This window comes from Triturus cristatus, chromosome 12, assembly GCF_964204655.1.
Source record: "Triturus cristatus chromosome 12, aTriCri1.1, whole genome shotgun sequence".
Classification (NCBI taxonomy): Eukaryota; Metazoa; Chordata; class Amphibia; order Caudata; family Salamandridae; genus Triturus; species Triturus cristatus.
Genome location: NC_140595.1, coordinates 68,251,700 through 68,323,788, shown reverse-complemented (window position 1 = coordinate 68,323,788; position 72,089 = coordinate 68,251,700). Strand labels below are relative to the sequence as shown.

Here is a 72,089-nt window from a genome sequence, read left to right as displayed (position 1 = left end):
TTACAATATCACTGTTTTATTATTGCAATGGTTTTAAGTAATTCTGCAAATAAAGATATGTATTATTACTATAAGTGAGTAATTTGTGTTGAGCTCAGAAGAAATCAAAAATTAGAAACATTGCTCAAACAGGTTGGTGCTCTGAGTGCAAAGCACGCGAAGTGGTCAGTGGTAAATGTACCCTCGTGTCTGCAATTGCACCAGAACACAGCATCTTTCACCAGGGTGGCCCTGGATCTGCCTCAATAACAGCTGCCAGATCCCCCTTTTCCTGCACCCTCAAGATCAATGTTCACTTGTTCCAACACTTCTAGTCAGTCATAAAGAGTTACCATAATCTATGAATGGTATTTACCTTAAGAAGCACTTCTTTTCTGTTGTTTAATCTGCATCACTATATTAAGGTGGAACCTTTTGCTATACGTAAATGGTCATGTATTAACAAATTTTCTGCTGCTGCTCACCTGTTGTACAACGCTCTGTAAGCCTTCGATAAGGTTGGCATTCGATAACATTTTAAATAAAATAATAATAATAAATATGAATAGGCAACCTAAAAGCACAGAAATGCTGCTGCTCGTGTCTCACGCAGAGACACAGTTGATGAACAGCATCCTAGCGTCATTCCCATGCTTGCCTCAATCCACAACCTTTTCTACAGGAGGAGCCTGGGGTGGGGCTGGTGGACAACCAGGGAATCTTACTATTGGCCCTTTCATCTCGTCTATGACTGGGTGACTTCTGGGAGGGGGCAGGGGGCTCACTTTCATTGTAGCCCACAGCTCCTATTGTGTGATCTGATTGCTGTATATGCATTCATGATATTGTGGTAATGAGCTTGGACTGGTTGCTTGACTAGGGGGTATCAGTGCTATGTTGCTGCCCGTGTCTCACCGAGGAGACACAGCTGATGAATAGCATCCTAGCGTCATTCCCATGCCTGTACCCGCTCGTTTCTATGGGGAAAAGGTTTGGGGTACCGGAACAATCAGGTGATTGCATTATCTGCCCTCTTCCACCCTTCCAGGGGTTAGGTTACTTCCAGGGTTGGGTCAGGAGACTTAACCTCTATATGAGAGTCTCAACCTGACGTCTTTTTGGGTAGTTGCAGCGAAAGCCGCCCTTCCTCTTAGCCTATCAGGAGATGGTTAATGTGCATTCTCTTTATTAATGGTAGGGTTCTTGTTGTAGGTAATACCACTAAATGGCACCTCAAATACCCCTTGAGAGTCAGGGTACATGCAACATACAACACAATTGCACTCAAAGGAAACCTCTGTTGAACTTACTTAGAGAGGTTGTGTATGACTGAATCATATTGGTAAATGTACGGGAGAACTTACCCTGCGAAGCACGTAATGGAGCAAACCAGTAAGTCTGTACGTATATGGACTTACCGAGAATAGTGTGATCACATTTAATGATTTGTGGGTTATGTTGTTTCAGTGCTAAAAGTCGGGTCCAATCCGAATGAACACATTAATGTCCAGAAATGCACTCAATGCTCCCACAACAATGTAGGGTACATATAGGTTTTACTGCTCTATAAAGATAAACCGTGTCTATTAACTCTTTTCAAATATTGACTATATGGCATTGGACTGTATCCAGGGCAGAGGCGGAGTCAACGTGCCAGTCACTGCTGTCACCAAATACACAAGACCATCCTCAGTATGGATAGCTAATCAACATTTGAAATAAACCAAGAAAATGTGCCCAGTAGAGTGGGCTTAGTGGCAATACCTCTCTAATACTTTGCCTGGGCCTGGTAAACGGAACGGTGCCCCTGAATTCCCTGAGAGAGTTCCAAGTCTGGGCAGCTGCCCTGGTTTCACTCTGTTTTCGCTCCATCGTTGGTGAGAGCTACAATCCCTTGGACTACGGGCTCCAGAGACGGGATAAACCCATTCCAATCAGTTTGAGTATTGCATTAGTTGTCTGTTGCTGTGATGCTTGTTGGCTAAGAAGACTGGTAGTTCGTTTAGGTTGCATCATCACTGACTACCTTTGGAACACCTGTAAGGTAACCCATTACCTTGTTTAATAAACCTGCGGCATAACTTTCTTCTATTAAAGTGTGTGCTGATACTTTACTTGGTCTGGATCCAGTGTCTGCATTAATGCAATTGTGTTAATGAGTATGCATTGTTTGCTCGTCTGTGCAATTTCAGGGCTGTGTCACTCAGAGCGAACTGGCAAATTGGCCCCACTGTGGGTGGACGCAACACTGAATTGACTTCTTAAATGGGCATCAAGTGAAGGAAAAAGCAGCTCTCTTCCTACCAGTCCTGCATCACGTACATCACTGTTTGATGACTTCTGCATGGGATTTGAGACTTCTTGTGACATCATTCATCGGATGGCCCCTTTAAGGCTGCATGATTTCCAAAACTTGCTCCGGCCACGATAGAAAAGGGGAAGTTGACAGAACCACAAATTCATAAAGAGAAGTCTGTGAGAGATGTGTGATCAGCAGAACACCCCACGGTCTGCAAACTGGTGGGCATGCCCTTCGAAGCTGAGCCCTGCTCTATCATCGAGAAGAACTTGACCATCCCAAGTGATACCAGGGACAAAATAATAGGACTGGAGTGCAGTTTTATACAAACAGAGGAGCAACTGCAGTGCAGCACAAGAGCAGAAGGATAAAACCGCTGCATCGTTAAAAGTAAGTACGACCAACACTAGCAATCCAGATTAGCAACCATGGCTAGATTGATAGACCAGTGCACGTCTGTGAATAGATGTGACACTTTTGAAAAAAACATTTCTCCTCTGAGCAAATTAATATTCACTTGTGGAGATGTGACTTAGTGGCCATATGTGCTGAATCTGTGATCTTGTGATTCTGGGCAAATTACTTAATCTCTGCCTTTCTTTAAAAAACACGTTAAATGTAGTCTTGTGTTCATGTAAAGCCCGCTAATGACCTTGGGCCAAGTTTGCACTATATCAAACTCCCAAACAATAACAAATATTTGGCATTACACTGAAGCCGGTCTATGATTAGGTGGACTAATAGATCCACTTTAGGGATCTGTATTTGACCCCTTGATCACAGGGTTAAAACTGGCAACCCACTCAGCCTTTCATCTATTTTAGGTCGATAGTATTAGTATCATGGAGTTAGGTAACAATAAACATCTGTTACTACAACAACAAGTGGCCCAAGGGTGAACATGCACTTTGCAAATACATGTAATGTTATGCAACCTGTGCTCCTGTCAGTGGTCAATCTTGTTCGCTATGTAGCCCACTAGTCTTGCCTTACACAACATACAGTTTTGCTGGCATTCATTCAAATATTTAGTGTACAATATTCCTAGAGCCTAAAAAAACAGCAGATGAAAGCTCTGGCAGCCAGGTAAAGATCATTTGAAGGGGCTTGAGAGGAAATGCAGAATGAGACGCAGAATGAGATGAAGCTTGAAAGGAGAAGGGCTTAGTAGAAAGGCCTTAGGGTACAGGGTTGGAGATGGCCTGTCCCATGATCAAGCATTTGTTACTAGAATCCGTACAATTAATTTAATGAGGTGACAACTAGAGGTGTGCAGAATTATAATTCACAAATTCAATTATTTTGCAATTTCATAAACTGCACAGTATTAAAAAGTATTTTGACTACATCTCTGGTGAAATGCTTCCATTTATTTTTTGAGGAAAAGGATTATAAAAATGTCAGTTTGCAGGGTGTTTTCATCAAAATATGTACAAAAACTGCCAAGAATCTTTATCCAAAAATGACTGAAGAAGACTGCACTATAAGTTTGCAAGTTTTTTATATGCATTTCTAAGTTATTCTATCTGCCACGGAAACACCACGCAAAGTATGGCTTGGAATGTGAATAGTACAGGGGACTAGGGATAAGAGCAGTTGCTTGAGCTCTGAAGAAGGAGCAGGGACTTAGGAGAAAGGAGGTTTACCGGGGTTGAGCATGTGGTCTGAAGAGGGAGGGACAGTGCAGAGAGCGGTTGGATGGTGGGGCAACAACGTGGGAAGTGGAAGTGTTGGTGATGAGATGTTCAATATGGTACTGATGTTGAGTAGCAGGAGCACCCCACTGCTTCTTGCAGCCCATGTGGCAATGAAAGCGGATTCTTGCTACTGTGATGGGCAAATAAGGAGCCACTATTTTTAAATCTTAAAAGAGCAGGCCTGGCCCAGACACTTCCTCACCTTGAACAAGAGAAACTGCAGTCACACCGGTATCCCCTGCAGTCCACCAAATAGCCGTGCTCAGAAAGGACTAATATGCAGTCTGTAGCTGTTGGAAAACGAGGCAGCATCTGTGAGGCCTGCACAAATAACATGACTACATTTGTCCTTCACTGGGAACCAAACACCCAATTGTAGCGCCTGACTCTCAGAGGGTAGCGTTGCAGAGCAGTCTGAGGCTTACTCAAGGGAGGTGGTGTGGGCTAGTAATCGCCATTTGCAGGTGCACAAAAATAACACTCAATAATTGATTGTCCAGTCTGTACTTTGCTTTATAAAAGTAAGAGTACATTTATTAAACACACACAGCACTCAATACTATGCACCAATTTACAAATATACATAAGCTGTTGGAATTACTTTGTGACATTGCATAACATCTCCACCCCTCCCGCAGGGGGGGTGGGGTCTAGTACCACCATTCCCATGTATGCACATCAACTTGCCCCCAATGCAGTTAGCTGAACATAACCTGGAGCGAGGGCCCTGCGCACTGGCACCATCCCAGTGGCGACCCACCCCATTACCTCACCAAGCATTAAAAAGGGGTAAACCTGCCTTGGTGACACATGACCCTGACTGAGCATCTCCTACTGACCATAAAGTATGCACCTCTATATCTTAAGGGCTAGCAGTCTGGGGTCTTCACCTAAGCGCAGCAGCAAGAATCCAGGTTTACGCACACTTTAGAATGATAGTACTCATCACCTTGGTTGATCATTTGAATGCATTGCAATTACAGCCCCTAAAGGCATCACAGATGAAATCACAGGATTGCGCATATACAGCCAGACACCCTAGCAGGACTGTCTGGCAACATAGCCCCACTTGGCTTATGACATCTCCTTACACATGTGACTTACAGTCCCTTCAAAAGAAGTACTCCTGGCAACTACACTTCTCCTGCAGTGTGCCTCTTCACTTTAAAAGGAATCACAGGTAAAAGCATGGGATTACATAAATACAGCCAGACCCCCTAGCAGGAAGGTCCAGCAACATAACTCCATTTAGCTTAACATCACCTTACACAGGTACTTCACTTTACACATGTGACTTTCAGTCCACCTAAAAAGAAATAACTAATAGTAAATGCATTTTGGTGCAATTACACCACTTCACCTCCAGGGGATGCCCTTCTCCAGACATCCCCCAACTCAGCCCTTCACTCCGTGATGCACTTCATAGTACACCCTCAGCTGTAGAACATAAGTTCCAGCCTAGAAGGTGTTAAAGGCTGGCTGAGCCCTTGAGAGGTTATTCTTTCAGATGCCCCGTGAAACTTAGGGGTGGACTGTTCTTCTTTATGCTGGGGGAGACTGCGGTGCTCCTGCAGCCCCCCTGCACCTCTTTTCACACGTGAGGGTGATCCCCTCCTCTGGGGGCCACCAGGCACCAAAATGGCAGATTTCTTCACACTGGGGGGGGGGAAGACTGGGTCTCTCCAACAGCTCCCCCAGCACCTGCTCCTTCAGCCCCCCTGCACCCCTTTTCACACATGAGGGTGACCCCCTCCTCTGGGGGCCACCAGGCACCAAAATGGCAGATTTCTTCATTATGGGGGGGGGGGAGACTGGGCCTCTCCAACAGCTCCCCCAGCACCTTTTCACAAGTGAGGGTGACCCCCCCTCCTCTGGGGGCCACAAAGCACCAAAACGTCAGATTTCCAAATGCCTGGCGACGCATTATGGGGCGCTTCATGCTCCTCTTTACCAGCCCCCGCCACTGGGAACACTCTCCTCTGCCCTCTGGGACTCTGAGAGCGTAGATTCAGCAGTGTGCTGTCTTCACTGGCTCCCTGCGCCAGCCTTTCGCCAGGCTCTATTACTGGGCCCCTCTTGTCCCTGCGCAGAGGCCCCTGTTTCTGTGCACCAGTCCTGGGCTCTTCTTCTAGTGCTGATAGGGTTCTGGGGGCAGTCAGGGGGTCTCTCCTTCCAACTGCCCATTGCGCCAGGCTCCAGCACCTTCAGCCTCAGCCGAGCACACACCCCAGAGAGCTTCTCTTCCTGTGCAGGCACTTTTTAAAAGTTGAGTAGGGGGCTGGCAGGAAGTCCCAGTTGGTCCTATCCAACAGCGACACATCACGTCCCTGCCCCTGCTCCCTCCTTCTTGTCCAGCCTCTGGGTTTGTTAAAAATGGTGTCATCCAGTGTCTCTGAAGCCCCTTTGAAGCCCCTTTCGCCCACGCTGCCTTCCCTCCTTGGTGCAGCCTGGTGCCTGGCACCCAGTGACAGCTGCTGATGGATGAGCCTGTAGCCCCTCCCATCTTCTCTTCGTGGAGAGGAGGCCCTAGCTTGTGGAAGAAAGGTTATCAATCCATCCAGCTGAGGTCAGCCCTCAGCCTGGGTCTGGTCCTGGCTGGCTCACAGAAATATGACAGTTCTGAATGACCCAAAAGCAGTACAAATATGACTTTGGACTCTGCAGAATACTTCTTTTCACCTCCAATACAATGGACTTTAGTGCATGTCTGGAAACTGTAGGCCTTGTGGAAGTTAATTTAGCCATGGGCCCCACATTCCCTTACGGAAATAATGAAGTGAAAACACAGTAAAGCACGCTGACTTTCCCTGGCATGTTTCTTTCCAGCGTATAAAGCCTATTCCAATATCACCATCCAATACTGCATAAGTCCTGCCACACCATTCACTTTGTAGCTGCTCCTGGACTGCGTACGCTAGGAATCTCCCCTGCGCAGCCCGTACACGTGTGCACACGCATGTACACATGTGTCTGCATGTAACCAGCCCGGTGTCCCTTACTCCAGCTGCTGCGCAGTGGCCTGGTCAAGCCAGGGGAACACCAGTAAAATCCACATGCAGTCTCTTACATCCAGAGTTCACTGTGGGTGAGTCCCAACTTATGAGGCTCCCCCACATTAAAAGCTCAACAATTAGGTGCTCAAAAATCAAAAAATCCGGGCGGCCCATAGTGTCAGAACCACCTTCTAACAGTAGCTAACAAAGTTTTGATGGAATTTCTAAAGTTAGCCCTGCCTCCTCCTAGCCACTTCAGTGTATGGGTCTTCATTCTCCAGGCACAGGAATACTGGTAAAATATGTCCACTGTCTGCTGAAGCGATCCTCACCCTTATCATGTGCCATCCAAAATGGAGCCCATTTTATTTTTGTAACTAATACTGTGAGCCAAACTTTGAGTGAACATCAGAAAACAATTACTCCAGCATTTGAAGAATCTTCTTTCTGGCATTTCCTTTATTTACCCTGAATATTCGCTTATGTTGCTATGATATTGAAGTCACTGCTTCCTTTGAGTGAAGCCTAAAGCTCTCAATATTTCCCTCTGTAAGCCCAGCCTTCAGTCTAGATTTCCAACCCCTGACTTGATTGCCTGTACTTGCTGAAACGGTGGTCTAGCAGGATCCTAACAGTGGACAGACTGCTTGCCAGATTCTAGTACTTATTAAAAGTCCCAAATATAGTGTTCTCACAGCAAATAATTCTGTTTTTATCTACAGGATTGCATCGTCAGATTGCGTGCAATCTCAAAAGACCGCCTCTGTATTCCTAAAACTCTGCAATGAAACACTGACCATGACTTAAAAAAACTTCAAATTGTTGATTAGCGTAGGGAATAATTCAGTTCTGCTGAACGTCACCTGACCTTTTTGTCAATTATTCAATTCCCATTTCCTTCTGTATATTTTTAATCATGTCTAAAAAAGCACCAAAGGCAAAAAAATATAGACGTTTCCAAGGCAATTTAATTTGCAATGACACAGTTGCCTCAGTTTCCTAATGTAGAATTGCAAGTGCTCCCATTTGAATGGTTGAACCCATCCCGACAAGAAGAATGCTGGGATATAGAGCTCGATGACGACACGTGCCACTATTGGGGGGTGAGGATTAGTATTTTTAACAGCCAATGGTTGTGCTCTAAAGAAACACTCATAACAAGCCTCACCATGGAGCCGTAGACGCTTAGTTATACTGGTGTGTGGTGAATGTATTGTAGGGAGGAAGTATTAGGAAGCTGGTGTCCACCTCCTTCTTTTGTGTATATAATCCCACTAAACAACGATGACCAGTAACCTCTGTATAAACCGGTAACCTTAGCTTCCGGAGCGGCGTTCTGCTTTGCGCAAAGCAATTTAGTGCCTCATCCAGGGTTGTAAGCAGTGGCGGCTGGTGCATAGGGGCAAATGGGGCGTTGCCCCACTAGCCTCTGGACGAGGATCGGGGAGGAAGACAAGAAAGACACCACACCAATGCAGCAGCCTCAAAGGAAGTGCTCTCTGCCCCATGTGTCGATCACAATACATAGACAATACAAATTAAATTGTCTAACTCTGACTTTTTTTCTTCACGGCACGGACGACGACGAGGTCACAGCAGGTCAGAGACCTCCTGCGCATGTGCTGGCCAGGGCGAGGAATATTGCTCGCCCTGGAAGCACATACGGAAAGAGTGATGTCATCATGAAGGGAGTGGCCTAAGAAAGCGGAAAATGCCTGGTTTCAAATGGGGCGCCTGTGCTGCGCCCCAGGCGTCTTCAGCATTGCGCCACTGAAATCAATGGCAAGGGGCAGGGCAGTGGGTGGCCACAACCGGACCACGCCCCTTTCCTTCGCGCCAGTCCCAGGCCTCCTGATTGGACAATGGGAGGCGGGAGCTTGTGCATTGCTCAGGATGGGCACCGGCCACAGTCACAGCACCGCACTGCAGAACACTCTCCCTCCAGCCTCTCACACGCCACAGGCCCTGATGTGTTTCTTGGGCAGAGATCGATGTCACTTGGTAAGTGGATCGTGCAAAATAAACAGTGCAGTGGGTGGCGCTCATGAACATTCACGAACGATGCAGGTTGTGTTGAATAATGAATCGATTCGGCAGCTAGGAAAGCACAAGCAGAGTGACGCCAGGTAGGCACAAAATCCAGTTTCTGTAAAATATTGTCTCAATAAAACCTTTTTGTGCTATTTTTATTATGTTTTTATGAGCAGGAAGGTGATAAAAATTGGTATTACGAACAACAGTTGAAACTTTCTTGGAATTATGGCTTTAAATGTAATCGCCGGTACCTGTTTGGGAGCTGTAATTTACCGCACATTATGCAACAAACGGTCATAAATGAATTGCCAGCGCAGTCTCTCTCTACCGAATCACAGATTGCAGCATATAATCTCCCATGAAGGCCAGTATTTCTCTCCCCCGCCCCCTCCTATTAAACTCCTGCCTCTGAGGGGCTGGCGATGTTGATTGGATCATCAGGTCATCCTCGAGCCTTGGGGAATGGCGATCCATAATTCAGGTGGAATAATTCTGCTTTCTTTATTTTCTGGGCTACCTATATAATAATCAATTGCAGAGTTGTCACTTGGCAAAAGGCGCGCGCGTTCCAGGCTTCCCTCCCTGGATTGGCTTCACATTGCAATCAGTGTGCTGCCGCCTCTGGTGCAGGAAACCAGGGTTCGAGCCTCGAGGTCGCGTCCACATCCTGTGATTATGGGCAAATCACTTTAATCTCTCCGTGCCTGAATGTGTAATGTAAATCCGGTGCTATGTTAAGCGCTCCAATACCTTCGGGTCGAGTTCGCGCTATATAAATATGCAACAATAAAAAAAAAAGCTTTCTTATTTTTTACAGAAATCCGTGGCCCATTAATGAAGAGACATTTTAATACTATCCTTTCCTGTCAAGGCTGTAATAATATTCTTTCCGCCTAAAAAATGCTTACGAGGCGATGGGTTAAATTTGAGCCAAAGAGAATTATAAAATGTTGGGTTCCTCTTGAGGGAACCGTCATAACATTAATGTGGAGGTGCTGTCAACACTCGGAAAAACAGTATTGATGTGGCATAACATTCACAGTTTCAATTATGTTTTAACAGACATGGCATGCCTGCATGGGGGAAATTACAGCCTCAATGCCAAGCATGCCTTCTTCTCTCATTAAATTATGATTTTCATGATTTACTTCCTCTGTGCTATTACATTCTCGCGCTAGCCAGGCTTTAATTATAGTTATGAGAGGAAATGCGAATGTAAAAGATCGACTGTGGTGGTGACTGCAGTGCAGAAGTCTTAGAGTAGCGCACGTGTACAGTACTTTCAGAAATTCCCGATTGTGGCTTGGGTGGTTTAATTTATAGATTTGTGCGCACGCGGAGTTGAGCTTTGGCTGCCGAAAGGAGGCATCAGGCATTGTTTCTGTTTGGCAGAAGTCAGTTTAACCCTCCCGAGCCCCCCTCCCCCTCCCACTACCGGGCACTCAACTCGGACCTCCACGCCTCACCACCTTCAAATGTCACTAGCCGCCCCTGAATGTAAGCGCTATATAGTTACAATTACAATAATAATACAAGCTTCAAACTTTACAAGTAAGAAAGAATAGATGAAGCTGTGAATCTCTCAAAGTCACAGTTGTCTATTCAGGAGGCATTTTAGTTTTCTAGTCCTAGTTGTCACCGGGAATGGGTCATGGTATATACGAAGCAATCAGAGAAGTCCATTTGATGCCTTTCTCAACTGGCTTGAGATTTGGAACCATCAGGAGAGATAGATAGACAGAAGGACGGACAGATAGACGTACAGATCCATTTCTGTCTCAATGTCTGGAGCTCCACTGTTGTTTCCTGATAAGGACTCACAGACCTCATATTTCTATACATTGGACAGACCGGGTTTCCCTCCAGTTCGCTATTTGAGATTGCAGACTCAGACACTGGCATGCAAAATATGTCTCTCTCAAGTGACTGACTACAATTCTTGCACTCCCCTCAGCAGGAAGTTACAGGAAACACCATGACCGCTATTTGAGACATGGCTTAACTGAGAGTTTAGAAGTAGATGGTGAAAGATTTCAGATGTAGTTGGCATGGGGGTGTTGAGAATTAGGGGGTTGGCTGCCTCATAAGCCATGAGACATTTAAATTTGCAAAATACTGAATGCACAAGTACACATGTACACGTACAAAATGCTAGCACTTTTTGGATTTTGCTCCCTTTGTGAACTAAAGTACATAAAGAAGAGTGAGCCAGGTCCTTTCTGAACCGGAATACAAGCAACCTGAGGTCAGTTTCACCTGGGGTTCGGGTCTTTGGCTGCTTGTGTTCTGGGTGGAAAGGACCTGCCGTGGCCGTTCTGTCGCGGCTGTTCCTATTTGCGTAGGAGCAAGGCTGATTTGAATATGGGTGGGTCTAATCTGATGTGGTATGGTGAGCAAACAAATGATGGACTGCTATGCGACCCAGAGTAATTTCCAATGGCTGAGATTAATTCAAGTATTCCATTCATCCCTTTTTGTATTTTCATTGTGACCTCTTCAGTTTGATAAGTCTGCCCAGACGTGAGTCCCTTGCTCACTATTTCACTGGAACCAAGTGCATCCCACTGAAGATGCCAAATTAGGGTTGTCCAGACATGTGTCCCGTGCTCACTATCTGACTTTAACCGATCTGCACCCCACTGAAGGATCCAATTTAGATTTGTATTTCAAAAATTGAGTGATTTTATTATGAATTCCTGGAGCAAGTAAAGAATATTGATGTACAATTCGAGGTGAGTTGTAAGTTTTATTCCTCAGGGTACTGTGATCCGACAGGAACTGTTCTTTCTAAGAGAATGACTAACTGCATAAGATGTGTCTTCTGTGTCTTTTGTCATGATGAGTGTGGTCTTTCTAGACTGTTCGCTTCACGTATGAACAAGGCATATGATGGAACACGTGGACCTTCTTCTTCTTACCAGCCAGCACGGCCTACTGTTATATGTCTCTCGTAATCATTTCAAAGCAATTCAAAAGTGTTGGTTTAACATTATTTAGGTTAGCTTAAAAAAGCAATTTTTTCCACTAGTTAAAAATACTAGCAGCCTGATAAATTGGACCACTTACATTAGGAGTGAGTAACACTATCTTTAAAAAATGGAAACTCCTAATGGTGGGTAAAGAACCCATGTTCATAACTCATATCTATTCACAAATATGCTTTGCTGGTGAAAATAAATGGGGCCCTAAAATCAAATTTTGCAGCCAGTGTAATAATAAATGCATGTTCACCCATTTTTTACGGCAGTGCAGATATCAGACCATGGTACAATGTAAACAATAAGAGAAAACAGGCTTACTGAATTACAGATTGTATGAATGAATGACTTTACAGAGAAAACTACTCTAATATTACCAACAAAGTATTTTATTGTGATTTTACTCCATTTCCTATTTTTAACCCCTTGAATTCTGCTTGTGATCATATACCTGTATTTATAACTGATACACGTGATAAACAATCTTGTCTAAACCTTGCATGCAGATCCACTGCGGGTAACATGCTATCGATCACTATTGCTGGCGGAACAGAGGGGCTCCTGAGTCATGGCCCCTCCCCACGCTCAACACTGGTCATTCATATCACATTAGACTTTACAAAGGAAACCTTAGCCGGCAAACAGTGAAAGGGGACCCGATGTAAGTGTCAGGAACGGTTCTGAAATGGATGCAAGAAAACAAATGCAAAGCATCCCTTTTGGGGAATTTGGCCTACCGTGACCAACTAATAGACACACTGTTTGTTTTCTAGCCATGAGAAAGACCTCGCAGACAGAGGACAAGAAGATGCTGTCAACAAAGAATCTGGTAGACTCAGGGCTGGTGATGAGCCTTCTGCTGCTCGCTACATTGATTGCTCGCGTAATACTCTGTAAGTAAGATTTACTACCTTGAACTCTTTCAAAGAGATGTAATGAATTACTAGGAAATTAGACTTTCCCAAAGTCTCCTCTGTTTCTACTATTAGACAAATGTGATCAAATTAGCATCATCAAATGGCATTTTCTGCCCATTCTATCACTGCCCTCACTGGACTTTTGCCGATGCCATTCCATGTTTGAGAACACAGGGTAAAACTTTAAGTGAAAACAACACATGATAAATAATGTTGTCTAAACCTTACATGCACTTAAGTGAAAAATACTATTTTCGCCTCATTCCTAAATCAATAAATGAGACAGTGTGTGCCCGTACTTCTTTTTTCAGTACAACAGATTATTTGACATTAAGTAATATCCCTCTAAATACAATTTAGTTCAAGTCACTCGTACTCCTTTCTCCAATCTTCTTAGATTCAACAGTTACTGCCAGAGCCCAGCTTACCCAGGAAAAGTTGGCACAACTGGAGAGCAATCTCAGCCGGGCAATGAAGTACATCGGGTGCAAAGAGAGAACTTCTGGCAACGATTGTGGACGTAAATTCTCTAGCATGGGCCGGTGTTTGCACTGTACTACAGGCAGACGAGAGTCACAAGCAGGCCTGGACATTTCTAATGCCAGATCCATACTGAATGAGCATCGTAGGGACTCTCCAATAAAGAGCTTTCTTTATAAAATGGGCCAATTGTTATTTTTATAGCACATATTCCATAAATATTGAACAACAATCCAAAGTTTTGTAGGTAGGTCTGAAAAGGAATTAATGAAATACCCAAAGCTTTTTCAGAAAAGCTTTAAAAATGTCTCCAAATTAATATTCGTCAGGAGTAACAGCGCTAGTCTGAGCTTTCTGCATCCAATAGATTCAAGATACCTTTAATGAATGTGGTGCTCTTTAAATCCCATTACAAATAGAGATACCAAAAAGGCTTCAATACAAGGCACACTAACCAAGTGCATTTTTTTGCCGCATGGGAAATTATGTAATTGTCTACAACAAGATGGAGATGGAGAAGGAGTGGGGAAGGCTCATGGATTGAGACAAGAAATAGAGGCCGAACACAAGTATTTGGAGCAAAGCCTACAGCCATCACAAAACTGTGTACCTTCCAAAGAACTCCTTTCGATAGTCCTGTGTATTTAGATGCCAAGACAGACTCCCAGGCTCAGGCCGAGAAAAAGACATCCCCAAAGATCCTGATAGTGTTATTGTTGGTGATCCTCATTCTGCTAGCAGGACTGTGTGTTCTGATAACTCTCTGTAAGTACCTTGTGTATTATGATCATTCTAATCTAGAGGTCAGTCATTGTTTCTTGAGTCCGACAAGGTCACCAGAAATGTATTTCTTCCAAATCATGGTTATACCAAGTCTTTTTTTTAAACCTCTGTTTATTAGTATCATTGCTAGGCAGCGAGTATACATCACGATATATGACAAACAAAACTGTTCATTTTGCCTGTTGGAACATATTAGAGTCGAGGTTCATTATGAGCAAATAACCAATCATAGTAGAGTAACGAACAGACAAATGGGCAGGTTCTCTTCTTAAGTGGCAACATACAATGTCTTTGAGTGGTGCATAGGGTTCATTGACATGCATGTGGATAAAGGCAACACATTTCTTTCTAGTGTCCTTTTGGGTCGGGGTCATTTTGATCTGCTTCATTGTGACTGTTTCCATCAGCATCTCCACGTTTGTTCGTTTCGGTGTTTTTTTGGGGGGGGGGGGTGTAAATACTGAGCCCCCTGCGACTTTGAGTATTCCACAAAACCTTGGGGGAATTCCCTCCAAACATCTGACATTGGTCTTCTTTGGGAGCCACAGGCTTCTTCCTGCAGTAGAGCTCCTTCCTCCGCCCTGGGCATGTATTCGACCTCGATAACCCACCTGGTATAGAGCGGGCCCGATGTCGACTTCTAGGTCTTAACTATCAACTTCCTGACCAATGCAAACGCCAGGTCAACCAATCTGTTACCGCTTTCTTGGTATAGGACAGAGGAACCCTCCCAGCAGGTACGTCTCAGGTGACATATCTATTTCCCATTCAAAGGATTTGCTGAAGTATTTGACAACCCGTGTCCAGTATCCCTGTATAATCAGGCACATCCATCCCGTATGGATGAAGTCTGCTGATAAGGTTAAACATCTAGGTCACGGTCCCTGATGAACCCCACACATATCCCCCACTTTCTTAGGGCAGAGATAGGTATAATGTAGATAATTAAATTGAGTGAACTTCAGTCTATTGTTTTGGGATAACGATTGTACATAGGCCATCATTTTTTCCTTTCTCTATCCAGTATATGGTGACCCAGGCTCATTTCCCGTCTGTGTTTGAGTCCTCAGAGGTCTGTCCATATCATATAATTAAGGAATTTACATGTCCAAGTTATTTGCTTGCTACTGCCCAGGGTCATAAGTGAATGCGGGACCACATATTGTTTGGGCTCATTTGTTCACGAAGCCCAAAGCCATGTAATTGTATGGAGTAGTGCCCCATATGTCAAAAACTGTCCAGGTGGCAGGTCATAGTCTGCAATCAATTGTCCTAAGGATAGGACTTCTCCATTCCTGCAGCAATCCTCGACCATAATGAGACCCACTTCTGCCCATTGTATCATCTGGTGGGATGTAAAGAAGGCTCTATTAGATGCTCCACGATAGGTATTGCAGGGAAGTACTGTGGGCTTTGCAACGTCATTTTCGCACATGTCCTCCAATACCTCAAGGCCATCAATAATAGCCTGGGCGCCGCATGGGGTTTGGCTGTTTCATCAAGTAGAAGAGATGTTAAGGCACCTTGGTTGGGTACCCCACCCATGTTACCCGTCTCTATGACCGCCTCACCATCTAGTCGAATTATCCACTGCAATTGTGCAGCCAATTAATATAATTCAAGATCTGGGACATCCACCCCCGGTGGTGATAGTATTCTTAAGAGAGTTAGGAACCACCCTCTGTCTACCTGTGCCCCAAATCAAAGCAATCTTAAATTTTTGTTCGGTCCAAAAACCAATTCAGGTGTGTACCAGTTATGGACAGTTTGGAGTGGCTTTAGCTACTTTGATATGATTTTGAGTAGAAATTTTAATTTTCTTAGTCAGAATTAAGTGTTGTTATTTCATGAGAATGGAGCAATTTGATTAATTATGAGCTCACCAGCGGAAATATAGTGTAGCACATGGACGGGCTCGATGCTAGCAAAGTGGCTTCAAGACTCAGTCTAGAACTTTACAAACTAGCTAAATTAATTAATAAATTAATAAAGAATCAACAAATTAAAAACATAACTTATTGAAGACCATGATATTTATTTGTACTATGCCTGCCCAATAATAGGTAATCTCTTTTAATATCACTTTATGCCAGTTTCTTCCCATTTCCAGACATTGTAATAAGAGTATAATATTTTGCAGGTCAGTGATTCTTGGCTCAGTGGCCTACATAATAGCTTAATTGGTGGTCAGTAATAACACTTTTGAAACAGAATTCAAGCTTTGTTTCAAATCCTTTTAAATTAATCGTTTTTTTTTTCATGTATTTCTCAATTAGTAAAGTCCATCCACGGCAACTGCCTCCACCTCATATTCTTATGGTTACTTTTGCAATTTAGAGCAGTAAATTACTCAATTTTATCTTTTTGTTACTATGTTATGTTGCAATGTTTTCAATCTCAGATTGTTAAGTGTCCTACTCCCTTACATACATTACTCCATTTGTATTTCATATCCGTAGGATTTGGATTTCTTGCCCCCTATGTATTTTAAGATCCTTGCCAGAATTTTATACTTTAAATGTCTTGTTTAATTATTGAAAACTACTTAATGTTTATAAAGGCCACAGATTTAAAGTCACTTTATGTCCTCATTATTCTATTTCTTTGTGATATTCTCCTCCTCTCAGTTGGATATATCTCTCCTTTATTTTATCAGAATCTCTGATTCAAGATGCAACCTAATTGTCCTCTGGAATTGTGAGACAAGCTTTTCCTCGTTCTTTATATTCAAATCTAGTCTCTTCTCAAATCCTACATTTATGATGGATTAACCCTTTTTGTCAGTCTTTTCCATAGCACTCTTGTTAAACAACTTATGTTGCAAATGCTATAATGCCACAGTTCAATACATGATTGCTTTATAGACATCTGAAACCAATTGAGTGGAGTTTGTGCTATGCATGAAAATAAGTTTAAAAAAAAGTAAAAGTCATGAAAAACACTCAGTTTTTGTGCAGGGGTCTTTGTTCTCCCTTCTCTTGGGTAGGTTAGTTGAGTATTAATCGGTGCTCAAGTTTAGCAATAAATAACAAGCAACAGGTATGGTGTTGGCTGCCTGCATTGTGACTTTGTCTAAGATTATTTGTTTTGCTATGTTTCTTTTATAAAATATTATATAGTTGTGTGAGCTGCCAGGGTTCAGCCAATGTAAAAAAAAACACAAAAATGTATTTTGGTTTCATAAGCACTCTATGCCATAGTATTACCTTGAGCTGAAGGGAACTACTTTGAGGGTGGATGTGCTTCTTGTGAAAGAACAGAATGCCATCACCCAGAGTGAAGTTAGCTAATGGCCGAAGTGGGTGTACCCATTGACTCATGTTGTATGTTGAAAAGGGGGGAAGAACAATGGACACAACAGATCTACAGATACAGTGTGCTGCCTGAAAGCCTCTATAAGTATATTACATGTATAATTTTAGTAAAATCAAAAGGTCTTGGGCTACGGAGGACCTAAATAGGATTTTGGCAAACAGCAAAGTCAGTAGGTAGCTCAACTAAACATCTCTTCTACTTCGAAAGAGGAGGAATGATCTACATCATCTAGAATGTTGACATACCCCTTCCACAAATTCCAAATCCCAAGTTACTTCTTTCAGCAAGAGGCCTTTGACCGGTGAATGCTGATAGAATGTTATCTGAACTGATCCCAGTCTGACAACAGACTGGTAGCATTTTCAGTAGTGTTCCTCATGCCTCCTATTTTCGCAGATTAAATTCCTTTCTTTTCCTTTCAGTGGCTTGACAGTAGTGCCCTCTATGGATGATACAACACCTTTATTGAAATTCTCACATTGTTGTTTTCCATAGTGCCTTGCATATCGTTGAACTAATCTTTTATAGTGATTTACTCGGGATCCCTAAAGTTATCTGAAATGTGGGTGATAACCTTCCATTGGATACTGATGCTATTGCAGCTACAGCACTAATGATAGCTCTGCCCCTGCAAACAGGTCTCTGAGTTCCTTATTCTACCTCTTTCTTTCCTTTCTCCATCCCTCTTTCATCTCCTTGTGTGCTTTCACTTTCCCACAGCATTATCCCAAAAATTGTAGGCATACACTATTTCTGAAGAAGAGTGACTGCGGAAATAACAATGAAAAGGAGAAACTGTGGTTTGCACAGTTTTCTATCAGGCTATAGTTACATCCCAGTCACACTATAATGGACACTTTTGGACAGTTTTTGAAGGCCACACATGATATTGGTTGCATGCCTCAGGTAATGCTAGATTCCAGAGTTGGGTGATTAATGGAGGAGACTCTCCCCTGTTCCTTCACAAGATTTTATTGAAACCCACTCTTCTCCTTTCGCAATGTTTCTGAATGTTGCCCAGCAACCAGGATCCTCAGGCTCAGGTCTTCTGGCTGAAATCAACTTTGAGCATTTTAGACGAGCTTGACCTCCACCGACTGCCTGCCGCCAAGATCAGAACAGAGGTCTAGGGTGCAGGACCACGTAAGTTAATGCAGTGTTTCAATTTTAAACCAAGCTGCACTTCGGTTGGCTCTGTCTTCCTAACAGTGCTCCCTAGGTTGGGTAAATAATAACTCCAGTGAGGCATTAAGATATACTTTGCACACCAGTGATGACACAATGCCTGTAAGACAAAGGGCGACATTATCCACTCTGCAGTGATCCGTGAGGTAGTTTGTGTAGTGGCACCAGGTCCTAGACTATGATGTGAACCCCAACTTTCTCTGCATCATCTGCACTTCACTTAAAAGCCGCCTGCTCAGACTCACTTATACATATGCCTCCCTGGGGGTTGTCTCTGTGTAGAAATTCCTTGGGGAGTTTTGGAAGAGTCACTGCCATGAAGACAGAGATAGGCTCTAGGCAGACATGGGCTAACTGATGATTGAGAAGCTGTATGTATGGACCGCATCTTGAAGAAGACGATAGAGGACAGAGAACTTGAGAGCGGAATGAAAATAGGAGATCGGAAACAGGAGTACAAATGAACGAGGTGAAGAAAAGGGAGAAAGGGGAAGAGAAGGAGAAAAGCAAAGATAAGAAGTTGATGTGAAATCAAAGAGGAGTAAAATGATAGAAAGGACAGAGAGCATACTTGACAATGTGCAGGATATAAATAGAAATGATGATTAGAGAGAAGTGGGAAAGAGGAAGAAGAATGGCTATTGTTTTGACTGTAGACTCATTTAACAGAGGAGTAATAAGTGTTTGGATAAAAAAAAACTCCAAAATACATCAGGCAATGTGGAATATGACCTTGTAGTGTGTGCTTTAGAAGTTCATTATACCTCCCAAGAAAATCAAGGTTATGAATGGTTTGTTCTTCGCCAAGTGTAGCAACATGAAGGAGAATCAATTGACACTTTCTATGCCTGAGTATTAATTGGTAGTTTGAAAATGGTGCTGTAAAAATTAAGCGTGTATTGAAGTTGAATACATTATTTAGTTCAATACCAAGTGTTTTTACCTTGTGAACTGTCTGGAACATGGTCCAGCTTCAAGTATCTTGAATTGTAAGTTCTTTGCAATGCTATTTCTTGGCCCACAAGTGACAAAAACTAACACTGTCATAATCTGGTTTATCCTGAGTTGCCGTGTGGAAATATATTGTTATATTTTAAATGTACAGTTATTAACGTAGTCAATAGATAAGTCAATTTCTATTACATATATTGTTTTATCATTACCGTATTGTTAATATGACAGGCCAAGGTCGTTTTGCAAGTCGACTAATTGGCCCAGTTACAGTTCAAAAAGGTTGTGAACCAGAACTGAGTCCAGTGAGATAATGAAAGTTCTCATAGTTTGTGAGAAAATGTTGTTAATCCTCACAACCTGGATGTGCTGGTTTAGTTACCAACAGAACCACTTTATATTGTTCCTCCAAAACTGAAGAGGGTGGATGAAGTGCTAAAAAGTAAAGTGCCTCGTCTACTACGGTTGGCCAATCCAGGATTGCAAGATTTGCTTTACCAGTAATGTTAACCAGAGGAGTTTCAGAACCAGGCCTTGATTTGAAACCCGACTGAAATGTGTTAATTTTTCCATTTTCGTCAACATATTGGGTTAATTATTTTGTTACACATTCTTCCATATATTTTGGCAATGAAAGCTAGAGCTGTGATGGGACTACAGTTTTCATTGTAGCCTGGATCATCTTTAGGGTTTTTCAGGCTGGTCCTTGTGGTGCCTTTATTTAAGGAGATGTGGGTTGGGCCTGACTCTTGGAAGGTGTTAATGGTGTTTTACCTGAGTAGTGGGCGAAAGGAGCAGGTATCGTTGGCTATGTTAGAACGTATACTCGGGATGGGATACCTCCGGGTGACTATGCGCTTTATAAAAATAAATAATAATAATAATAATAATAAAAATAATAATAATAATAATAATAATAATAATAGTATACTGATCATAACCAATCCTAAAAAGCCAAGCCAGTTAAGCCGGAACGGCCTGCTGAGCTTGTGGGGCCATTTTAAAGAGAAACTGCACAAATATACATTTGGGTCAGTGGATGGTGAAGTTAGAAGGTCCCAAGCTTAAACTCGGGGCCCTAGAGACACCTCCATCAAAAAGAGAATGTGGTTTGAGTTCCCCATTAGAGCACCCTGAGGCCTCACTCCTGACTCAACAGAAGTATTGATGTTGGTTGTTCTTATTGTACCTTTGTCTTGCAGAGTTATTCTACTGGGCCTGCCCCACAGGTTGGCTGCTGTACAATGGAACATGCTATTTCTTTCCGCAAGTCTCACTCTCATGGGAAGAAAGCAGATTAAAATGCCTGACAAGTCAGGCAGACCTGGTCATCATCAATGCCGAGATGGAGCAGGTGAGTTAAGGATTTGTGTAATGCTTTGTTGTGATTGCTAAAAACATCAGAGCAACTCCAGTATTAACGACAAGAAAATTTACTTGTTCTTATGTATGCATTACACATTGCTGTACCATTGACACTGTTGCGCACTGTAATAAATTTGGTGCTCGTCACACGCCTTCAGTGATGCAAGAGGCTATTGGTAAATATACAAATACTCATATCTGTTTTTATGCGGCAACTCCAATATCAAAGGAATTGCATTAAAAGCACATCTTGGTGAGAGCAGCTGCTGCTGCACTGGTCAAAAAGCCCTATTATTCCTAGCAAAGTTTTGTCCATAGAAAGGAGGTTGTTCAATTAATTTGCAGAACCCCTGCGTGTACCAAGTTCCTGCATATCTATGAGATGTCTGGCATCAAATGTGGCCACCTGTGTATGAGACAGGTCACAAAAACCCCATGTACTCTGGCTTTAATATCCTTTACAGAACCTGTTCCCTTTGCTCTCCTGTACAGTTTTTTATCACAAACACGACTAAGACGGATATCCACTGGATTGGCCTGACGGATAAGGATCAGGAAGGCGCCTGGAAGTGGGTGAACGGTCGCAGTTTGCAATCACAAAAGTAAGTCGCCTTCCAAGCAAAAATTCCATCATTTATATATCTGTATTTTAGATTTTTCTTTTTTTACCCTACCTTACTTACCAAAGCACCGAATCTAAAACAGCGACATGTTAGCTAAACAGAATAACCATTCTTGCTAATAACTTAATGGGCCCCTTCAGTTCATGATGAGTTTGTGCAAGCAGTTATCTCATCGTATAAGCTTTGCCATTTATCTTGAACTTATACATTCAATCGTCTATCACATGACTCATTCTTGTATTGTTAAATTTGTTAAAACTGATGTTTTCAATAATGGTTGTATGGAAGAAACAGGAGTCTAGAATTGATAGTTTTAGAAGACTCGTGCAACAGAAAATGTGAGAAATTGTATCCAAATAGGAGATGGCTGAGCCAAAACAAGGGATCAGGGATGTAATTTCTCAGATTCAGACTGCACTCTGTAAACACCCAGAGAAAACAATACAAATGGGTCGTTATTTACCTGATGTGCAATTAGGGACCCATTTCCATTGAAGCGTGTTGGGATTGGGGATGACATACTACTAGGGGACGCTCTAAATCCTTTCCTCGGTCAGCTTTATACCATTGCCTGCAACTGCCCTGTGACACGCTCTGCAAAGAACTCTGTTGAACACTATTTTTGCATCCTGCAGCTCTTTGCACGCCCGCCTCCCCCGAACTCCAACTCCCAGGGGGCCATAGCGGACCTGCGAGACGGCAACACCTGGGGAAACCAACTATTGGCCTATAAATCAGCGGCGGGCCTCACGCGACGCGGGACGCTCTAAATCCTTTCCTCGGTCAGCTTTATACCATTGCCTGCAACTGCCCTGTGACACGCTTTGCAAAGAACTCTGTTGAACACTAGTTTTGCATCCTGCAGCTCTTTGCACCCCGCCTGCCCCGAACTCCAACTCCCAGGGGGCCATAGCGGACCTGCGAGACGCGCAACACCTGGGAAAACCAACTATTGGCCTATAAATCAGCGGCGGGCCTCCCGCAATGTGGGACGCTCTAAATCCTTTCCTCGGTCAGCTTTATACCATTGCCTGCAACTGCCCTGTGATACGCTTTGCAAAGAACTCTGTTGAACACTATTTTTGCATCCTGCAGCTCTTTGCACGCCCGCCTGCCCCGAACTCCAAATCCCAGGGGGCCCTAGCGGACCTGCGAGACGCGCAACACCTGGGGAAACCAACTATTGGCCTATAAATCAGCGGCGGGCCTCCCGCGACGCGGGACATGCGCGGGCGAAGCCCGGGCCAAGGGCGGGCCCGTCCTTGCCCGTCACTGGCCGGAAGTGGCTGGGCTGGGCCACCTCCCTGCCATTTGTTGGTTCCCATTGACCGAACAGATTGACTGTGTTGCTACCGGACTGCTTGCAAAGGTACTGTTTCCCACATATATTCCCTGTGTGGCCCTACAATGGGTAAGAGGAAACTCATGGAGGGAACTGGAGGTGTGGGGGGTCAGAATGCTACTAATGCTGGCCAGGGGGCCAGAAGACCCAAGAAAGCTAAGAAAATTACGAGAATGCTCAGTGAACAAGTTATGGATCGAATTGAAACACTAGTCGACGAGTGTGAGGGTATACTAGCGGCAGATTCTATCCAAAGTCCAGAAGTTAGCAAACGTCTACCGCCAGCCCGTATACCCAAGATGTTTTGTAAAACACCAAGTATGAATCCGGCTAATGGAAGTAGTAATGCAAGACTTAGCCAACCTAGCTTAGGGCCGATCACCATCTCGCACGATCAAGTAGCCCCTCCCTCTCTGGCACAGCTAGTAACGAGTCATCTAGAGCCTCCCGCTATAGTCTGTACTAATCGCTATACTGCTCTGGCTGAGGAAATTACTCCACCCAACGATCTGACCACCCAGGTCCTATCAGATTCACTTTGTTTTTCGCAAATGAATAGCGAAACAGACTATGACGTAAGTGGCCGGATGTTGATGCCAATTATAAACTCACTTGTAGCTCAGGTGAGGGATCTCAAATCTTTAGTTTTAGATCTAACAGCTACTGTTAGAACATTATCCCTCCAACATATGGCTTGTATACCTTCAGATGCTTCACCCCTACTTGTCCCGTCACAAGACAATACTATTACTGCAGACACATCTAATACTGTGCACGCCATATCCATACCTCCTGTTTTCCCTCGTTTACCAGCAGGGCAAAATGTGACATCTCTGCCCACTAAAGTCAGAGGGCAAGTTAGGGCTACACAGAACAACAGTGACGTCCATCTTTCAACCCCAAAACTAGACCCCTATTGCCAACCCCAATCGCATTTGGCCCACATTATCCCGGACCTATTACTATAGGCAAGAGGCAGCCAGTGTTTATGGTCAACGTTGCTAAACATTCGGGCTATGAACCCGAGGATACTCTCAAGAACAAGGTCATCTATTGGATTCGCCACGTTAGTGGGGGCCGGTCGCTGATAAGAGAAGATATTGTCAAAGTCAAAAGGCACTCCTCCCATGACCTCCGACTAGACACAATAGAAATAACCTTGGCCTCTCGCCAGTTGGCCGAGGATCTATTAGCTCTAGAATACAGGACTTCTGCCCCTGGTCTATCTAATATCCAATTCAGATCTACCCCATTCGATTCTAACGTAAACACGAGGGCCATAGCTCCCAAACACAAGTCATCTAGGGAGTCGCAACTAGACGAAAATGACTGACTATCCCCAGCTGTACAAAGTTCTCTTGGGCATAATGTAATTCAGGAGTGCGCTACTTTGGCCAAACATTCCAACGCACCTATTGCACGGCCTAGCTTATTTAGCCAGACGTTACCATCTGTCACTGAACCATGTTACACATTTACTGGGGAACAACATTCCCTGCACAGAGATACAAGTATTGGCGAACAAGGGCGTTTCAAAGATAGTAATTTTAATCTTAAAATTATCTCTTGGAACATAGCCGGTCTGTCTAAGAACCTAGCCATCCCTGACTGGAACAAACTCATTGACAACTACACTATTTGTATCTTCCAAGAGACCTGGAGCACGATTCCCCACCATAAAGTTGGCTTTGCTTCCTATTTTATCCCTGCAGTATTACCAGCATCAGGAAAGGGGCGGCCATCTGGTGGCCTCCTTATTTGGGTTAGCATTACACTGGATTGCACGATACAAATAACCGAGTGCAATTGCCCAGACCTTTTAAGACTTAACCTTAGGAATAACAAAGGAGGGAGGTCTCTGGAAATGTTTAACATCTATGTACGTGGTACAAGGGGCGGAGCTCAGTCTCCAATAATTAGCTGTTTGGAAGCAGGACTTTCTCGTTGCCCCCCGAGTCTAGCATCCTGGTGGCGGGAGATTTCAATTGTACATTTGAACCTCTCGCCGCCGAGGACTTGTTGGGCTCGGAGGAGGATGACGTAAAGCAGGGGATCCCCCTGCTGAATTTATCCCCGATAAAAAGGTGGACTCAGCTAGCTATCCAGCTAAATTCTATATCACTGGAGTTTGGTCTTAGGGCTATTAATGGAAGATCATTCTCCGACCCCTTAGGAGCACACACATATAACAGGGTGGGCTTTTCCTCACGCATTGACTATATCTTGTTAAGCCAAAATCTCTGGAGCCATCTAATAGACATGGAGGTTATACCCACAACTGATAGTGACCATAATTTCTTGTCTCTGTCGTTAAATCCCTTATGGCTCCCTAACCCAGAAAATACGAGTAGAGAGGCCCGTATGATATCAAGGGAGGTTACCCTCTCGAATTGTGGAAGGCGTCTTAAATGGCAAAAGGTGGCAATGGATGAGGGAAAATTATCTGCCAGAAGGGAGACTCTGACGGAGGCATTGAGTGACCTACAAGAAATTACTACAGATCCAGAAGGTATCTTCAACATACGAGGGATTGGTTAATACTTTGGGATCTCTATTCTGCACAACTCCGGGTAGTAAACCATGTACCTCGATTAGGAACACCACCAACTCTTGGTACACGAGGACTTGCAGACAGAAAAAATCAGCTCTAATTATGGCCGTTAAAAGCAAGTCCCCTGCCAGGATCCAGACTGCTAGAAAGGACTATAACCTGACAGTCCTCAAAGCAAAGAGAGAGTGGGAGGAACAGCACTGGCAAGGACTAGAAGCAGCCAGTACAGCGAAGGATGCTAGCCTTTTCTGGAATTTGGTCAGGAAAAAGGTTTGTCTCGATAGCGGGTTAATAACGAATAAAATCTCGAGTAAGAGATGGTACGACCATTTTTTAAACCTATATTCTGACCTACAGGAAATTACCTTAGATGGCCCAATTATCGATCCTTGAGCTCCCGGCCAGGAACCAAACACAGAACCCTTTTCCAACTTGGAGGTGGAAGCTGCTATCCAGCGAATAGTCCCGGCCAAGGCAGCAGGACCCGATGGTCTGCCAGGGGACCTTTTTCGAGCTGATTCGGTGAAATGGGCAAAACTTATTGCATTGTTTTTTTTTTTTTTTTTTTTTTTTAAAAACCTTTATTTTCAAAAGTCTGGACACAGCTATTCAGCCGACAACCCGGAGGTTCGGCAGCTTCGGTAAAGAGGAACAGAGACGCGTCCACAGTACAGTGAAGGAGGAGTGCAAAGATTCCATTTTTTAAATAAACACAAAACACACAACAACCCCCAGCAAGGCAAGAAAACTGAATGCCCGTGGTGATAGCCCCCCAGGGGAGGCAGGACCCCAATCATCTACCATTTACAGTACCGTGAAAAGAGGAAGAAGGGGGACAGCAGAGGCCAAAGAAGTCCATTAACCATACTGAGCTGGAAAGAAGGTTAGGAGGAAAGCTGTTCCTCGGGGGGATCCAGATCAGGGGCAAGACAAATTCCCCCCCTGTATTGGTTCCACCGCCCCCAGATGGCGTGCCACTTCCGAGGGCGGCCTCTAGCGCAATATACCGTCTTCTCCCTTAGCATACTCCAGTCCATATTTTCTTTCCACGCGGTTAATGTGGGGGGGCCCACGGATCCCCACAATCGCGCTATATCTCTCTTAGCGACCATGTTGCCCAGAGTCACCCATTGGGTCTGCGCCGCATTGTGATCAGTGGGCCCCCAGACATTCAGGAGACAACACCGCGCTTCCGGCTGCATAGCAATGCCCGTCACCTCCCCCATCACTGCATGGACTCTCCGCCAGAATTCCGTGATGACACCACATTCCCAAATGATATGCAGGAAAGTACCCACCATACCACATCCCCTCCTGCATAGGCCGTCCTCCGAGAATCCCATGTGAACCAGCCTTGGCCCCGTCACGTACACTCGATGCAGTATTTTAAGCTGCACCAGCCTCAGACGCGACGGGATCGCAACCTCCTTAGGAGAGGAAACAGCAGACTGCCAATCCTCGTCATCCAACTCGAGGCCATCCCTAGACCACTGGTCCCTCAACCCCAGAAGCATATCCGCCCGGACGTTTATCAGTTTCTTATAGATGAGCGAGATCGTGCTCTCGGGCATATGACCATCAAGGACCCGGTCCTCCAAAGGAGAGGACTCAGGCACCTTCTCACCCTCTATGAGGACTGATCGGAGGGCGTGACGCACCTGAATATAGCGGAAAAACTCAGATGGCCCCAGCTCATACTCCTTCTGCAACTCTTCAAAGAACTTCACCCTCCCCTTAATCAGGACATCTCCGACCCTGGAGATGCCAATCAAGTCCCATTTGTCAAAGCCTTTTGTGTGCCAAAGCCTACCCAATCTCTCAGATTCAAACAGCGGGGTAGCGAGGGTGAGCCTATCCTTCCAGCCCAGCGAGTCAGTTGCCATCTTCCACACACGCACCGCCACACCAGTGGGCCCCGTGAGGGACGAGTCCAGGGACCGCGAATACAACACCCTGTAATAGTTACCACCACGCAGCAACCACCTGTCCATGGCATACCCAGGGCTGAGGGCCGGGCCATAAAACCCATGATTAATCGCACTCAGCTGGGTGGCCCAATAGTACCGTCGGATGTCTGGAAGCGCAATACCCCCGTCGTACCATGGGAGCGTCAACTTTGCAATAGCTATTCGCGGCCGCCCGTCCCACAGCAACGCTCGTTGGAGGCCTTCGACCTCCCGAAAGTAGTTGGCCGGTACCCAATCCAAAGTATTCTGCAGCGCGTAGAGGAACCGGGGAAGAGACATCATTTTGAACAGGGCCGCACGCCCAACGAGAGAGAGCGGCAGCCTCCGCCAGCCCTCCACATCCCGCCTCAGGCGCGCTAGGGGGGGGAGCAGGTTCCTCTCATATCGCACGGCAGAATCCATGGAGATAAAGATCCCCAGATACACGAAGCCCTGCTGAGCAACCTGGATCGAACACGTTCGAGGGATCGGTGGAACCTCGCCACTAAGAACATATAAATACGATTTACTCCAGTTGATAACGAGACCCGAGTTCCTACCGAAAGATGTGAGTACGTCACAGACCACTATAAGTGATTTCTTGGGTGAGGCAAGATACAACAGGATGTCATCAGCATAGAGCGATATACGGTCCTCGTGCTCAGGCGACCATCTAAGTCCCCGTATATCCGGGTGCCAGCGTATCCACGCAGCCAGCGGCTCAAGGGCGAGGGCGAACAGCAATGGCGACAGGGGACAACCTTGCCGAGTACCCCTCCCAAGCTGAAACGGAGTCGACGCCTGGCCATTTACCACCACACTCGCAAGAGGGCCCTCATACAGCAACCTCACCCAGCTCACAAAACCGTGGCCAAAGCCGAACTTGGTCAACACGGCCCACAAATATGCCCATTCCACCGTGTCAAAGGCCATCGTGGCATCGAGAGACGCCACAATAGCTGGTTCACGCAGCGTGCCCGCCCTGGCGATTACACCATGAAGGCGCCGAAGATTTAACGCTGTGTTACGGTGCGGGATGAATCCGGATTGATCCGGATGGACCAAGTCACCGAGTACCCTGATCAACCGGGCCGCCAGGATTTTAGCCAGAATTTTCGGCTCTGCGTTAAGGAGTGAGATAGGCCTATATGAGGCGCACTTATCTCGGGGTTTGCCCTCTTTGTGTATAACCACAATCGTCGCCAGTCGCTGATCCAACGGGAGGGCCCCACTCCCCCGCGCCTCCACGAACATGGCGCGCAGGTGAGGGGCAACCCTATCCGGAAATAGCTTGTACAGGTCGACCGGCAAGCCGTTCGGACCCGAGGCCTTGCCCGAGTTCAATGCGCGGATAGCCCCGGCCACCTCATCGACCGTTATGTCACCATCTAAATCGTCCCTATCTATATCAGAGAGACAGGGCAATGCAATATCACGCAGGAGGTCATGCGAGTCCTCGGGCGGCCTGTCCGACACTGAGGCATAAACCATACGGAAATAGTCCGAGAAACACTGCACAATCCTCTCAGGTTCCACAATCACCTCTCCCCCCTCTCCCGTCAACTCCGGCACTACTCTATTGACCCGTTCTTTTTTGTCCAGCCAAGCCAGGAGTTTCCCGGCCTTGTCACCAACATCATACAGACGGCCCTGCTGTTCCCTACCGAGGGTCTTAGCGGCATTCGTCACCAGGTCCTTATACTCGGATTGCTTCAAGCAAAGCTCATGCAGTGAGGCCTCTGTAACCTCCTCCTCCAGCGCTCCCTCCAAAGCCGCGATCTCCTCCTCAACCTGCAAAACCTCGCCATCTCTCCGCCGCTTGGCAGCAACTACATGGGAGAGGGCTTCCCCTCGCAGCACGGTCTTAAATGCTTCCCACAGCGACACTGCCGAGTCCACGGATCCCTGATTGTCCTTGAAAAAATTATCTACTGTCTTTACCAGCGCGCTGCGCGTCTTGGGGTCTCGGAAATACCAAGGGTTGATAGGGGCCACCCTTCCCCCTCCCTCTCGACCCAGATCCAGCCTGACCCACACCGGCGAATGGTCAGATATGCCACGCGCCATGTGCCTGGCCTCAGACACCAATGAGGCATGCGCAGCCAGAGTGAGTACGTAGTCAATCCTAGAAAGGCTACCATGTGCCTCGGAGTGGAAAGTGTATTGGCTCTGTGTGGGGTGCCGGAGCCTCCAGCAGTCTATCAGGCCAAGCGAATCTAGAAAGTCTGGAAGCCACTTCTGAGCCCCCCCCGTGTCTCTGGGCGGGTATCTATCCAGCAGGCCGGAGCCAACAGCGTTGAAATCACCTCCCACTACAAGCATACCCCCCGGGAGATCCAGCAGGGCCCTACCCAGATCTGTGAAAGTGGAGGCCTGCAGGGCCGGCGGGACATAAACCGAAACTAAAACCAAAGTTCTTCCTTCCCACCGCCCCGCCACCGCCACAAACCTTCCCCTATCATCAACAATGGTGGAGTCCACCTCAAATGGTAGCGAGGCTCTGACTAGGATGCCCACACCCCTGGACCCAGAGGAGAATCCCGAATGAGCTATGAATTTATAACCCTTCCTATTCAGGGAATAGCACGTATTACCTATAAGATGCGTCTCCTGCAGCAGGGCGACATCCGGCAATGACCGTTTCAAGAATTGCAAAACAATCCCACGCTTAATACGATCCCCCAAACCATTCACATTCCAGCTTATAACACTTAAACCCCTACCCCCCATCCCCAAACGTAAAGAGGCCCACCCCACACCCGAAGAGCCCCCATGGAACAGTCCTGGAAATAATCACTATGCCTTGCTGAAACAAACCCCCCAACAACAACCCCAAAATCCCGGAAACCCCCCCCACCCTGCACCCCTGCTGCAGCTTACAAAGCCCCCCCAACTTGCAGTGTGCCTGTCGCCCTACCAAACCCAAAATCTACAAAAAGTACCCTAAGGGAGGAAAGAGCTCCCCTCGTCCTCCCACAACCTCCGTGTTTACTGCAAGTCATTATCTAAAGTCAGTCCGAGTCAGTCCGGTTCCGAATACATCAACCTTGTTCATCCCGGCCACTGTCCCCGTCTACGGCAGTGTCCTCTTCCGTGCGTCGTCGAGGCAGAGCGTCCAGCCATTCATCCGCCATGGCAGGTGACTCAAAGAAGAATGTTCGGTCTTCAAACACCACACGTAGTCTGGCAGGGAAGAGCATGGCGTATTTCAGATCCCTCTCCCGAAGCCTCCTCTTCACCCCCAGGAAGCCCTGCCGCTGCCTCTGTACCTGCTGGGTGAAGTCAGGATAGAAATTCACCGACGCGTTCTGGAAGGGGACCGGGCCCGTTACCCTCGAGGCCTGCAGGATAGCGTCCCGGTCTCGAAAATGAAAGAGCCGGGCGACGATCGGCCTCGGTGTGGCTCCCACCTTGGGCCGCCCACCAGGCACTCTATGGGCCCACTCAACTGCGAAGAACTTCCCTAGACCCTTAGGCTGCAGATGATTGAGCACCAAGTCCTCCACGAGCAGGTCCACTGAAATCTCGTCCGAGGACTCCGGGACCCCGATAATGCGCACGTTGTTGCGCCTGGCCCAGCTCTCGAAGTCCTCCAGCCGACGGGCTGCGAGATCATGCTCGGTCCGCAACTTACGGACCTCGGTCTGCAGGTCCGAGACATCATCGGCGAGGCCCGTGGTCTTGATGTCCAGGGATTTGACCCGTTCATTTGTTTTGCCCAAATCCGCGCGGATCAGATTAACATCCACCAAGATGGTATCCACTTTGTGCGCCAGGGCATCAAACTGTCGCCCAATCGAAGTCTGCAGCCCGTCAAGTGCACCCATGACATCCTGCAGTGAGAGCTCCAGGGCCAAGGGTGAAGCAGTCTTCTGTGTATCCGGGGACTGGCTCGGTGCACCCGGTGACCCCTTCTGCTGGGCATAGCGGTCCATGTTATTGGCTTGAGTGTAGGCTCCCCGCCTGGTGGCCTTGGGCTTCGGCCGATCCACCTCTGCTTTGCCCGACATGGTGGGCTCGAGCAGGTCGGGTCAAACAGGACTGCCCTCTCTCAGCGAGAGAGAGCAGGAGTGCTCCATCTTACGATGGGTCACCAGTGTGGCATGCAGAGCGTCCAAATGATAATAAAGCAGACGCGAGCACTCCCTGGGCTGGGCAGACAAAGGGCGAGAAAGTGAAAGTGAAAGGATAGGGACCTCCGTCCGGCAGTTCACACCTCGCCTGGCCGCTGTTGTTCAATTAGAGGTCGGGCATCCTGCCAACTCGAGCCCCTGGCATCCCTCGGAGATGGGCCTCAATCTTCCGCCATGCATAACTCCGGTTCCCGGTGGGCGATTCGACCTCGGGTGGCACCGATCGCCTCCCTGACAAGTCATCTACACGATGCCATGCATACAAACAGGATTATATACAGGATAGACGACGGAGGGCACGAGGGTCTCGGGAGCTCAAAGCTCACGCGGCCATCTTGGTCAAGCGCTAGGCTCCTCCTCCACTTATTGCATTGTTAATTAATGCTATTGATCACGGTTGTCCCATTCCAGATTCCTGGAAGGGAGCAGAAGTTGTGCCTATTTTTAAAAGGGGGGGCAGGGATGACCCTGCCAACTACCGCCCGATAAGCCTGATTGACTCAACCCAGAAAGTAGTTGGTCGGGTGTTGCTAGAGAGGATCCTTGCATGGGCTGATGAAAACAGGATCCTTTCTGATTACCAAGCTGGCTTTAGAACGGGGACAGGTACCATCGAACAGGCATTCAGGCTACTACTCCTATACTGGAAGGTGGTCAAGCTAGGCAAAGGCAGTCTTTACCTTGCATTTATTGACCTAAAGACTGCCTTTGACCTGGTTCCTCGCGAGCGCCTGTGGCAAGTCCTGTCAGAGCAAGGGGTGCCCAGGTACATCCTTTACATGCTAATTAATTTGCATGAGGCCAGTTACGCCAAAATAAGATGGGGCTCACAAGGACAAACAACAGCACGGATACCGGTGAACAGGGGAGTGCGCCAGGGCTGTGTGCTAGCTCCCACTCTATTCTCCTTGTATGTTAATGGGGTGGTTGAGCACCTACAGCAAATACCATCTGATGCCCCAGCCCTGACAGGGGGAAAAATCCCTACTCTCCTGTTCGCGGATGATACCCTCCTTATCTCAAAGACCCCAAAGGGCCTGCAGGCTCTTCTTAATAGCTTTGACCAGTTTTGTAACACCAGAGGGCTTCTTATAAATACCCAGAAAACAAAGTTCCTAATCTTAAATCCACCTAAAAAGTTTAGGAACCCCCCCTCACTTTACAGTGTAGCGCTGGAGAGGGTTGCTACATTCGACTACTTGGGAATTCGTATCTCTGATTCCATGCTTTGGAGATCGCATGTGCAGAAAATGCTCTTGAACCACAAAAGGGTGGTGGGGGCAATTCTTAAAGAACATCGTTCTTCACTAAGTAAACCAATTGCCCCCGCACTAACAATTTACAAGGCTAGAGCTGTAAGTTCGGCACATTATGGAGCCGAACCGTGGGGTCTATCCAATATAGACCAAATCTGCAGATCAGAGAACAAATTTCTGAAGGATCTTGTGATGCTCCCCCTGATGACACCCACTAAGCCCCTCCTATACGATCTTGGCTGCCACTCGCTTGGGGACATAGCAAGATTACGTCCCCTCTTGCTCTGGGCCCGTTTGTGGCGGACACCCGAACTAGCCAACTACACTGCAGGGCTCAGAGAGATAATGGACATGGATGGGTGGCACAAGATCGATTGGCTAAAAGGTGTGAAAAAGCTTCTATATGATCTCGGCCTCAAAGAGGCCTGGGTCAACAGAACCTCCCCATCAAAGGCAGAACTTAAGAAGGCGTATTGGCGGTGGGTCACCATGAATGAATTCCTCAACGCCAAAATCGGAAGGCTAACAGAGGAATTTATGCAGCACAAGCACTTAATGCACTTTGAACCCTACCTGGACCTAATACAAAAACCGTATGATAGAGCCTTGTATTTTAAGTTCAGGGTAGGTATCCTCCCCTTGCGAGAATTCACCGCGCAGTGGAAGCCACCTCACCAAACTCTCCCCTCCTGTCCAAGCTGTGAGGCCGCCATGGAGTCAATTCCACACTTCATGTTCGTTTGCCCAGCTTACAAAGTACCAAGGGGGCGCTGGCTGAAACCACTTTGTAGGGAGCTATGTACCCGCAGTCACCAAGTAGCATTACGCATTTTAAGATCTGACGCAAGGGACTTTTATGCCTGTGCAATAGCTAAATTCCTCAGATGGGCATGGAGCATTAGAGCGAGAAATTTGAGCAGTAATACCTAAACAATTTAAGTGCTCAAGTGATGCCTGTTTTCTAGCATAAGCACTTTTCCCCTTATAGATACAATGTGTATACAAATGTTACATTTTTTTTTAATGACTCTGTTTTTAAATTTCTTTTTAACCAATTGTCTTATTCTACATCACACCCAAAAAATGTATTTAGGAGTACTGTAATAGTTTATTTGAAATTGTATAGCTTTTAAGATATTCTTTGTATCGAAATAAAGCTTATTGATGATGTTTTTTTCCCATTCTGAGGTCACGAAAGAGCACATGTGCCCTTTTGCCCACCCTGATTTCAACAGGTTGCACTAAAACCCTGGAGTACAATTTGCTTCCAGGTTTATATTGTGTTTTGGCTGCATTCGGAAGACTGTGCCCATATCAGAATTGTGAATGTAAGGAAAGCGTAAACTATAAGTGGCAGATGAAGAAGGGTAAGAGGAGTGGAGCTTTGTCTTCTTCTGAAAGACTTTTCACATGAACACAAAGCTCAGGAAAACATGTACAGGGGTAAAGTGAGGAAGGATAAAGCTAGGGGAAAGAAGATGGTCAGTAGCAGAGAAGAGTGAATATGGCTGAGAAGAAGAGAACATAACAGAAAAAACTAGTAGAGCAGAGACATGATACAACAGGAGATTGACAGACAGATAAATCAATGAGATAGAACAATTTCTTCCAGGCTTTATATTGATTGACAAGACTGCAGGCAAAGAATAACCCAGAAGGAAGCCAAAATTGTGGAGATTTCCTTCCGGGCACAAGGCAAGAAAAACATTGCATCAATGAACTCCAGAGTTCCGGTCAGAAGGAGCAGAAGGTGTGTAGTCAAAGTTGAGTTAGGTGTAAGAAGATAGACGAGGGAGGGCTGCAGAAAACGAAGAACAAAAAGTGGTGGGCTCTGAACAAAATCTAATTAGTGGAACGGGAGAGAAGGGATAGAGTTCTATGGTGATGGATATGGCTGTGCTGAGCAATCTGTGAAGGAAGGTTTTTTTCAGAGCTCTGTGTAGTGTAAAAGTAACATTATGAGGAAGATCACTCTATCAACAGGGCTCCTTTCCTAAAGCTTACTTCCTACTTCTCTCTCTCTCTCTCTGTTGCTCAGTCTTTTCCATATTCAGCACTTTTAGACATCCTAGAGTTGTCTAAACCCTAACATAACATGACATCCTAAGCACAATCAAAAGTATACATAACGCAATGCATCAGAGTAGAACACAACACATAAGACAGAAGAACAAAACCCATTATACAAATCACATAACAGTTACCACATAATATAACATGGCCAGCTTAAGTGGTTGCCTCAATTAGCTTGACCTGTGGCAATGCTGTGGCACACAAAAAAACGCCTATGCATCAGGCAACAGCAAGCATGAGAGCGGCATATCTAAAATCAGAAGTGTGTACCTCTCCAAACAATCATCTTCTGTAGACAGTCGATGTAATGTCCATTGCAGCTTAAATCCTGCTCATATGCGATCAAATCTGGTGGCTCTGTGGACTAATGCATTCACTGCAGACATCTTTGTTTCTCCTGATAGCCACAGGCTTGAATCCTGTTGGCTTCACTCAGCCCTTCATCCTTCTACGGTCGATGAAATGGGTACCATTGGGCCGGGTAACATTAAGCACAAGTTACTCGGCCACAAGCTTTACCGATGCACATTATATTCAGAAACTATCAGGCAGATACACAAACATTTCTGTTAATTGAAACATTTTTGTTGATCCTTATTTTTTAGATTTTGGGACAGGGGTCAGCCTGATGACTTTGAAAACGCACAAGATTGCGCTACAGTGGGATCTATAAGAGACAGGGGAGCTTCGAGTCTCTGGAATGATGACAGATGTGAACGGAAGCACAAATCCATCTGCGAAAAAGAGGCGGAGGACAGGAAGATGGATTTCACCCCGTGAAATACCGAGCCAGACAATGGATCGCCTTTAGTTCAGCCCTTATATGTTAAAAACAATAGGCCACGTTTACTCCGAGGGACTGACTGCACAATTCTCCTGGGGCAACAGGGGATAGTTTGTCAAAATCTGAATGATAATAGTGAAGCCTAACTCCCATGTCTATGAGAAAGATTTTCTTTAACTATATTTCTAAAATGCTTTCATTTGAATTGTATGTTTTTACAAACTGATAAAAATGTAGTGTATTATAAATAGATGAAAAATGTTTTAATGAAAAACAAAAGCACTCTATAGTCCAGAACAGGTGATTGTCTAAACAATGAAGAAAAGGGGTGGGAGATGAAAGAACAGGCCCACTTCGGTAAGTTAAATATTTGCAAAATTCGTAATATCACAAAGAGATATTCAAAACAATACAATTCAAGAGAGGTTTTAATCCTTGGATTGGCATTCTCAATGGACATCAGGAAGGTATGTATGTACTTGGACCTACCTAGGAAAAGAATGTCACATTCAAATGACTAATAATGCGGTACTGAAAAATTACTTTGGTATTACTAACTTTTTCTCCTTTGTAATGGAGAAGGTTTGTGGACGTCAATGTTACCGCATCGATCTCTACATGTAAAATTCTGAATTCAGGACCTTTTTCCGTGATAAATTCCAGGGTTTAGCTATTCTAGTATCAGAGCATGGAAAACTAATACAATTCTTGTAACATTGATATAAGCAGAACTCCTGTTGTTACCCAAATCGACCTTACAATGGAACTTAGAACAAAGGCCTGCGTAATTGGCAGTGTGAATTAATTGTTTACATTGGTGCAATTGGACATTGTCAGCAGTATGGCCATAAACCAGCCATCTTAGTTTGGCCTGTAACTGGGTTGCGTCTCACGCAAATAGATATGGGTTATAAACTGAGATATATTTATATAGCCGTTTGTAGATACTAAACATCTCTGACAATTTCTTAGTAATTGCTACTCAAAATAAATACACTTACTTACTTATAATATTCTCACTCTAAGGCAGAACCTATGGAAAAGAGAAGAACTTCATAGGTTAGGAAGTCTCTATGCAGCAATGAGAACATTCGCAAAAACATGCCCGACTATATCATCAACTGGTTAGACAGCAATCAAATATATCATCTTTATGCTGAAGGGACATTGCGTCCATGTCTCTTAAGAATGGGTCACACCTGAAAGTTACTCCCTACACATGTCCTTCGATGCTGAATAAGTGAACACTGACCCTCTGATGCTTGGGAAGCAAGGCCAACACATCTGTGACAATGATTACTATCAGTTTGTAGAACTAGAATTAAAAAATGTGTAATGTGTGGAGGAGCTGGGAAAGCTGGGGTGTTTTATGAAGCCAATCGTCCATAGAAGCAATTGAGGAGAGGGTTTGACCAATTGAGAACATCCTAATTGAAAAGACTGAACGAAGAAAAATGCAGGACGTTCTCGGTTGTCTGTCTTGTAAAGAAAAGAAGGAAAACTGCAGTGTAATAGCTTTGCATATGTACAGGAGGAGGTTTTTAGGAGGGAAGGGGTGTTGTGTGTGCTGAGGCATGACATCTTGAAAAATAGGTCAGAGGTGGACATCATTCAGCCTGACCAAAAAACAACTAAGCACACTGATGACTAAAACACAAGAAGCACAAGCAAGAAAGGGAGAAAGTGAAGTAGAAGCAGGAAAGAGAGAGTGAGAAGCAGGAGAAGAATGAAGATAAGGAGTGTGAGCACTAGGAAGGGTATACAACGTTTACAACGCAACTTTTACACCGCACTACCATTACAACGAAACTGTAACAACGCAAAATCTGTTACAACGCATGCCATTACAACGCATGCCATTACAACGAAATGCACTAGATGGCGTGCTAACATTAGAAATAGTGTAGTTTTACTATCCAAACACCTTCCCTACTGCAACGTGGACTGGAGTTAGAATAGTAAATTATACATTTCTAATGTCAGCACTCCATCTAGTGTACGTCGTTGTAAAAGCATGCGTTGTAAAGGCTTGCGTTGTAACAGATCTTGCGGTGTAAAAAATGCGTTGTAACAGCATGCGGTGTAAAAGCATGCGTTGTAACGTCATACATCCCTAGGAAGAGATGAAGGTGAAGAAAATGGGGGAGCGGTGAATAAATAAACGGGAAAGTTGGAGAAGGAGGAAAAGGAGATGGGGAGGGGAAGCAGGGGAAAATAGATTGATTGGCAGGAATAGAAGTCAGAATGAGAGAATAAGGATGGATTAGAGAAGAATAAAGAGTATAAGGCAAAGGTAGTCTCATAAGAGACGAAGGAGAAGGAGGAAAGTAGGGACAGCAGATGGAAGGAGGGATGAGAAGGGAGGGAGAAAGAGGAAAGAAAGAGAGAGGTATACATGAAGAGGAACATGGCAAGGGAGACGGAGGCACAAAGTACTAAGAAAAAGCGAGCAAGAAACAAATGGGGGAAGGAAAATATTGAAGAAAGGATGATAAATGGAGATGGAAGGAGAGAAAGGAGGAGAATGAGAAGCATAAAGAGAAGAAGGCAGAAAGACAGAAGAAGCAAAAGGAGGAAGTGGAGATGAGAAAAGACAGAAATGGGAGTATGTGGAGTAGGAAAGGAAGGAGTCAGTGTAAGGGAAGCAGGAGATGGGTGGAATAATAAGGGAAAGGAGCAAAAGGAAGGATGAAGACACAAGATGCTTTCAAATGATCACAGAAAGAGACAATGTTTTGGTTTAGTTCCTCAACTTTCATGATTGTAATGAGTTGAATAGAAAAGATGGTTGGATCACAGCCACCTATTGCAGTAATGGTGAAAAGACAGCGTTTGTGAATTATCAAGAAGATATTGAGGGTTAAACTACAGATGAAATCATAAATATGTATTTCCATCTGATACATTTTGTGGTGTGACATGTCATGGTCAAATTATGTTGCTGTTTATTTTGTAACTTTAAGAAAACATCAAACTGCACTCTAACCTGTGTCATCAGGGCCAGAACTAATTTCACTCTAGACAGTTAGTAACTTATTTTGGAAGTGGCTGGTCACCAAAGAGACCTCCTTCAGAGCGTTGATGTGAAAACCCTCTTGCGCCGCAAAGTTCACTGTTGATGGTAAATCCATAATGGGGATGTAACCCCTCCGCCCCCATGTAAATAAAATAATGTAACTCTCATAAGTGTAAATCACTTTATCCTCATCTTCTGGTACATAATGTTAATGAGCCGGCAAAGACAGCGCCTCCAGTTTTCAGCTGTCTCCACACTGGGGTAAGAAGGCATCCATGTTTGGGAAGGGGCCCTTTCAAGCTTGTGGCTCAGAGAAATAAGCCAATTTGTCTTGAAGGCAAACTCTGACCTGGAAATATATTGCAATTTGTATCAATATTTCTAAACCTGGAGCACACAGCACTGAGCTCACAACTCTTTTTAATCTGCTTATGGGCTTCAAACTAGAATTACAATAGGCACAAATTATTTTTGCTCTTTTTAGCACTTGCACTGCTTAGAAAGGTGGGTGATGATGGTACTGTATTGTGATGAAGAGGGCATGTCAGGTGTGTGAGAGGTAGTTGGAGAATAGCGTATTGTAATTGCTTCTATATTCTCTTTGGTCATGAGTCCCAAAAGCTTTTTCCTGATTTGGCTACGAGGAAAACAATACATATTGCTCAAGTGCTCATCTGCAGAAGTATTTGCAGCTGTGCAAAATCAGATGATTGTTAGCGCTGTTCTCTTTGCCACGCATTTGCTTTTGGTGCATAATTTGTGATTGAGCAAATGTTGAGCGTGTGATGAGATAGAACTCCACTTGCTCCTCATTTCTACAGGGAAGTGCGGAATTCTCCACCTGGTTCCACTGTATCCCCACTGAGGGAGGATTGAACAGCCACAGGGTGTTGAAAGGGAAGACACAGGTGGAGAGAGGGAAAAAATAGTCCTCGGTGTACCCCATATTCCACTGCTCATGAATTCCAGGGTTGGGTCAGGAGGTTCAACCTCTATTTGAATTCTCAGCCTGACCTCTTTTTGGGCATTTGCAGCGAAAGCCGCCATTCCGCTTGCCCTATCTTGAGTGGTTAATGTGCGCCCTCTTTATTAATGGTAGGGTTCTTGTTGTTGGTAATATCACTAAATGGCACCCGAATAGCCCCTTGAGAGTCAGGATACCTGCAACATACAACACAACTGCACCCAAAGAAAACCCCTATGGAACTTATTTAGAGAGGTTTTGAATGAATGAATCAGATGTACTGGGCAACTGGGAAGCACGTAATGGATCAAGCCAGTAAGTGTGTACGTATATGGACATATCGAGACTAGTGTACGTTGCTTGAAGTATTACATTTATTAATCTACGGGTTATGTTGTTTCAATACTAAAAGTCGGGTCCAATTTGAATGCACACATATTTGTCCAGAAATGTATTCAAGGCTCCCACAGCAATGCAGGGTGCATATAGGTTTTACTGCTCTATAAAGATAAAAAGTATCTATAAACCCTTTTCAAAAGTTGACTATATGGTATTTGACTTTTTCCAGGGCAGAGGCGGAGTCAATGTGTCAGTCACTGTTGTCACCAAATACACGAGACCATCCTCAGGACGGATATCTAATCAACAATTGAAATACAAATGTACCCAGTACCGGGGGCCTAGTGACAATACCGCTCTAATCCTTTGCTCAGCCCGGATAAAGGGAATGGTGCCCCAGAATTCCCTGCAAGGGGTTCCAAGCCTGGGCAGCAGCCCTGTTTTCGCTCCATCGTTGGTGAGAGCTACAATCCCTTGGACTATGGTCTCCAGAGACGGGATAAACCCATTCCAATCGGTTTGAGTATTGCATCAGTCGTATGTTGCTGTGATGCTTGTTGGCTAAGAAGACTGGTAGCCACTTTAGGTTGCATCATCACTGACTACTTGTGGGACACCCGTAAGGTAACCCATTATCTTCTTTAATAAAACTGCGGCATATATTTCTTCTATTAAAGTGTGTGCTGACACTTTATGTGGTCTGGATCCAGTTTATGCATTAATGCAATTGTGTTAATGAGTTTGGATTGTTTGCTTGTCAGTGCAATTTCAAGACTGTGTCACTCAGAACGAACTGGCAAACTGGCCCCACTGTGGGTGGACGCGACACTGTATTGACTTCTTAAATGGTCATCCAGTGAAGGAAACAGCAGCTCTCTCCCTACCAGTCCTGCATCACTTACATCACTTGTTTGATGACTTCTGTCTGGGATTTGAGTCTTCTTGTGACATCATTCATCGGATGGCCCCTTTAAGGCTGCATGATTTCCAAAACTTCCTCCGGCCACGATAGAAAAGGGAAGTTGATAGAACCATAAATTTATAAAGAGAAGTCTGTGAGAGATGTGTGAACAGCAGAACACCCCACGGTCTGCAAACTGGTGGGTATGCCCTTGGAAGCTGAGCCCTGCTCTATCATCGAGAAGAACTTGACCATCCCATGTGATGCCAGGGGCAAAATAAAAGGACTGGAGTGCAGTTTTATACAAACAGCGGAGCAAGTGCAGTGCAGCACAAGAGCAGAAGGATAAAACAGATGCATCGTTAAAAGTAAGTACGACCAACACTAGTAATCCAGATTAGCAGCCATGGCTAGATTGATAGACCAGTGCACGTCTGTGACTAGATGTGACACTTAATACTTTTGAACAAAATATTTGCCCTCTGAGCAAATTAATATTCACTCGGGGAGATGTGACTTAGCGGCCATAGGTGCTGAAACAGGTTCAAGTGATCTATGTTGCCCACTAGTCTGGCCTTACACCACATACAGTTTTGCTGGCATTAATTAACAGATTTAGTGTAAAATGTTCTTATTGCTTAAAAAAGCAGCTGATAGAAGCTTTGGCAGCCAGGTAAAGATCATTTGAGGGGGCTTGGGAGGAAATGCAGAGAGAGATGTAGATTGGAAGGAGAAGGGCTTAGTAGAGAGGGAAATTATATTGTCAGTGGGGAAGGCCTTAGGGTTCAGGGTCTGAAATTGATCAAACATTTGTTACTAGAAGCCTTCCAATGATTAAATTAATGAGGAGACAACTAGAGGTGTACAAAATTATAATTCACAAATTCAATTATTTTTGAAATTCATAAACTGTACAGTATAAAAAGTATATTGACTACATCTCTGAAGAAATGCTCCCATTTCTTTTTTCAGGAAAAGTATTCTAAAAATGTCAGTTTGCAGAGTGTTTTCATCAAAATATGTAGGTAAAATGGCAAGAATCGTTTTCCAAAAATGACTGAAGAAGACTGAACTATCAGTTTGCAAGTTTTTTTATATGCATTTCGAAGTTATTCTGTCTGCCACGTAAACACCATGCAAAGCATGCCATGGAATGTGGATAGTACAGGGGACTAGGGACAGGAGCAGTTGCTTGAGCTCTGAAGAAGGAGCAGGGACTTACGAGAAAGGAGGTTTACCGGGGTTGGGGGAGTGGGCTCAAGAGGGAGGGACAGTGCAGAGAGCGGTTGGATGGTGGGGCAACGACGTGGGAAGTGGAAGTGTTGGAGATGAGATGTTCAATATGGTACTGATGTTGAGTAGCAGGAGCACCCCACTGCTTCTTGCAGTGCCATGTGGCAATGAAAGCGGATTCTTGCTACTGTGATGGGAAAATAAGGAGCCACTATTTTTTAATCTTAAAAGAGCAGGCCTGGCCCAGACACTTCCTTACCTTGAACAAGAGAAACTGCAGTCACACCGGTATCCCCTGCAGTCCACCAAATAGCGGTGCTCAGAAAGGGCTAATAAGCAGTCTGTGGCTAACAAAGTTTTGATGGAATTTCTAAAGTTAGCCCTTTCTCCATCCTAGCCACTTCAGTGTACGGGTCTCCATTCTCCAGACACAGGAATGCAGGTAAAATACGTCCACTGTCTGCTGAAGCTATCCTCACCCTTATCACGTGCCATCAAAATGGAGCCCATTTAACTTTTGTTGTTAATACTGTGAGCCAAACTTTAAGAGTGAACATCAGAAAACAATTACTCCAGCATTTGAAGAATCTTCTTTCTGACATGTCCTTTATTTACCCTGAATATTCGCTTATGATGCTATGATATTGAAGTCTCTGCTTCCTTTGAGTGAAGCCTAAAGCTCTCAATATTTCCCTCTGTAAGCCCAGCCTTCAGTCTAGATTTCCAACCCCTGACTTGATTGCCTATACTTGCTGAAACTGTGGTCTAGCAGGAGCCTAGCAGTGGCTAGACTGCTTACCAGATTCTAGTACTTATTAAAAGTCCCAAATATAGCATTATCTCACGGCAAATAATTTAGTTTCTATCTACAGGATTGCATCGTCAGATTGCTTTTAAACTCAAAACACCTCCTCTGTATTCTTAAAACTCTGCAATGTAACATTGACCATGACTTAAAACTTCAAATTGTTGCCTCACGTAGGGAAAAATTCAGTTCTGATTAAAGTCACCTGACCTTTTTGTCAATTATTCAATTCCCATTTCCTTCTGTATATTTTAATCATGTCTAAAAAAAACACCAAAGGTAATATCATATAGATGTTTTCAAGGCAATTTAATTTCCAATGACACAGTTGCCTCAGTTCCCTAATGCAATATTGCAAGTGCTCCCATTCGAATGGTTGAACCCATCTCAACAAAAACATTGTTTGGATTTAGAGCTCGATGACGACACGTGCCACTATTTGTGGGTGAGGATTAGTATTTTTAACAACCAATGGTTGTGTTCTAAAGAAACACTCATAACAAGCCTTACCATGGAGCTTTAGATGCTTAGGGGGCCATTAGGATATCGGGCGGTTCGCCACCACCGGCGGTGGCGATCCGCCCGCCAAATGTCCCTGGTTCACCCCCGCATATGGAAAGACCGTCTGCCGCTTTTCCGCCGGTTGGATTGCCGGCCGGGCGGAAAAGGGATACAATATGGTGGCGGTGCCCATCCATATTACAATGCCTGCGGTGGGATGCCTTTCCATGGCAGAGACTCCGCCATTGAAAGGCATGCGGTGAAAACTGTGAGGGCCCGTTGTGGGCCCCTGGGTGGGGGGGGTGGCTGCACCTATGGTACCCCCCTACATTGGCATGCACAAGGTGGCAGGCACCACGCGGTTCCTGTCACGTATGCATATTTGACATTGTGGCGGGTGCTGCGCAAAGCACCGCCCGCCACAACGTTAAATATGCGGGATGCGACCGCCAGGGTGGTGGTTGTATCCTAATGGGCACAGCGGGACTGCCTCACCTCTGGCGGTCGGTCCTCGTTCCCGTTACGGAGTCCGCCCGCCATCGTAATGGACCCCTTAGTTATACTGGTGTGTGGTGATTGTATTGTAGGGAGGAAGTATTAGCAAGCTGGTGTTCCCCTTCTTCTTTTGTGTATATAATCGCACTAAAAAAAATGAGCAGTAACCTCTGTATTAACCGGTAACCTTAGATTCCGGAGCAGCGTTCTGCTTTGGGTAAAGCAATTGAGTGCCTCATCCAGGGTTGTAAGCGCTATATAGTTACAATTACAATTATAATACAAGCCTCAAACTTCACAAGTAAGAAAGAATAGATGAAGCTGTGTATCTCTCAACTTCACAGTTGTCTATTCAGGAGGCATTTTAGTTTTCTAGTCCTAGTTGTCATCGGGAATGGACCATGGTATATAGGAAGCAATCAGAGAAGCCCATTTGATGCCCGTCTCAACTGGCTTGACATTTGGAACCATCGGGAGAGATAGATAGACAGAAGGAAGGACAGACAGATCCATTTCAGTCTCAATTTCTGGAGATCCACTGTTGTTTTCTGATAAGCACTCACAGACCTCATATTTCTATACATTGGACAGACCGGGTTTCTCTCCAGTTCGCTATTTGAGATGTAGACTCAGACACTGGCATGCAAAATGTGTCTCTCTCAAGTGACTGACTACAATTCTTGCACTCCCCTCAACAGGAAATTACAGTAACACCATGACCGCTGTTTGAGATATGCCTTAGATGAGAGTTGAGAAGAAGATGATGAAAGATTTCAGACGTAGTTTGCTTGGGGATGTTGAGAAATAGGGGGTTGGCTGGCTCAGAAGCCATTAGACATTTACATTTGCAAATTACAGAATGTACAAGTACACATGTACATGTACAAAATGCTAACACTTTTTAAACTTTGCTCCTATTGTGAACTAAAGTACATAAAAAAGAGTGAGCCAGGTGCTTTCTGAACAGGAATACAAGCAACCAGAGGTCCGTTTCACCTTAGGTTTTGGGTCTTTGTCTGCTTGTGTTCTAGTCGGAAAGGACCTGCCGTGGCCATTCGGGCTGGGCTGTTCCAATTGGAGTAGGATCAAGGCTGATTTGAATTTGGGTGGGTCTAATCTGATGTGGCATGATGAGCAAAAAAGTGATGGACTGCTATGCGACCCAGAGTAATTTCCAATGGGCGAGAATAATTCATGCATTCTATTCATCACTTTTTTGTATTTTCATTGTGACCTCTTCAGTTTGATGAGTCTGCTCAGGCGTGAGTCCCTTGCTCACTATTCCACTGGAATCCCACTGAAGATGCCAAATTAGGTATATCCATGCATGTGTCCCGTGCTCACTATCTGACTTTAATCGATCTTCACCGCAATGAAAGATCCAATTTAGATTTGGATTTGAAAACTTTAGTGATTTTATTATCAATTCTTGGAGCAATAAAGAATATTGATGTACAATTCGAAGTGAGTTGTAAATTGTATTCCTCTGGGTACAGTGACCAAATGGTAACTGTTCTTTCTAACAGAATGACGAACTACATAAGATGTTTCTTCTGTGTCTGTTGTTGTGATGGGTGTGGTCTTTCTTGACTGTTCGCTTCACATATGAATAAGGCCTATGATGGAACACGTGGGCCTTCTTCATCTTTTCACCAGCCAGCACGGTCTACTTTTATATGTCTGGCATTATCATTTCTAGTCAATTAAAAAAATGTTGGTTTGACTTTAGTTAGTTAAGATAAAAAATAATGTTTTCACTAGTTTAAAATACTTTCAGCCTGATGAATTGGACCACTTACAACAGGAGTGAGTAACACTATCTTAAAAAAAATGGAAACTCCTAATAGTGGGTAAAGAACCCATATTCATAACTCATATCTATTAACAAGTATGCTTTGCAGTGAAATATAAATATGTCCTGGAAATCACAATTTTCAGCCAGTCTTGTAATAAATGTATGTTCACACACTTATTTCCACAGTGCAGATTTCAGACCATGATACAGTACAAGCAATGGGAGAAAACATGCTTACGGAATTACAGATTGTATGAATGAATGACTTTACAGAGAAAACAACTCTACTATCACCAACAAAGTATTTTATTGTGATTTTACTAAATTTCATATTTTTAACCCCTTGAATTCTGCTTCTGATTCATATCTGTATTTATAACTGCTACACATGATAAATAATGTTGTCTAAACCTTACATGTGGATCCACTGCGGGTAACATGCTATTGATCGCCATTGCTGGCGGAACAGAGGGGCTCCTGAGTCATGGCCCCTCCCCACGCTCAACACTGGTCATTCATATCACATTAGACTTTACAAAGAAACCTTAGCCGGCAAACAGTGAAAGGGGACCCGACGTAAGTGTAAGGAACGGTTCTGAAATGGATGCAAGAAAACAAATGCAAAGCCTCCCTTTTGGGGAATTTGGCCTACCGTGACCAACTGATAGACACACTGTTTTGTTTTCTAGGCATGAGAAAGACCTCGCAGACAGAGGACAAGAAGATGCTGTCAACAAAGAATCTGGTAGACTCAGGGCTGGTGATCAGCCTTCTGCTGCTCGCTACATTGATTGCTCGCGTAATACTCTGTAAGTAAGATTTACTATCTTTGAACTCTTTCAAAGAGATGTAATGAATTACTAGGAAATTAGACTTTCCCAAAGTCTCCTCTGATTCTACTATTGGACAAATGTGATCAAATTAGTGTCATCAAATGGCATTTTCTGTCCATTTTGTCACTGCCCTCACTCGACTGTTTTCAATGCCATTCCATGTTTAAGAGAACAAGGTAAAACTTTAAGTGAAAAGTACTATTTTCACCTCTTTCCTAAGTCAATGAATGAGACAGTGTGTGCTTGTACTTCCTTTTTAGGTACCAGAGATTATTTGACATGAAGTATTATCCCTTTAAATACAATTTAGTTCAAGTCACTCATATTCCTTTCTCCAATCTTCGTAGATTCAACAGTTACTGCCAGAGCCCAGCTCACCCAGGAAAAGTTGGCACAACTGGAGAGCAATCTCAGCCGGGCAATGAAGTACATCAGGTGCAAAGAGAGAACTTCTGGCACCGATTGTAGACGTAAGTACTCTAGCATGGACCGGTATTTGTACTGTGCTACAGGCAGACGAGAGTCACAAGCAGGCCTGGAAATGTCTAATGCCAGATCCATATTGAATGAGCAAGAGAGCATCGTTGGGACTCTCCAATAAAGAACTTTCTTTATAAAATGGGCCACTTATTATTTTTTATAGCACATATTCCGTAAATATTGAACAACAATCCAAAGGTTTTTTTAGGTAGGTTTGAAAATTAATTTATGAAATACCCAATGCTGTTTCGGAAAAGCTTTAAAAATGTCTCCAAGTTAATATTAGTCAGGAGTAACAGTGCTAGTCTGAATGTCCTGCATCCAATAGATCCAAGATACCTTTAAGTGAATGTGGTGCTCTATAAATCCCATTACAAATAAAAAATTAAAAAAAAGGCTTCAATACACAGCACACTAACCAAGTGCATTATTTTGCTGCATGGCAAATTACGTAATTGTCTACAAGAGCATTGTGCCCCGTTCTACAGAGCGCAATGGAGGTTAGATGGTCTGAGATGGCTTGGGGAAGGCTCATGGATTGAAAAAAGAAACAGAGGCTGGACACAAGTATTCGCAGCAAAGCATACAGCCATCAGACAACTGTGTACCTTCCAAAGAACTCCTTTCGACAGTCCTGGTGGATGCTGGGATCATTACAGATCCTAGGTGCTGGGATGAAATTGGCCCTTGCTCTGATTTTCAGTTTTGAACTTTAGACTCCAGTTTGATGGTGTTCTGGGTATGGTGTGCTGAGATGCACTGGGTATCAAAGATTACAAAATAAATTTTGTTAGGCACGGGAGATTAAGTGACTTGCTCAGAATCACAGGATGTTGAGCATCATTGCCGAGACTCGAACCCTGTTCCCCAGATTTAAGGTCGACCTCCCTAATCGTTAGGCCACATCCTCTCCCCTTTGTAAGATCAGATGTGAGTGAGGTCCTGGGTATATCCAGGTGGCTTGGCACTGAGTGCAACTTGCTTTATGAATAAGTCAAAGTTCATGTTGTTGAGCCAGGGTTTTGCTAGTTGATGCATGTTGTTGTTGGTGATTAGTGGAATTCCATTTTTAAAGGGCTTTGAGCTTCAAGGAGGTGTGGGACTCATGCAGGGTGTTAATGGTAAGTCTGGGTGGTAAAATACACCTCCTGGCGAGATTGTTCCTCGTTCGCGATCGTCAACATCAAGTTGGCGAGCGCGAGCATGGAAAATCAACCTCCCGGCGAGATTTCTCAACGTGGGCGTTCAGATTTCTCATTGCGAGTGATCGTGTATGCTCGCGACTGCTCGCTTTAAGAAACCGTGCGTTCACGTTGAGAAAGCTGCCCTCGATTAAAAATCTATTCAAGCGGCAGAAAGGAAGCAGCGCCCGCTTGCGCTGTGCATGATGCTGTTCGCGATGATTGTACAATGCGGTCAAGCACCTAGCACAGAAAATCACCACAAACGGCGTTTATCTAATGAAATTCCGCCGCTTGCGGAGATCCATGTATTGCGGCAGAGGTTTTTTTGCATTTCGCGGCGGAACTCCGTGAACTTCACCCAGGCTTAGTTAATGGTATTTTTCCTGAGTACTTAGAGAAAGGAGCTGGTAGCTTTTACTATGTTAGAAGGTATATTGATCAGAGCCAATCCTAAAAAGCTAAACCAGTTACGCCGGGACAGGCTGCTGAACATGTGGGGCCACTGTAAAGAGTAACTATGCAAATATACCTTCAGACCAGTGAATGGTGAAGTTAGAAGCTGCTATGCTTAAGCTCAGGGCCCTAGAGACACCGCCAACAAAAACAGAATGTGGTTTGAGTACCCCGAGGCTTCACTTCTGACCCAACAAAAGTATTGTTGTTGGTTGTTCTCACTGTACCTTTATCTTTCAGAGTTCTTCTACCAGATCTGCTCCACAGATTGGCTGCAGTACAATGGAAAATGCTATTTCTTTTCTCAAATCAAACTCTCATGGGAAGTAAGCAGATTAAAATGTCTGACAAGTCAGGCAGACCTGGTCATCATCAATGACCAGATGGAGCAGGTGAGTTAAGATTTGTGTAATGCGTTGTTGTGATTGCTTAAAAGCATCTTCCATGGTGTATGTCTGCTTCGGAAGTGTTGTAGTCTGCAGCATTGTAGCCTTAATTGTATTTTTAAATTATTTTTAATGAATATCAATCTATATATCAATTGCCTATATGGTTCTCTACCAGCCTCTTTGTCTATCCTTGTAGCTATATACATACACACACACACACACACACACACTGTAAAATAGAAGACCTTTGTCGAGCCTATTAACGGTCGGAGCTGATTTAGGCAAGGTTTTGGGTGAGAAAATTTGTAAAAGAACCAGTGCCTGAGCCAATTGTTTTCAGTAGCAGTGAAAGGTTATTTGAAGGGGCACAAATATAAGAAAACACAGAACAGTGAACAGCAGTGAAAGTGTTCCTCCCACACAAAGATCAAGTAATGCACTGCATCAACAGCTCACACTTCTCTCACATAAAAAAAACAGCAGCAATGGAAGCTGCTCTCACCAAAAAGCAGAGCAGATCCAAACCAGTAACAGCAGTGCAAGCTTCTATCTCACAAACCTGTAACAGCAGTGCAAGCTTCCATCTCACAAGCCTGTAACAACAGTGAAAGCTTCCTTCTCACAAACCTGTAACAGCAGTGCAAGGTTCCATCTCATAAACCTGTAACAGCAGTGCAAGCTTCCATCTCACAAACCTGTAACAGCAGTGCAAGCTTCCATCTCACAAGCCTGTAACAGCAGTGAAAGCTTCCTTCTCACAAACCTGTAACAGCAGTGCAAACTTCCATCTCACAGTACCGTTTGCAGCAGAGATGGCTGCAGTGCATGTTTCACTCATACAAAACAAATGAAAGCAGGATTGTAAAGGTGACATGCACAGACACCTACATACACACAGCAGCTGTTAATGTTACTTCCACGCACAGAATAGTTACAGCGCAAGCAGCTGTAGAAGAAGCTTTTCTCATAGCAACAAAATTGGCACCTTACTGGAGTCAGCTATGTATCCCAAGTCATGCACAAAAGGTACAATAGCAGCAGCCCACACGTCCATGCTATGTACATCACATACACCACCAGCAACAGAGAGAGTACAAGCTCCTCCCACACAGAAGAGGTAAAGGATTGGCAGAACAACGGAGCACAAAACTCACATACACACTGCTCAGCACAATATGTACAGTAAACACCACATTTGATCGGAACATACAAGTCATGAATAAAACCAATACAGTGAAAAGTGCAAAGTAGGTGCAATAAAGCATATTGCAGCCATAATTTGGCGGAACACTCGTTTTCCAGCAGGGAGTTAAGAACCACATTTGATCAGCACATACAAGTCATGCATAAAACCAATACAATGAAAGTGCAAAGTAAGTGCAAAAAATAAAAAGCATATTGCAGCATAATCTGGCAGAATACCCATTTTTCAAAAGTGCTTATGTTAATATCCCATCTTTTTACGGATATCCAATTCTAGTTTACTAAAGTGCTAAAGTGCTGTGGTCGAAGAGACTTCTATTGCGTCATAGTTTCGAGATTCGCTAGGAAATTCCAGATTGTAGTGAACTTTTTTGTAGTGCCCAGCCGGTTTCATCTTGTTTAGCCACCTCGCATATAAAGGTACTTCCGCCGACCTCCAATTCCGAAGAATTAGGGAGCGAGCAACGAGGGAAGAAAGAGATAGAAAAGTCTCCTCCGCTTTTGTCAAGTTTGCCCTAGATCTGGTGATAACCGAAGAGGGCGACCTCCGCCTCAAGATCTATCCTCTTCGCAATCGCACGGCTTGTGGACGAAAAAACCCTTACCCAGAATAGCCCTAACCTTGGACATGTAAAGAATATATGTAACCAAGCCCCTTCCCCTTCTGCCTGGCAAAGGAAACATTAATTCTCTACTTCTGGATATTTTTTGTTGAGAGCTTTGGGTGTATAGTATGCTATCCACCGAGACAAAAAGGCCATTCTTTTAAAATTAGCAGCTCTTAAAGCCTTGTTCCCTAACTGAGATATGGCCTGCCACTACTGGCTTGAAAAGTTACATTGAGTTTCCCGGGTTACTCTTTCTAAGAATTTCTCGACCAGTGGAGACTCACTTTGGGTGCACAAAAGACGGTACCAGTTGCCACCTCTCTTACTTTTGCTCCAAATAGAGTGGTCACCAGTTTAGTCGGGGCACCACAGACGAAAGATTATATCTATTAAAAAAATATATAATCTGTAAATATTCAAAAAAGCCAGGCTTGCTCCAGTCTCTGCATCTATTCTGAACCTCTTGCCATGTATTTACTCTATTCTGAATTAAAAAGTGCCCCAGCTCTTCTAGTCCACATTCCTTCCAATTTCTAAGGTGGCTAGATTGAATTTGGAGACCCAAGCTTTTACATTCACCTAATTTCAGATAGTGAAACCCAGAAGAACCAGATTCCTAAAAAAGGACTGTAGTCTAAGGGAGTATTCCTGCAGAGTTTTATATCTGGTCATCTTGGGGAGTTTGGAGGTTTTTAGAAATATCGGGATCTGCGAGCCGGATTCCTCCACCATTTTATCCAAGAATAAATTGTCTAATAGATCATTTGATGCCAGCAGATGAGCTGTTAAATCTAAAATAGCCGCTTCATAATATGTACAAATTTGTGGTAATGCTAACTCTCCCTGATTGATGTGTAGTTGTAGCGCCGACAGTTTAACCCTAGGTGCTTTCTTACTCCAAACAAACTTTCTGAACATAGTTTCAAGCTCTTTGAAGCAACTAGTATTAGTTTTTATGGGTATATTTGTAAACAAAAAAACGAGTAGAGAGAGTATGGATATTTTGATAAGGGCTACATGACCTATCAAAGTTAGTGGTAAGAGTGATTAAGTATCCATCAATTTTTTGATTTTGCCCCGCATGACCTCGTAGTTCAATTTATATAGCTGCCCATATTGATTAGAGACATAAATCCCCAAATAACGTATTGGATCCGACTTAAGGGCTTGATGTTTGAGATTTGTGGGAAGTAAACCACTATCAGTTTTTAAAATTAGAATCTCAGTTTTGTTTTGGTTTATTTTATAGCCCGCAATCAATTTGAATTTACTAAATTCTGTTAAGAACAGGTCCAAATTCTGGCTCTCAGGACTGAGATATAAAATGATGTAATCCGCCAACAGCTTTAATATTGACATACCCGGAATCGGGGCTCTAATTGCTACATTGTTGCGAATTTTAATAGGCAGGGGTTTGATAAAAAAAAGTGAATAATAAAGGGGAGAGCGGGCACCCTTGTCTAGTCTCACGATTCATATTTGCTATCCCTACTTGGTTTACATTTATCACCACCTAGGCCTGAGCCCCCTGATAGATATTCCAGAGCATTTTTGTGACCTGAGAGGGGACACAGAACCTGCCGAGACCATAAAAAAGGGCGTCCCAATTAACGAGATCAAACACCTATTCGGCGTCTACCATCATAATGCATGCCGGAGTGCTATTGATATTAAAAAAGTTGAGAGCCTTTATTAAAAATCCTGTGTTTGAAGACATCGACTTCCCGGCGACGAACCCAGACTGGTCTTTGTGGATCACTTGCTAGGCTAGGGGAGTAAAACGCTGCGCCCAAGTTTTCATTAAAATTTTATAGTCAGCATTTAGAAGACTGATTGGTCTATAGGAGTTGACGTCCTTGGGATTCTTACCCTTTTTCACAAAGCTAACAATAATGGCTTCTTTAAAGACTGAGGGAACGGCGCCACCAGTCTTTATATAATTAAAAAGCTTTGTCAAGAAGGGGGTCAACTCCTTTGCGAATGCTTTATAGAATTCTATGGGCAGTCCATCCTTACCGCAGGCTTTCGCTCCGGCAATTGAATTCAGGGCTACCAGGATCTCCGCGTTTGATATGTCGAGTTGGATCTGGTCCACAAGGGAGTTGGATAGCCTAGGGAGATTTACGCCTTGAAAGTAATTCTGTATTGACTCTTGCCTGACCGCATATTTAGTAGTGTAGAGCTGTTGACAATGCTCCATGAAAACTTGAGCAACCCCATCCTTATCCCTCACTACGACTCCGGTCTTGAGATCTGTAACCTCTGTAATTAAGGCCGCTTCCTGTCTGGTCTTAGTAGACCCGGCTAACAATTTGCCGACCATTTGGCTTTCTTCATACACACGTTGTTGAAAAGTTCAGTAGCTGTAAACTTCTTCTACCAAGAAAAATTCCCTTAACGTCTTCTTAGCCTTTTCAAACTGACCCCGTGGAGGGGCATTTCTCTGATCAAGGGCACTTTCAACTGCCTGCTGGAACTCAGCTATTTTAATACGTCGTGTTTTGGACTGAGCGGCCAAAAATCGATCATTTGCCCATGCATAGCTGCCTTGAATCCCCCATACTGAAAATGGTTCTGCTGTCCCCTCATTGATCCTAAAATAGTCAAGTATCCACACTCTTAACACTCTTCTTCCCATTGGTGATCTAGGAGAAGGAGACGATCCATCTGCCACCATGATCTCGTCCTCTTTCTCTCCTCAATTTCTAGGTCAAGCTTAATAAAAGAGTGGTCCGAAAATGAATTGGCCCCAATTTCTGCCTCTACGGGATTCACGGACCGAGATGTTAGCAAAAAATAACAATACGTGATGCTGTCTGAAATTGGAAGGAGTAGCAAGTATAATCACAAAGTGCCAGATTGGCTTTACGCCATGGGCCAAACAGCTGATAATCCTTTATTATGGCATCAAGGACTTTTTTAGTCTTTGGCTTCAGCTGTTTCTTGTTTTTATTGGAAGTATCGTTTCTTAAGTCTTGGATGTAATTGAAATCCCCCCTCAAGAATGACCAGACCAGGGGCTCCCCTGAGCAGTTCGTAAACCTTCATCAACGCTGAGGGGTCATCCATAATTGGGCCATAGTAATTGACAAAATTCAACACACTCCCTTTTACTTTAGCCATGACCCCTAACCATCTTCCCTGAGGATCTCTCCGGTCTTGAACAAAGTCCCAAGCCACGTTTCATGTCAGAGCCCACAGGAAAGTTCTCATCAATAATCTGATTGTGGCTGGTGTATTGGGAGGTAGGGTGTCAAAACAACATAAATACCTTGGCTCTGGTGCAATTTGGAGATCAAGTTGGCAAAATTGGAAAACTAAGATGGCCGCCAACTTGGTTCTTCCTTCAGGGCACTAGTCGTTCTTCTCTGAAGTCCGTTTAGAATGTGAAGCGCGTCCGAGTTCTAATCGGCACACTTCACCAGAGAAATCCCCGTGAGTAAACATTTCTAGAGTTTTCTCCGTCGGCTAGTCAGAGTTCAGGGTAGTTTCGGCGCTTGTCGACATTTAATGTTGCTTCGGGGTTAAGCTTATTGTGTCCTAGTCTGCGCATGCCCAATTAACGCACAGAGTAGTGTTTTTTTGTGGTTTTTGGGGGGATCTACCCGTCAGGCCCTCAGTCAGCCGGTCGAGCCAGTCTGCCACATCGGCCAGCCTAGCCTCCCGTCCCGGCCAACTCCCTCGGTGTACTCGGCATGGCTTATCTTTTCAGCCTCCCCGGTGTGTCCAGCTCTGCCCTCCCTCCAGCAGCCAACCAGCCCAGCCGAACTGCGGGGAACCAATCTGCAGTCAGCCATTAGCTGGTCAGCCTTGCGCTGGTCGGACCTAGGAGGGGTTTGCCAGACAGGGTGTCGACTTCCAGCCATGCCTTTCGGGCCCGCCATTCCACCGAGGTCGTCAGCCTGGCCGTGAGTCCTGGCTGACCTACACAGCAGACCAGCCAAGCCTGCCGACCTACGTAAAAAATCACCATCCTGCCAGTCTGCCAGTCAGCCCACTTCACAGTGAGCCGCCCAGCAGTCCAGCCGTCCAACTACTAAAAACGCTACGACGTTACCGTCACCTTTCCTTCATCGTGCCCAAGAGTTTCATGGCCACGCAAAGTGCAATGATTACATCCCAGCTGACCGTTCTCCCTCTAGGGACCACCAAATGAACTACACTTGATCGGAGCCAAAAGGCCGAACGCACAGAGTAGTGTTTCCCTTTCTGAGCAAACTCTCGTTTCCAGGGAACTGTGTGTTCATTGATGTTGTGGTTGCCCCGGTTACCTTCACTAACTAATAATTATTGCGCTATTAAGTAAACAGAAATTCCCGGGCTGTTTAACGCTTATGCTTACAGCTTACTGTACGTCAAAAGAGAGAAGTGGAATCATACTCGTGAGGTGCGTCTGCGCTCGTGAGTAGGTTCCATTATCAAGTGTTAGACTATTTGTAGTGTATATCTGCGCAGTTTGGTTCCTTACAGCTTGTGCGTGAGTAGCTATCCTAGAATGCATGTATGTCATCTGTAGAGGTTTGTTGTTCTAGAGTTCTAGAGTGTGGGACAGGAGAAGATCTGGGCATTATCCTGAGAGCTCATCTAGAAATAGAGTTCCGTAGTAGCAGTATGCTGTAGAAGTTCCCTACCTGAGTGAGGATTACCGTACACTCCAGTACCTGAGGTGTCCACTTCCAGCACACGCAAATACTTCCTGAGAAGGAGAAAAAAGATACATTTGATTAAAATGGATCGTTGTTAAAAGACAGTTAATTTTCAAACATGAACAACATTCAATAAGAAGAGGAGCAATAGCTGAGGAAACGTGGGTAGGAATTATCATATTTTGAAACAATAATATATAATTATATATTTTGATGTACAAGTATACAAAAGACCTGTTACTCCCAGCAGCCGTTTTCCATACAAAAGGTTTTGGTCAGTAAATGTTCAAAATCCTTGCGTACACCCAGCTCCGTTATATCTATGAGTTGTCTAGCATCAACATTGGCCACCTGTGTCCGAGACAGGTCACAAATACCCCAAGTACTCTGAGATTTGTGCTCTTTTGCAGAACCTGTTCCCTTTGCTCTCCTACAGCTCTTCATCTCAAACACGACAAAAAACGACAGCCTCTGGATTGGCCTGACGGATAGGGATCAGGAAGGTGTCTGGAAGTGGGTGAACGGTCTCAGTTTACAATCCGAAGCGTAAGTCGCCTTTTAAGCAAAAAGTCCATAATTTATATTTCTGGATATTATAGCTTACTATTTATACCTTATTTCACTTACCAAACCATAGAATCTAGAACAGCGACGTGTTAACTAAAGGTAATAAGCATGGGCAAGGCCAGTAGGTCTCGCTTATTTCTAAAAGTGCATCTTCAGTCCTTGGTGAGTTCGCGCAAGCAATACCTCATCTTACAGGCTTACTCATTTATCCTTGAACTCATACATCCAATCAGCTATCACATGACTCATTCCTGTATCATTACATTTGTTCAAATTGATGTTGGGAAGAAAGGTAGTACAGAAGGAACAAAGGAATACATCAGATTGAAAAAATTTGTTAAACTCAGAATCTAGAATTGATCGTTTTAGACGAACTGGGTGATAGAAACATGGAAAACTGCATCCAAATAGGAGATGGCTGAGCAAAAACATGAGCTCAGAGATGTAATTTCACAGTTTGGAGAAGAAAAATAGAAAGAAGTCCAAGGATCACATACTATTGGGCTACGATTTGGGCTTGTTTCTATATTCAGACTGCACCCTATAAACACCCAGAGAATACTGATGTCCAATTAGGGGCCCATCTCGATTGAAGCCTATTGGATTTGAGGATTGATGTACTACTAGGGGAAGTTATTCACCATACTACATTCACCAAAGAGCAAAGTGCCCTTTCACCTACTCAGATTTCAACAGGTTGTACTAAAATCCTGGAGTGCACAATCTGCTCCCAAGTTAAATTCCTGAATTTGGCCGCATTCAGGAGATTGTACCTAAATCAGAATTGTCAATGGAATTAAGGCGTAAACTGTAAGTGGTAGATGACGAAGGGAAGAGAAGAAGTGGAGCTTTGTATTCTTGTGAAAGACTTATCACATAAAACTCAGGAACAAATGTGCAAGGGAAAATTGAGGACAGATAAGGATAGGTGGAAAGGAGATGATCAGTAGCAGAGAAGAGTGGGAATGGCTGAGAAGAATAGAACAAAAGAGGAAACCAGTAGAGCAGAGTTATGACACAACCAGGGATTGGCAGACAGATGAATCAATGAGATGAGCCAATTTCTTCCAGGCGATTTGAGTCAAAATATTTATTCAGCACAATCTCATTGGACAATAAAAGAACAAACAGTATAAAATTGCTACAACAACAGAAGTTAAAAAATCAGTTTAAAAAGACAAAGGAGTGATCGTGCAATAGGAGTAGACCGCTCAGCTAAAGAAGGTTAGCTACAAATAGCACCTAAGTGGCTTCCCCAGCATGGACCTACTCCAGCAACACACATAACAACTGTTTAAAAAGACGAGGTAGCTATCATACAATAATGACAAACAGCTCGGCTAAGAAACATTGTCCGCAAATAGCACCCAGACAGGCTACGCCAATATGAAAACAAACTATGCACAGCATTAATGGGAGAACCATCTAAAATAGGCAAGAATTATGTGTAACTAGATATGCTTTTGCTAGTTTGAATCACACTCCATATATAACAAGCTATTCAAAAGCATTTAGCGTGATCCAATGCACACAGGTACCGTAAAGCAACATTATGATCCTGGATACTATTTTCAGCAAAGATTGGTTTAAAAAAAAAATCCTTCGACCGTCATAGAAACAACACAGAATAATGTACAGTGCTGAGTGCTCTGCTTCAAAACGCCATTACATTGGCATGGCACTGGGCCCCTGTGCCAGTGATTCGTAATCTAGAAGGTAACAAGGTGGTATACTATGCCCAGCAGCCGCCTTGAAAGAAAAAAGCTGTGTTGAGTGTTGTTCACCCGGGAAAGATACAATTGGAGGCCCTTGGGGAAGGTGGCCGACAAACAAGAGCCCTTTTTTCATTCCTATCACCTAAAAAAGAGGCCCTTAACTACACATTTGTGTAAAGTAGGGTTCCTTTAGGGGACTTGGAGCATGGGGGTATCAAACAATGATTTAGAGACTTTGTTAATATAGGATAGCCACTGTATTTTAAAGGCATGGTCTAACGCTAGACAATCCAGAATGATGAATTTCGTAAAAGCCGTTCCGGTTTTAGCCCAAATTGAGTGCCAACGTAAATTGAGCTTAAGAGTGAGCAAGTCCCCACGGGGCTTAGCCCCACTTCCTTATGCATAATAGTGGATGGTGTAAAGGCAGGTGAAAACAATAGGCGCCTAAGGAAAGCATTATCTTCCATTTCAAGAGGACAACAAGACGAATAACCTCCCAGGCCCCCTCCATACATAGCAGCAGAAAGGGCTCTTGCTTTGGAAATGTTGACTATTTCCCTAATGGGTCGACTGCTAAGTTTACAGGAGAACCTAAAAATTCCCTTGCACACTGTACTCATTTTTGATCGAGCTTTTTAAATATGTTAAGTCCATAAACCATTGTTAGTGAAAAGCATAACTAAGTAGCAAAATGAATTGAGCTTTATGATGGGAGAGCCCTTGATAAAAAATATTTTACACTTCTGGATGTTTCTACCACCGGTCATCGTAAATGTTTTAGCTATATTGATCATTAATTTCCTAGCCTCCATAAAGTCTGCAAAAGTGTCCATCAGTCTCTGCAGACCGACAACACCCAAACATCTTAGACCCGCGTCATCTGCATTCAAAAGCCCTGGGACCGAACGCCCAACACCTATAGGGGAATTGACCTGCAGAGTCTGCATGGCACCATCCACTCCATTGATAAAAAGGGAAAAAAGGAATGGAGCAGGATGCAGACCTGCCTAAATCCCCTCTTGATATTAAACGTGGGAGACCATTCTCCATTCCAATCCAATCAGCATTTATAAAGCATGGCTAATCGCCCAATAGGGTATCCAGGCGCTTGCAGGTCCCTGAGACTTATTCGAACAGCCAGGTCTTGAGGGCCATTCAGAATTCTGGAATTTAGGCAATGGTCCGGAGGTGCATGGGGAGACTGTTCCAGGTCTTTGCTGCAATGTGGGAGAAAGAGCGTCCTCCACTTCTGCTTCAGTAGATGCGGAGAGTATGGGCAATTGGAAGGAAGGCGGAGCATAGTCTTCTCGACCGTTAGTGAAAGTTCAGGCGGTGGTTAATGTAGGCAGGTCCTTGGTTGTGTAGAGCCTTGTGTGCGTGTGTCATCACCTTAAATTGGCATCTCTTCTGTACAGGGAGCCAGTGGAGTTTCCTGAGGTGGGGTGTAATGTGGGTTCTTTGCCAGAAACCGGTCCTAGGATGCTTGATTCCAGTCCAGGGAAGACATGGCTTGGCAGTTCGGGCTGGACTGTTCCCATGAGGCACAGGGTCAGACTGATTTGCATATGGCCATGTCTGAACTGGGGTGGCAGAGTGGGCTAAAGAACGGTGATGGATTAAACCCAGATCAGTTGACTGGGGGTGAGTGCTTGCAATGTTCAACACTCCGTCCATCATTTCCTTTGGTTCTTTGAGAAGGCCAAGGATGAGTCTGGCTGCAGTGTTCTATATGGGCTGAAGTTTCTATAGGAGGTGTGCTGCGAACCCTACATAGAGGGCATTGCTGTAGTCCGGTCGGCTGGTGATGAGGGCTTGTGTTATGGTGCATCTCGTGTGTAGGGGAAGCCTCTTGAAGATCTTACGTAGCGTGCACAAAGTGAGGAAACAGGCAGAGGAGACGGCATTGATCTGTGATTTCATGGTGAGCTTGTTGTCTATGATGATTCTAAGGTTTCTGGCGTGGTTGGAGGGAGTGGGTGCTGGTCCTAGGTCTGATGGACACCAGGAGTTTGGAATATTAAAATCGCCAGCCCATAAAATGGGACAGTTAGAGTGACTTAGATGAATAAAGCATTTAAATCCACAGATGGAGACGATATCTCAGTGGGTGGAATCAAACACGTTATTATAAAAATTCATTAACATTAGATCTGACCCACCTCTGAAAGATAAAAACACAAACTGATAATATGGGAAGGCAGTGACAGACCTTCTAATAATAACAGCCAACAAATTAGAAATTAAAATCTGCAGGCTGCCGCTGGCCCGACCTGATGGAGACGGAGTAGCAGCAGTGAATATGGAGGAGAAACCTTCAGCATGGGTTGGTTCAGCACGCCAGGTTTCCTGGAGGCTTGAGAGGTTTCAGTAATATTGAGCCAGTCTGGGGCCATTCATCTGTTTAAGAGTCCAGAAATATTCCATTAAGTGATATTACATACCCCATCCTAACCGGAGGTTATTGGTGGAATGCCTATGTCGGGGGGACCAGGCAGCATTGACTGAACCCCCTAACAGCCTGAGAGTGATTTAAGAGGGCAGGAGCAGTAGGATAAACCATCGGCTCATGACTATGATAGAGAGAGGGAAGGATGTTATCGGTAAGGCCATCCGGGGAGATTGGCTGAGGTGTACCCCAACTGCCAAACTGTCACTCAACCACCTGCAGGTCGCTCAAGGCTGCAAACCTATTAAAGAGGGGAAGTTGAAAAAGACGGTTACCAGTGCAGGACTGACCAGGAAATAGACTGTCAGGGGCAAGATGCGCACGGTTCAGGTGGCAGTAGAAGAAACCAAGTGGGAGAAGCTTAATGTTTACGGAATTAAAGAGGTGAGATTAGGACATCTAGACCGCAGAATATTTAAATTTAATAATAACCCAATCTCCCTTAAAGGACTTCTTAGATGGGCCAATCCACCCAGTCCTTTGTGCCAACAGCATGTGACCAGCTTTACAGACCGTAAAGATAAATGTGGCCTGAAGCCAGTAGAGGACTTTGTTCTTTAACTGGTCTGGGGACTCGGTGATATGCGGAGACCGGGGAGGGACGTTCGTCATTATCACAACATAAGGACAGCAGTCAGGTGGTAAATTAATGGTGACATCATTCTAACAACCCTCCTCTAGCCCTCATGTTCCCCGATCCCCGAATTGAATCACCCAGTTGGCCATAAAGTGGCGTAGTGCTGCTGGTAATGCTAGCGGGGTTATTTTCGTCAGCACTAAGGGGCTGGGTGGATAGTCCTAGAGGTCTTACCCAAAGTCGATTCCCTTCCAGAATGTAAGGCCCTTTCCACATCTCTCGGCCCAATATCTACTTGAGACTGATGATTTTCTAAAGGGTAGTGGTGCTAAATGGGGTGGGGGGTGTCTGTCCACAGAACAATTGGTTGGGAAATAGTGTTTGTTTGGGGGCAATTCAGGGCAAGAGTTCAGAGGCCCGGGTGCCAGAGCGTGAGGAAGTTGAGAAGCTATACTATTAGGGGCGGTAGAGAGTCTTGACGTAATGCTGCACGAATTATTTTTGACAGCTCCCAACCGCACAAGCATTGGAGAATGCAGTGATTCCACCTCCCCTCACAGAATCCAGTAGTTTCCACTGCAAGAGCTCCAAGTCCACGGCAATAGACCCAGTAGTGCTCACTGGGCTCTTCTCAAAAGCACAGGTTGACGGTTTTAATATAGGGGGCATCCTTCTTGATCCCTGGCATCTTTTTTGTTTAGCGGGGCATCCGCATTAAGTGGAGACGTCCTATCCACTCCAACATTCCACACAGGGAATGAAATCAAAGATGAATTAGGTTTGGACTTAGTTGGAATCGGGGCTTTATGTTTCACCCTCTCGGGTGCTGGAGCAGATCAAAGAAACAATAGCAGATCAATAAAGCAATAGCACCTCCAGAAAACTGGAATCAAGAGGAGTGGCCCAGCCCAGCCTCAGGTACGCCCTTGGCCCTGGCACAACCCGGTTGCTTCCCACACTGTGGAATTCAAAGCGCCACCCTGGCTTTGCTGGACCCTGGGTCCTCCTCCTCAGTGGGACTGGCAGTCCCTGCGGCACAGTGCTGCAAAGCATCCCATGCTGCAGGAGGAAGCCAGCGCTTAAAAGTGTTCCCCTGGTGTTGCTGGATCCTCCTGGGTCCTCTTCCTCAGTGGCCCAAGGCGGTATGGGACAGGTAGTCCCTGGCTACGCAGTGGTGCAAAACATCCAGCGCAGCAGGATGAAGGCTGCGCGTAAAAGTGCTCCACCAGCGCTGCTGGACCCTGGGCTCTATGAGCAGTATGGGACAAGTAGTCCCTGGCTACACAGCGGTGCAAAGCATCCCGTGCAGCGTGATGAAGACTGCACTTAAAAGTGCTCCCCAGCGTTGCTGGTCTGCCCTTGCCCTGGACTCAGCCCGGGTACATCCCACGCTGTGGGATTCAACATGCTACCCTGGCGTTGCTGGACCCTGGGCCCTCCTCCTCAGTGGCCCAGGGCAGTATGAGACAGGTAGTCCCTGGCTACACAGTGGTGCAAAGCGTCCCGCGCAGCGGGATGAAGACTACACTTAAAAGTGCTCTTCCGGCGTTGCTGGACCGCCCCTGGCCCAGGCACAGCCCGGCTGCATCCCTTGCTGTTGCTGGACCCTGGGCCCTCCTCCTCAGTGGCCCAGGGCAATATGGGACAGGTAGTCCCTGGCGGTACAGTGCTGCAAAGCATCTTCCTGTCTCTATATATCTTGACAAGACCATGGAGAAGATTCAACCAGAAGGAAGCCAAAACTGAGAAGATTTGCTTCGAGGTAGAAGGCAAGAAAAAAAATGGAACAAGTCCACCACAAAGTTCTGGTCAGAAGGAGCAGAAGGTGTGTAGTCAAGGTCAAGGCTGGTATGAGTAGAGGAGGGAGGGCTGCAGCAAGAGAAGAACACAAAGTAGTGGGTTGTGAAAGGCAAATTAGAGGAATAGGGGAGAAGGGATAGTGTTCTGTGGTGATGGATATGGCTTAAGCGAACAATTTCTTAAGGCTTTCCTCGGTGCTCCGTGTAGTGTAATAGTGACGTTGCGAGGAAGATCACACTATCAACATGGCTCCTTTCCTAATTTCCTCCATCTTACCTCCTGTCTCTCTCTCCTGGTCAGTCCTTTCCAATTCAGTTCTTTGAGACATCCTAGAGTTGTCTAAACCCTAACATGACATCCTGAGCATGATTGAAACGTAAAACATAATGCAATGCAACACAATAGAACACAACACATAAGATAGAACAACAAAACCCGTTACACAAATCATATAGCAGTTGCCACATAGCATAACATGGCTGGCTTATGCGGGTGCAAGTGTTTCTTCAATTAGGTTGACCTGTGGCAATACTGTGTGGCGGAAAACCCTTTTAGACATCAGGTAACAGAAAGAATGAGACTGAGATATCTAAATCAGAATGTGCACTTCTTGAAAAAAATCATCTTTTGCACTCAGGAGATGTAATGCCCCCTTCAGCTCAAGTCCTGGTCAGAGGTGGTCCAGTCTGGTGGGTCAGTGGACGTCTAATGGATTCCCTTCAGAAACCTGGGTTTCGCCTCATGGCCACAGGTTTGCATTCCATTAGGTTCCCTCAGCCCTTCATCCTTCTGAGGCCGATGAAATGGGTACCGCTGGCTAACAGGCAGATATACAAACATTTTCGTAAATTGAAAAAAAATTCTTGATCCTTATGTTTTTTTAGGTTATGGAGCTGTGATCAACCTGATAACTTTGAAAATGCAGAGGATTGTGCCACAGTGGGCTCTATAACACTGTGCGGAGGAGCTTCGAGCCGCTGGAATGATGCCAGATGTGTAAAGGAGTATCAATTCATCTGCGAAAAAGAGGCGGAGGACAGGAAGATGGATTTCACCCCGTGAAATACCGAGCCAAGCAATGGATCACCTGTAGTTCAGCCCTTTTCTGTTAAAAAACACAATAGGTCACATTTACTTATAAGTGACTGAATGCACAATTCTCATGGGGCAGCAGGGGTTAGTTTGTCAAAATTTGAATATTAGTGACGCCTGATTCCCATGTATGTGAGAAAGAGACATATTTTGCTTAACTAGATTTCTAGAATGTTTTCATTTGAATTTTGCGTTTTTAGAAACAGTGAATGCAATGTATTGTACATAGATGAAAAAAATGTTTAAAAGAAAAGTCCTCTAAAAGCCAGAACCGGTGATAGTGTAAACTATGATGAAAAGGGGTGAGAGTTGAAAGAAAAGGCCCACTTTGGTAAGTTAAATAATTTGCAACATTTATGATAAGAAAGAGTTCTTGAGGAATTATTATGTAAAACAGTACAGTACAAGAAAGGGTGTTATCTTTGGAGTGGCATTCTCAATGGACATCTGCAGTGTATGTACTAGGGCCTCCTAAGCAATAATTTCACAGTCCTCAAGACTGAAAATTTACTGTGCTTTTACTACTTTTGAGGTCGAACCTGGGCAGCGCATGCGCTGGTCTGCGGCATGCTGTATTGGAGTATGGAATTGAACCCCCGCCCAATCTCTGCCCATATTTGTCATTGGCTTGTGTCATTGCCCTTCATAAATGCTGGCTTCTGATTCGTTAATAGGCTTGTTAGTCCGCCTTGTCTTCATTTGTAACCTCCCATGAGGACTAGCCCTTTAACTTCGGTTATTACACAGTATGTCTTATTTAGTCTGTAAGCATTAGAGTTTCTCCTACTGCAGGCAAGACATGCTTTCCTGCAACATTCAGCGCGCCATGCATGCTTACAATTTCCGAGCACCCCGGGACAATGGCGGCCGCTTCTGTGAATAGGTCTGGCATTAACAAGAGATTGAGCTATTGGCATTGTAAATTACAATGCCTTTTATTAATGTGTTAATTGGCAAAACAGATCAATAAAACGCATTATCATTCACAATGCCAATAGCTTAAACTCTTGGAAATGCGAGACCTATTGCTTTGCAAATGCTTGTTCCCTTTGCAATGGAGAAGGTTTGTGGACATCGATGTTACTGCGTCGATCACCACGGGTAAATTCCAGGTTTTACCTCTTCTTGTATTAGAGCATAGAAAACTACCATATTTCACGTCATATGGAATCAAGCAGAATTCCTGTTGTGACCCAAAACGCATAACAGTGAAACATAGAACAAGGCCTGAGCACTTGGCAGTGTGAATTAATTGTTTACTTTGCTACAGTTGGACATTGTCAGTAGTATGTCCATATACCAGCCATCTTTGTTTGGCCTGTAACTGGGTTGCCTCTCACGCAAATAGATAGAAGATATAAACTGATAAATATTTATAATTAGGGCTCCCGATTTTATGGTATTTCTTTTTTGAGCATTTCTGTATTTATCCATATCTATTTTTTGCCCACTTTATCTATATTTATCCATATTTATTTTGTGTTTTGCTGATAAATAAAGTTGTAAAACTGTACATTTCCATATTTATTTAACTGATACAGGGGCACTCATACTTTGATGTCTGTCTGATTTAGCTATTTCAGCTGCCAAATATTATATAACGAAACACCCACTGGTAAATATTAGCATTATAACACAATTGTATGTCGACCCATCGCAATATTTAATGAAATTGCATCCTGTTTTTTTAATTTCCCATGCTGTACATCTGCTCAGCTGCTGGCCTATAATTCATGAAAGACAGTGCAGAGTCACTTAAAAGAAGCCCAATTTTCTGTATTTATCCACTTTTAAAAATAAATACGACAGAAAACACATTGTTTTCTGTCTGTATTTATCTGTAAAAAAACGTAAAAACTGAAAACCGGGCGCCTTATTTATAATATAGCCGTTTGTAGGTACTAAACATCTATGACAATTTCTAAGTAACTGCTGCCCAAAATAAAAACAAACACAGGATATACTTTTAATATTTTCACTCTAAGGCAGAACCTATGGAAGAGAGAAGAACTTCATAGGTTAGAACGTCTCTATGGTGCAATGAGAATATTCTCAAAAACAGACCTGACTAAATCATCGACTGGATATACAACAACCGGAAATATATGTCTCTTTGATGAAGCAACATTGCGTCCATGTCTCTTAAGAATGGGTCACACCTGAAAGTTACTCCCAACAGTTGTCCTTTGATGCTTATTAAGTGAACACTGGTCCTCTGATGCTTGGGAAGCATGGCCAACCCATCTGTGGCAATGATTACTATCAGTAAGTACAAAAAGAGAACTGGAATTAAAAATGAGTAATCATGTGTGGTAGAGCTGGAAAAGCTGGGATATTTTATGAAGCCAGTCGACCATAGAAGCAACGCAGGAGAGGGTTTGACCAGTTGAGAACATACTAAGTAAAAAGGTTGAATGAAGAAAAATACAGGACTTATTCGCTTTTCTGAAGAAAAATGCAGGACTTATTCGCTTTTCTGTCTTGTGAGGAAAAGAAGGAAAACTACATTGTAATATTGTGCTTTGCACATGTGCAGCAAGAAGTATTTAGGAAGGGGTGTAGTGTGTGCTGAGGCAAGACATCTTGCAAAATAGGTCAGAGGTGGACATCATTCTGCTTGACAAAAAGACAATGTAGTGCACTGACGACTTAAACACAAGAAAGGAATAAAGTGAAGTAGAACAAAAGGAGGAAAGAGAGAGTGAGCAGCAGGAAAAGAATGAAAATAAAGAGTGTGAGCACTAGTAAGAGACGAAGGTGAAGAAATGGAGGCGATGAAGGGATAAAGACAGAGAGAGAGAGAAGGGGAAAAAGAAAACAGGGAAGCTGGAGAAGGAGGAAAGGGAGATGGGGAGTGGAAGCAGGGGGAATAGATTGAGAAGCAGGAGGAGAAGTCTGAATGTGAGAATGAGGATGGGTTACACAAGAATAAAGAGTATAAGCCCAATGTAGTCCAGTAATAGACAAAGTTAGACAAAGGAGAAGGAGGAAAGTGGAAACAGCAGAAGGGGGTAAGGGATAAGAAGGATCAAAACGTAGAGAGGGAGAAAGAGGAAAAAAGAGAGATACATTAAGAAGAACATGGCAAGGGAGAAGGAGGCACAGAATAGTAAGAAAAAGAGAGCAACAAAAGAGTGGGGTAAGACATATTGAAGAAAGGATGAGAAATGGAGAAGGAATAGAAGGAGGAGGGAAAGGATAATGGGAAGGATAAAAAAGAATGCAGAAATGTAGAAGAAGCAAAAGGAGAAAGTGGAGATGGAGGAAATACAGAAATGGGAGTATGCAGAATAGAAGAAGGAAAGGAAGGAGCCAGTGGAAGGGAAGCAGGAGATGGGTGGAACAATAAGGGAATGGAGCAAAAGGAAGGATGAAGACACAAGATGCTTTCAATTGATCACAGAAAGGGACACTGTTTTGGTTTAGCTCCTCAACTTTCATGATTGTAATGAGTTGAAGAGTAAAAATGGTTGGACCCCGGCCACCTATTGCAGTAATGGGGAAAAGACAATGTGTGTGAATTATCAAGAAGATAGTGAGAGTTAAACTACCGATGAAATCATAAATATGTATTTCCATTTGATACATTTTGTGGTGTGACATGTCATGGTCAAATTATGTTGATTTTTTTTTAACTTTAGGAAAGCATCAAATTGCGCTAAAACATGTGTCATCAGGATAAGAATTAATTTCACTCTAAACAGTTAGTAACCATTTTATTTTGGAAGCGTCTGGTCACCGAAGGGATCGCATTTATAATAACCCGGTATTTTTAAAGCGCAAACTAATCACCCCTAAGGGTCTCTAGGTGCCTCGGGCTGTCAGGAAGATTAAGCGAGCTATTGCCCAGAGTCACATTGTGCTGGGCTGAGCTGCCGCCAGCAATGGGCATCAAACCATGTGCCCCACACTCCAGAGTCAGCCACCCTGGCCACTGCGCCACACCTCTCCCCGACTTTAAGAGCAAATCCTCTTGCATTGCAAAGTTTACTTTGATGATAAATCCATAAAGGTGCTGTAACCCCCTCATGTAAATAAAATAATGTAACTCTCATGAATGTAAATCACTTCATCCTCATCTTCTGTTATACAATGCATATGAACTTGAAATGAAATGGAAATTTCCAAATTCAAATCTAATACAATTAAAAAATATTCCTCAATAATAAAAATGATAAATTACTAAAAAAAGACAACGCCTCCAGTTTTCATCTGTCTCCACTACAGAGTATGTAGGACTCTGTGTTTCAGAAGGGGGCCTTGAAGCCTGTGATTCAGAGAAATAACCTGATTTGTCTTGAAGGTAAACTCTGACCTGGAAATATATTGAATGTGGGTCAACCTTTCTAAACCTGGAGCACACAACACTGAGCTCACAACTGTTCTTTTTAACCAGCCTATGAGCAGCAAACTAGAATTAAAATAGGCACAACATTATTTTTGCTCTTTTTAGCACTTGCGCCGCTTAGAAAGACGGGGGATGAAGGTACATAATTGATCCATGTTTCCTCCATCATTACGTATATTTCTATGACGTATGTATTGTGATGAAGAGGGCATGTCAGGTGTATGAGAGGTAATTGGAGGACAGCGTACATTTTGGTCAAGTGCTAATCTGCAGAAGTATTTGCACCTGTTTATTAACACTGTTATTTTTGTCAAGCATGTCTTTGGTGCATAATGTGTGATTGCACGAATGTTGAGGGTGTGATGAGATAGAACTCAGCTTGTTCCTGCTCATTAGAGAGAAGTGTTGTATTCTCCACCTGGTTCCACTGCATCCAGTGGCGGTTGGTGACCCGCAAAAATGGTGGGGTGACATTAATAGAATACAATAAAAATATATACAAATAAACAAACATTTAAAAACTTGAAAAGAAACTTGCTTTATCCTGCAGCACGTCTAGTCCTACCCTCCAGACACCTCAGAGCTCAAGATCTCACAGCTTACCCAGGTCCTTATCCAATCCAGACGCTACTCTCATACTGTTAAGGAGCATGATTGCAGCGTCTGAATTGGCTATAGCGGCTACCTCAGTGCTCTGAAGGGCACTGGAGGCCTAAGTCTGCTGTCCAAACCAGCTGCCTAAGACAGCTGGGTGAGAGAGTTTGAATTGCGCATGTCGGTTTGGCCGTAGCAAGGTACCCGGCCAAACCACATGCACACTTTAAACTGCAGGGGCCACTTGTTATTGCTGACAATCAGCAGCAATGATGCACTGTCCCAGCCCTCTGCGTTCGGCAGAAAGCTGAAAAAATAAAATGGCAATAAAATCCTTTTACTACCATTTTATTTTTCCAGTTTTCTATGCAGCAGTTGGGGGTGGGAGAGTGGTGCTCCTCCGCTCATACGGAGGAACCACCGCTGACTGCATCCCCACTAGGGGAGGATAGAACAGGCACAGGGTGCTGAAAAGGAAGACACAAGTGGACAGGGCGGCAAACGATGTCCTGTGTGTGCCCCATATTCCACTGCTCATGAATTATATGAGCGATGAAGGACTAATTAACATTCCCACCGTAATTCGTTTCTATATTTATTTTTTGTATTTGTTTAATGTATTTCAATAGTGGGAACCTGTCTGAAAGGCGGTGGATCTCTGCACAGGGTCGAGGTCAACGAGTGATTGGGGGCGTTAATGCAGTGTAATGCAGTGTAATGCAGTGTAATGCAGTGTAATGCAGTGCTCTTCAGCTCTTCCCTAAATTATTAGCATTCTGCCATTCCAGTTGGATATGGGAATATTGATCCAGATCCTGGGTGCATAGATTTAAAAAACTTTCTGACTTGTTTTTTGTTTTCATACACATCTTAGTCTGCAGTCCAATGGTGTCCTGGCTCTGGGTGTGCCGACAACCACCAGAGAAGGTGAGCTTGTCTGTAAGATAAGTGTGGTGCTGGTCTTGATGGCTGTGTAAACACTGCAGCTGGTGTTCAAGATGCGGTGGGCTGCCAAGGAGAGCCAATGGAGTTCCATGAGGATGGAGGGGATGTGATCCTTTTTTCATCAGGCCCTGGATGACATGTGCTGCACCATCTATGATGCCATTGTGGTGTCTTGGTGGCCATAGAGAAGGGCGTTACTACCATCCAGATACAAGAATACATGGGCATGAACAATAGATATTCAAGCACTTTCAAAAGAAAATGCTTCACCTGCTTTAAAAAAGAGAGATGGTACCAGGCTGAAAATGTTTTTTCTCCAGTGGTTTTTTTTAAGGGTAAGGTTGGTGTTCAGGGTCAACTCAAGGGGCATTCAGTAAAAGATGGGGTTCAAGGAAATCAAGGATCATGTACTTCACCCAGTTTTGTACAGTTACTTGTTGGTTGTTCTTGGCAAATAACAGGAACTCTGGAGATTTAGAACAAAGGCGTGACACTTACATCCTTTTAGAGTCCAGGCATATCAGCCCCAGGAAGGCTGTAAGTACATTAATGCAAGCCTACTGATATCAGCAGGCTCTGTCACCGTACCGATGTTACATAGGGGAGCCAAGGCCTAATAATGCAGTAGACTCACAACTTTGTAATACATTGAGGGTGGGGCTAAATGTGCAGGCCCAGACTCTCCAATCAATGTCTGGCCCTCCTAATGACCCCAACTACTAATAATGAATGTAGTAGTGAAAGAATGGCTTTTTGAATGATATCCCTGGAATCAGACCACCCCAGTGACATGTAAAGGTGCTGGACTGAGTAGGCTCAGACTGAATTGTCTATTCCCTTCAGGTGAGAATTTCAGTTTTTGAAGCATTGAGTTCGCTATGGTTCCAGCACATCCAGTTTTATACTGCTAGGAAGCAGTGCCGAAGAAGCCAATGCTTGTTTTCTTATCTGTTCTCTCACTTTAAAATGACTTCTGCATTGTTGGGGCAAATGTATCCATAAAGTTACATTAGCATCAATAAGTATCTATCAGAAGAAGTCTTATCCCTATTGTACACTTGAGTGAACAAGCATCAATTGGGATGAAGGTAGGAGAGCATGCAAATGTACCCCGGAAGAAAAGAAAGAATAGAACAATCCCTAGTATGGGGTGAGGTAGTGAAGAAACAACTCCAATGGGTAAAAGTAGACATTTTTACTTAGACTTTGAGCCACCTTTTAAGCTGTTCTCTCAGGTAGTGGCTACTGACATTCATATTGTGCAGAACTTTAACATATGGTCCATAAAGATGCCCGATGGAACTCCATCTTAACTCATCACATAGTCCATATAAAATTCAGGTGTTTCCTGGAAATTCTTGAATGCAAGTTAGAGATTCAGTATTTTCGTTTGATAGGTTGCAATGTCTGTTCCCATAAATGATAGAACAATGTGCCAATCTATCCATATTCCAAACATTTGTTTTACCTTTGACATTTTCATAGGAGGCCCGAGATGAGATGAGATGAGTTGAGATGAGATGAGGCAAGACAAGATGAGATGATTCATCATTGTGTCAGCTAGGGCTTTTAAAACCCACCCATTCACCTACAGTACAAAGTTGGTCCTTTACTCCTTGTTTAGAGTCATAACTTCCTTTATAGTTACTTTGATGAGGTCAGACTCCTCCCTTCATTGATTCTCCGTGAACCCAGAGAGGATCACCCCATTCAGCCAATTAGGAGCGTGCTTGGTACTTAGATGTCTACCATCCAATGAAACAAAAGAAGATATGCCTGTTGCCAAGTTAACAGTAGTGGTTTCCAGGTACCATGCCTACTCGACTTTCTGGCCTGGGCAACTGAATTATGCCGTGTTGGAGCACAGAGATTGAGGGGAAGGGTTCCGTCGAGTGGATCAAGATATGAGGTATTTTAAACCTTTAAATATAGAGGGGTATAGCAAACAACTTTAATGAATCCTTTCTGCTGCACGTAGATAATGGTAGTTTCACAAGAGTGGTAAACAGGCATGTATAGAAATATAGCACAGAGTGCTGAGAAAGGAACTAATGTTTTGGAGAGTGAAGAGGCAGAATCAATCATGCAGGATCTGAACATTAAGTGCTATGAGCCATAAAAATCTTGTGGTCATCCAGTCCAAATCGCATTAAGTAAATAGTGTATGGAAGGTTATGCAGGATAATCAAGGGGTACATATGTACATACGTACAACTGTCCAGAAGTGAGACTAGGCTCACCTGACATGAAATAACTGGTGAGGTGTGGCAGAGATAAAGTTCAGGAGAGGAGGCGGATTGGCTGACTCCTTTACAGCTCGCTTGAACATCGCACCAGTCAGAAGCGACTCCAATCGGCAGACTAGACATGTTTATTAAGAATTCAAAAGCCGCCTCCTAAGCCCTTCTCTCGGGCAGGTCACCTCACAGTTCTCTAGCAGCATTCCAACAGCCAGCAGTTAATGACATCATCG

At 44.3% G+C, this 72,089-nt stretch overlaps 2 protein-coding genes across 2 annotated transcripts; both read left to right on the top strand.

Moving 5' to 3' along the window:
- Nucleotides 1-12,755: 12,755 nt before the first annotated feature.
- On the top strand, nt 12,756-35,950 carry LOC146772519 (CD209 antigen-like protein C). The gene is made up of 5 exons (XM_085637008.1): nt 12,756-12,873; nt 13,295-13,417; nt 20,814-20,965; nt 21,469-21,578; nt 35,506-35,950. Exons 1-5 carry the CDS (start codon nt 12,756-12,758, stop codon nt 35,678-35,680), a joined length of 678 nt encoding a protein of 225 aa, XP_085493134.1. The 3' UTR covers nt 35,681-35,950.
- A 69-nt stretch (nt 35,951-36,019) lies between these two features.
- On the top strand, nt 36,020-63,982 carry LOC146772518 (lectin BRA-3-like). The gene is made up of 6 exons (XM_085637007.1): nt 36,020-36,041; nt 46,423-46,542; nt 46,914-47,036; nt 48,924-49,075; nt 55,966-56,075; nt 63,522-63,982. Exons 1-6 carry the CDS (start codon nt 36,020-36,022, stop codon nt 63,697-63,699), a joined length of 705 nt encoding a protein of 234 aa, XP_085493133.1. The 3' UTR covers nt 63,700-63,982.
- Nucleotides 63,983-72,089: the final 8,107 nt, after the last annotated feature.

Coding starts and splice junctions, on each gene's coding strand:
- LOC146772519 (XM_085637008.1), top strand. CDS start 12,756: ATGAGAAAGACCTCGCAGACAGAGGACAAGAAGATGCTGTCAACAAAG. Junction 12,874..13,294: donor GATTGCTCGCGTAATACTCT/GTAAGTAAGATT, acceptor CAATCTTCTTAG/ATTCAACAGTTACTGCCAGA. Junction 20,966..21,468: donor TCAATGCCGAGATGGAGCAG/GTGAGTTAAGGA, acceptor TCTCCTGTACAG/TTTTTTATCACAAACACGAC.
- LOC146772518 (XM_085637007.1), top strand. CDS start 36,020: ATGAAAGAACAGGCCCACTTCG. Junction 36,042..46,422: donor GAAAGAACAGGCCCACTTCG/GTAAGTTAAATA, acceptor TTTGTTTTCTAG/GCATGAGAAAGACCTCGCAG. Junction 49,076..55,965: donor TCAATGACCAGATGGAGCAG/GTGAGTTAAGAT, acceptor GCTCTCCTACAG/CTCTTCATCTCAAACACGAC.